At 43.7% G+C, this 72,089-nt stretch overlaps 3 protein-coding genes across 3 annotated transcripts; 1 reads left to right on the top strand and 2 right to left on the bottom strand.

Annotated features, from left to right (window-relative positions):
* The first annotated feature begins 60,694 nt into the window (after positions 1-60,694).
* LOC147958225 (uncharacterized) lies at positions 60,695-63,910 on the top strand. Its single transcript, XM_087531998.1, has 11 exons — positions 60,695-61,267; positions 61,397-61,549; positions 61,631-61,876; positions 62,004-62,271; positions 62,384-62,444; positions 62,505-62,675; positions 62,770-62,965; positions 63,062-63,160; positions 63,251-63,507; positions 63,596-63,671; positions 63,779-63,910. Exons 1-11 carry the CDS (start codon positions 60,710-60,712, stop codon positions 63,908-63,910), a joined length of 2,217 nt encoding a protein of 738 aa, XP_087388124.1. The 5' UTR covers positions 60,695-60,709.
* Positions 63,911-65,231: 1,321 nt separating this feature from the next.
* LOC147958224 (uncharacterized) lies at positions 65,232-66,059 on the bottom strand. Its single transcript, XM_087534664.1, has 4 exons — positions 65,970-66,059; positions 65,604-65,857; positions 65,434-65,509; positions 65,232-65,339 (listed from the first exon to the last, which is right to left on the bottom strand). Exons 1-4 carry the CDS (start codon positions 66,057-66,059, stop codon positions 65,232-65,234), a joined length of 528 nt encoding a protein of 175 aa, XP_087390790.1.
* A 2,258-nt stretch (positions 66,060-68,317) lies between these two features.
* On the bottom strand, positions 68,318-69,084 carry LOC147958223 (uncharacterized). Its single transcript, XM_087535766.1, has 4 exons — positions 68,844-69,084; positions 68,685-68,759; positions 68,532-68,612; positions 68,318-68,457 (listed from the first exon to the last, which is right to left on the bottom strand). Exons 1-4 carry the CDS (start codon positions 69,082-69,084, stop codon positions 68,318-68,320), a joined length of 537 nt encoding a protein of 178 aa, XP_087391892.1.
* Between the last annotated feature and the right edge of the window lie 3,005 nt (positions 69,085-72,089).

Genomic DNA, 72,089 nt, shown 5'->3' with positions numbered 1-72,089 from the left:
ATCCTTGTTGTTAACATCCTCTTATGGAGTAACACGGTGTTTATCACAACCCGACACGGTTTTATTATAAACCGGCACAATATAGAAGGAGTTATCAGTACTCAAGATTTGGGTTATCACCCTTACTACAAAAAATTGGTAAAACCAACGATGTGATTCAATGTCACAGGTATGATATATTTCATATTTGATTATTCTAAATGCAGCCTTGGTTATAAACCCAGGTTATATGTTGGGCATTATGACCCTTCCGGTGGTGAACCGCCAGGACACTTTAAACTTGTTGTATGCAGAAACAGGTTGAATAAAGCATGATTATAAATCACCGGTGTTTATTAAACCGGTAGTATGATCCGGTGTTTATTAAACCGGCCTGGCTTTGGACTATAAGTCGCCAGTATATATTTGGATTGCGCCATTGGAATCATGCGCTTATAAATCATCGGGTTATATTATTCAAATAGCCAAACTTGGCTGAAATTTCATTATGATATTGAATGAATAAGGTTTTCATAACGGATTATATTATCTTGAATAGCCAACATGGCTGGATTTTTAAGGTTTTCAAAGTCGCTATAGCGCAATGTCTATTATTTTATCAAAGGATATGATTTATTCTACAATGGAAGAAATAGTCCCGAGTCGCTGCAGGCTTACAACCCGGCACTTGGGGGCTACATTATTCAAATCGAGATTACATGCAAGTCTCATGTCGCTGCAAGCATGCATCATGACACTTGGGGGCTAATGCAAAGTCATTTTTACTAGTCTTATCGAAGACCCGGCTCATCATATTATAATGAGCCGGCCCTTGGGGGCTACCAATTGTTCCTGTCAACAATTCAAGGTACACAAGTTTTCGTCCATAATATTGAAGGATTCATTGCTCAGTTGGTAAAGCACAAAACTCTTAACCTTGTGGACGTGGGTTCAAACCCTACGATGGAAGCTACATTATAAGATGTTATTTTCATTGAAGTATATATCAAGTCCCGGTTCAGTATTATCTTACTAAGCCGGCCCTTGGGGGATACACTGATTGAAGTTTTTATAAGGCAATTACAAGTCCCAGGTTGCTGCAAGCATGACAACCCGGCACTTGGGGGCTACATATATGGAGTCTTCAGTTTTCACTAGTGACTGAGATGAGCAACATGGATTTCTTCAAAGTGGCAGTAATTATATGGAAGCAAGTCTCAAATCATCACTTTGTTCTGTTCAAAGCTTGGGGGCTACAGGTAATATGGATATAAGGGGGAAATATCTTCTAAATTTCAGTTTTGAGCTAACCAGATTGACCTGGTGTCTGCAACAATCATGAACCGGCGTTGGCAACAATCATGAACCGGCGTTGGAAACAATCATGACCCGAAATTATCAGTTTTTATAACCCAACAATTTTGGTAATATTAAACTGGCAAGTTTTAGATCTTCAGACCGGCTGAATATCAGATGAGTATTTCAAGACCTATATTTCTTAAACTGGCGCTTTGGAAGCCGACTCAAGTGGATTATTCTTCACAATATTTTCCTATGAGAAACCAACGTCAGCAATTTGAGTATGAGGCTGGTTATTGATCCGGATTTTCTAGAAGGAGGAAATGACAAGGATTTAAGGATGATCAGGTGCCGGTCTACGAGAATTCTTAATCCGGAGCACAACCTGTCAAGTTGGTTCTTGTGTTTATTTTGCAGCATAAGTTTACCATGGATAAATCCAAGCTAAACTTGGGGGCTAATGTCGGGGATATACCCCGCGGCGTAAACCGGCCGGAACTTTAACCCGACCGGACTTGGCGGTTTACTTGAGACCCGGCTGAAACTTGATGATTCACTGGTGAGCCGTTTGGACCTGGCGGTTTATGATTCATTGGTAATCCGGCAGGCGGGTCAGAGGATCGACAAGACTCGGTGGCCCAACGGGCGGTTCATACTATGGTGGGCCGGTTTAAGGAGAAAGGCATGACGAATATTTACCTTACAAGGAGTTAAGACCAGGACTTGTATCCGGTTTATATTAGAGATAGACTAGTCCTAATCCTAATAGGACTCCACATGTAACCCGCCCCTTCAACATATATAAGGAGGGGCAGGGCTCCCAAAAGGGGAGAGGCTACATGCAAGAAACAATCTTAGGGCTAGACACAAAGAGGAAAGCCGGTTTACGGTGACTCCCTCGTGATGATAATGAGACCTAGCCTCAAACAGCATGTAGGGTTGTTACCGGATGATGTTTCCCGGGGCCCGAAGCTGTCTAAATCCCTGTCTTGTGTTGCGTCTCTCGATTCCGCTCAACCCCTCTCAAGCTACCACATAGATGCTTTGGCCTCGCGACTAAGTCCTGACACTAAGGACATCTGCCGTGACAAAACCACGACACCTAGCATAGCAAACACGCAAATTTCCCCCTCCAATTCATCTGTCCGAAAATGCAAAACCCCGGGGATATTTTACCGGATGTTTCCCCCCTTTGCCGGTACCACCTCATACCGCGTTAGGGCACCCCTAGTACAGCGTATTGTCATGTTATGCCTTGTGATGCTTTGATTGCACTATTATTTATTGTGTTCTCCCCCGTTACTTCTTTCCGATAGACCCCGAGACTGCTGCCGGTACCCCTGTTGTCGACTACGGTGATGACGACCCTTCTTGCCAGAGCAACCAGGCAAGCCCCCCCCCCCCTTGATCACCAGATATTGCCTACTCTTCTTTCTACTGCTTGCATTAGAGTAGTGTAGCATGTTACTGCTTTCCGTTAATCCTATTCTAATGCATAGCCTGTCATTGTTGCTACAACTGTTGATACCTTACCTGCAATCCTAAATACTTAGTATAGGATGCTAGATTATCATCAGTGGCCCTACATTCTTGTCAGTCTGCCATGCTATACTATCGGGTCGTGATCACGTCGGGTGTTGATCACGGGTAAATACATACATATATACATACTATTTAGGTGGTGACTAAAGTCGGGTCGGCTCGTTGAGTACCGGCAAGTGATTCTGATGTGGGGGATGAAGGGGCAGGTGGCTCCATCCAGGTAGTGGTGGGCCTGAGTTCCCGACGGCCCCGACTGTTACTTTGAGGCGGAGCGACAGGGCAGGTTGAGACCACCTAGGAGAGAGGTGGGCCTGGCCCTGGTCGGCGTTCGTGGATACTTCAATTAACACGCTTAACGAGATCTTGATATTTGATCTGAGTCTGTCTACTGGCCTATACACACTAACCAACTACGCGAGGAAATTTATGGGCACTCGACGTCGTGGTATCAGCCGAAGCCTTCGTGACGTCAGCGATTGAGTGGCGCGCGCCGGGTTGGACTGGAACGCCTGCTCTTGTATAAGGGAGGCTAGGTCTGCTCGCTGGCCGCATTCGCAACGTGCAGGTGTGCAATGGGCGATGGGCCCAGACCCCTGCACCATAGGATTTAGACCGGCGTGCTGACCTCTCTGTTGTGCCTAGGTTGGGTTGCGACGTGTTGATCTTCCGAGGCCGGGCATGACCCAGGAAAGTGTGTCCGGACAAAGGGGATTGAGCGTGTTGGGAAATGTGGTGCACCCCTGTAGGGAAGTTAATCTATTCGAATATCCGTGATCTTCGGTAACAGGACGACTTGGAGTTGTACCTTGACCTTATGACAACTAGAACTGGATACTTAATAAAACACACCCTTCCAAGTGCCAGATACAACCCGGTGGTCGCTCTCTAACAGGGCAACGAGGAGAGGATCGCCGGGTAGGATTATGCTACACGATGCTACTTGGTGAACTTACCTTCTGCTCTCTTCTACATGCTGCAAGATGGAGGTGGCCAGAAGCGTAGTCTTCGATAAGGACTAGCTATCCCCCTCTTATTCCGGCATTCTACAGTTCAGTCCACATATGATACCCTCTTTCCATTTGATACCAATGCATACATATGTAGTGTAGCTCCTTACTTGCGAGTACTTTGGATGAGTACTCACGGTTGGTTTGCTCCCTCCTTTCCCCCTTTCTATACCCGATTGCTGCGACCAGACGATGGAGCCCAGGAGCCAGACGCCACTGTCGATGACGACTACTACTAATCGAGAGGTGCCTACTACTACGTGCAGCCCGCTGACGACGGCCAGGAGTAGTTTAGGAGGATCCCAGGCAGGAGGCCTGCGCCTCTTTCGATCTGTATCCTAGTTTGTGCTAGCCTTCTTAAGGCAAACTTGTTTAACGTATGTCTGTACTTAGATATTGTTGCTTCCGCTGACTCGTCTATGATCGAGCTCTTGTATTCGAGCCCTCGAGGCCCCTGGCTTGTAATATGATGCTTGTATGACTTATTTTATTTGTAGAGTTGCGTTGTGATATCTTCCCGTGAGTCCCTGATCTTGATCGTACACGTTTGCGTGTATGATTAGTGTACGGTCAAATCGGGGGCGTCACAATAGATCTTGATGCCCAATATATAAGCAGCTTCACTGAGGTCTTTCATTGAAAAACTCTTATTCAAGTATCCTTTTATGCTATCCAGAAATTCTATATCATTTCCAATCAACAATATGTCATCCATATATAATATTAGAAATGCTATAGAGCTCCCACTCACTTTCTTGTAAATACAGGCTTCTCCAAAAGTCTGTATAAAACCATATGCTTTGATCACACTATCAAAATGTTTATTCCAACTCCGAGAGGCTTGCACCAGTCCATAAATGGATCGCTGGAGCTTGCACACTTTGTTAGTACCCTTTGGATCGATAAAACCTTCAGGTTGCATCATATACAACTCTTCTTCCAGAAATCCATTCAGGAATGCAGTCTTTACATTCATTTGCCAAATTTCATAATCGTAAAATGCGGCAATTGCTAACATGATTCGGACGGACTTAAGCATCGCTACGGGTGAGAAGGTCTCATCGTAGTCAACTCCTTGAACTTGTCGAAAACCTTTCGCAACAAGTCTAGCTTTGTAGACAGTAACATTACCGTCAGCGTCAATCTTCATCTTGAAGATCCATTCATTCTCGATGGCTTGCCAATCATCAGGCAAGTCAACCAAAGTCCACACTTTGTTCTCATACATGGATCCAATCTCAGATTTCATGGCCTCAAGCCATTTTGCGGAATCTGGGCTCATCATCGCTGCCTCATAGTTCGTAGGTTCGTCATGGTCAAGTAACATGACCTCCAGAATAGGATTACCGTACCACTCTGGTGCGGATCTTGCTCTGGTTGACCTACGAGGTTCGGTAGTAACTTGATCTGAAGTTTCATGATCATCATCATTGGCTTCCTTACTAATTGGTGTAGGTGTCACAGGAACCGGTTTCTGTGATGAACTATTTTGCAATAAGGGAGCAGGTACAGTTACCTCATCAAGTTCTACTTTCCTCCCACTCACTTATTTCGAGAGAAACTCCTTCTCTAGAAAGGATCCATTCTTAGCAACGAATGTCTTGCCTTCGGATCTGTGATAGAAGGTGTGCCCAACAGTTTCCTTTGGGTATCCTATGAAGACACATTTCTCCGATTTGGGTTCGAGCTTATCAGGTTGAAACTTTTTCATATAAGCATCGCACCCCCAAACTTTAAGAAACGACAACTTTGGTTTCTTGCCAAACCACAGTTCATAAGGCGTCGTCTCAACGGATTTCGATGGTGCCCTATTTAACGTGAATGCAGCCGTCTCTAAAGCATAACCCCAAAATGATAGCGGTAAATCAGTAAGAGGCATCATAGATCGCACCATATCTAGTAAAGTACGATTATGACATTCAGACACACCATTACGCTGTGGTGTTCCAGGTGGCGTGAGTTGCGAAACTATTCCGCATTGTTTCAAATGTAGGCCAAACTCGTAACTCAAATATTCTTCTCCACGATCAGATCGTAGAAACTTTATTTTCTTGTTACGATGATTTTCCACTTCACTCTGAAATTCATTAAACTTTTCAAATGTTTCAAACTTATGTTTCATTAAGTAGATATACCCATATTTGCTCAAATCATCTATGAAGGTGAGAAAATAACGATACCCGCCGCGAGCTTCAATATTCATCGGACCATATACATCAGTATGTATGATTTCCAATAAATCCGATCCTCGCTCCATTGTTCCGGAGAACGGCATTTTAGTCATCTTGCCCATGAGGCATGGTTCGCAAGTACCAAGTGATTCATAATCAAGTGATTCCAGAAGTCCACCACTATGTAGTTTCTTCATGCGCTTTACACCAATATGACCCAAACGGCAGTGCCACAAATAAGTTGCACTATCATTATCAACTCTGCATCTTTTGGCTTCAATATTATGAATATGTGTATCACTACTATCGAGATTCAACACAAATAGACCACTCTTCAAGGGTGCATGACCATAAAAGATATTACTCATATAAATAGAACAACCATTATTCTCAGATTTAAATGAATAACCTTCTCGCATCAAACGAGATCCAGATATAATGTTCATGCTTAACCCTGGCGCCAAATAACAATTATTTAGGTCTAAAACTAATCCCGAAGGTATATGTAGAGGTAGCGTGCCGACGGCGATCACATCGACTTTGGAACCATTTCCCACGCGTATTGTCACCTCGTCCTTAGTCAGTCTTCGCTTGATCCGTAGTCCCTGTTTCGAGTTGCAAATATTAGCAACAGAACCAATATCAAATACCCATGTGCTACTGCGAGCTCTAGTAAGGTACACATCAATAACATGTATATCACATATACCTTTGTTCACCTTTCCATCCTTCTTATCCGCCAAATACTTGGGGCAGTTCCGCTTCGAGTGACCAGTCTGTTTGCAGTAGAAGCACTCAGTCTCAGGCTTAGGTCTAGACTTGGGTTTCTTCTCCTGAGCAGCAACTTGTTTGCCGTTCTTCTTGAAGTTCCCCTTCTTCTTCCCTTTACCTTTTTCTTGAAACTGGTGGTCTTGTTGACCATCAACATTTGATGCTCCTTCTTGATTTCTACCTCCCCTGCCTTCAGCATTGCGAAGAGCTCGGGAATTGTCTTATTCATCCCTTGCATATTATAGTTCATCACGAAGCTCTTGTAGCTTGGTGGCAGTGATTGAAGAACTCTGTCAATGACACTATCAACAGGAAGATTAACTCCTAGTTGAGTCAAGTGGTTATGATACCCAGACATTTTGAGTATATGTTCACTGACAGAACTATTCTCCTTCATCTTGCAGCCGTAGAACTTATTGGAGACTTCATATCTCTCAATCCGGGCATTTGCTTGAAATATTAACTTCAACTCCTGGAACATCTCATATGCTACATGACGTTCAAAACGACGTTGAAGTTCCGGTTCTAAGCCGTAAAGCATGGCACACTGAACTATCGAGTAGTCATCAACTTTACTCTACCAGACGTTCTTAACGTCATCAGCAGCAGGCCTTGCACCCAGCGGTGCTTCCAGGACGTAATTCTTCTGTGCAGCAATGAGGATAATCCTCAAGTTACGGACCCAGTCCGTGTAATTGCCACCATCATCTTTCTACATTGCTTTCTCAAGGAACGCATTAAAATTCAACGGAACAACAGCACGAGCCATCTATCTACAGTAACATGGACAAGAAAAATACTATTAGTAACTAAGTCCATGATAAATTTAAGTTCAATTAATCATATTACTTAAGAACTCCCACTTAGATATATATCCCTCTAATCATCTAAGTGATCACGTGATCCATATCAACTAAACCATAACCGATCATCACGTGAAATGGAGTAGTTTTCAATGGTGAACATCACCATGTTGATCATATCTACAATATGATTCACGCTCAACCTTTCGGTCTCAGTGTTCCGATGCCATATCTGCATATGATAGGCTCGTCAAGTTTAACCCGAGTATTCTGCGTGTGCAAAATTGTCTTACACCCGTTGTAGATGAACGTTGAGCTTATCACACCCGATCATCACGTGGTGTCTCGGCACGGTGAACTTTGGCAACGGTGCATACTCAGGGAGAACACTTTTACCTTGAAATTTAGTGAGAGATCATCTTATAATGCTACCGTCAAACAAAGCAGAATAAGATGCATAAAGGATAAACATCACATTGCAATCAATATAAGTGATATGATATGGCCATCATCATCTTGTCACTTTGATCTCCATCTCCAAAGCACCGTTATGATCACCATCGTCACCGGCGCGACACCTTGATCTCCATCGTAGCATCGTTGTCGTCTCGCCATCTATTGCTTCTACGACTATCGCTATCGCTTATTGATAAAGTAAAGCAATTACAGGGCGATTACATTGCATACAATAAAGAGACAACCATATGGCTCCTGCCAGTTGTCGATAACTCCGTTACAAAACATGACCATCTCATACAATAAATATAGCATCATGTCTTGACCATATCACATCACAATCATGCCATGCAAAAACAAGTTAGACGTTCTCTACTTTGTTGTTGCAAGTTTTACGTGGCTGCTACGGGCTGAGCAAGAACCGTCCTTACCTACGCATGAAAACCACAACGATAGTTCGTCAAGTTAGTGTTGTTTTAACCTTCGCAAGGACCGGGCGTAGCCACACTCGGTTCAACTAAAGTTGGAGAAACTGACACCCGCTAGCCACCTATGTGCAAAGCACGTCGGTAGAACAAGTCTCGCGTAAGCGTACGCGTAATGTCGGTCCGGACCACTTCATCCAACAATACCGCTGAACCAAAGTATGACATGCTGGTAAACAGTATGACTTGTATCGCCCACAGCTCACTTGTGTTCTACTCGTGCATATAACATCTACGCAATAACCTGGCTCGGATGCCATTGTTGGGGAACGTAGTAATTTCAAAATTTTCCTACGCACACGCAAGATCATGGTGATGCATATCAACGAGAGGGGAGAGTGTCATCCACGTACCCTTGTAGACCGTTAAGCGGAAGCGTTATGACAACACGGTTGATGTAGTCGTACGTCTTCACAATCAGCCGATCCTCAGTACCGAACGTACGACACCTCCGCATTCAGCACACGTTCAGCTCGGTGACGTCCCACGAACTCACGATCCAGTAGAGCCCGGGGAAGATTTTCGTTAGCACGACGGTGTGGTGACGATGTTGATGAAGCTACTGTCGCAGGGCTTCGCCTAAGCACCGCTACAGTATGAGTGAGGTGGATTATGGTGGAGGGGGGGGGGCACCGTGATAACCCACAAGTATAGGGGATCGCAACCATTTTCAAGGGTAGAGTATTCAACCCAAATTTATTGATTCGACACAAGGGGAGCCAAAGAATATTCTCAAGTATTAGCAGCTGAGTTGTCAATTCAACCACACCTGGAAACTTAATATCTGCAGCAAAGTGTTTAGTAGCAAGGTAATATGATAGTAGTGGTAACGATAGCAAAAGGTAATAATAGCAAAAGTAGTGTTTTTGGTATTTTGTAGTGATGATAGCAATAGCAACGGAAATGTAAATAAGCGAAGAACAATATATGGAAAGCTTGTAGGCAATGGATCGGTGATAGAGAATTATGCTGGATGCGGTTCATCATGTAACAGTCATAACCTAGGGTGACACAGAACTAGCTCCAGTTCATCAATGTAATGTAGGCATGTATTCCGAATATAGTCATATGTGCTTACGGAAAAGAACTTGCATGGCATCTTTTGTCCTACCCTCCCGTGGCAGCGGGGTCCTAGCGGAAACTAAGGGATATTAAGGCATCCTTTTAATAGAGTACCGGACCAAAGCATTAACATCTAGTGAATACATGAACTCCTCAAACTACGGTCATCACCGGTAAGTATCCCGATTAATGTCACTTCAGGGTTAACGGATCATAACACATAATAGGTGACTATAGACTTGCAAAATAGGATCAAGAACTCTCATATATTGATGAAAAAATAATAGGTTCAGATCTGAAATGATGGCACTCGGGCCCTAGTGACAAGCATTAAGCATAGCAAAGTCATAGCAACATCAATCTCAGAACATAGTGGATACTAGGGATCAAACCCTAACAAAACTAACTCGATTACATGATAAATCTCATCCAACCCATCACCGTCCAGCAAGCCTACGATGGAATTACTCACGCACAACGGTGAGCATCATGAAATTGGTGATGGAGGAAGGTTGATGATGACGATGGCGACGGATTCCCCTCTCCGGAGCCCTGAACGGACTCCAGATCAGCCCTCCCGAGAGGTTTTAGGGCTTGGCGGCGGCTCCGTATCATAAAACGCGATGAATCCTTCTCTCTGATTTTTTCTCTCCAAAACCAAATATATAGAGTTGGAGTCGAGGTCGGAGGAGCTCCAAGGGGCCCACGAGGTAGGGGGCGCGCCCTGGGGGGCAGGCGCGCCCCCACCCTTGTGTCTAGGGTGTGGGCCCCCTGGTCTTCATCTTTTGCAAGGATTTATTATTATTTCCAAATAGATATTTCGTGAAGTTTCAGGTCATTCCGAGAACTTTTGTTTCTGCACATAAATAACACCATGGCAATTCTGCTGAAAACAACGACAGTCCGGGCTAGTTCCATTCAAATCATGCAAGTTAGAGTCCAAAACAATGGCAAAAGTGTTTGGAAAAGTAGATACGACGGAGACCTATCACACCGCACACGGCTGGATCTCCAAGTTTCTTTGGTATTCCACCCTTAAAAGTATAATTAGCAAGCATGGTGGAAATTTCAGCTTCCGGTATCTTTCTTTTAGTAGTAACAATTTCTTTCATGTACTTAGCATAAGGATTCATTTTAAGCATATCAGTTAACCGCATACGCAAAAAGATAGGTCTAATCATTTCAGCAAAGCGCTCAAAATCCTCATCATACTTTTTCTTGGATGGTTTGGGAGGAAAAGGCATGGGTTTCTAAACCCATGGTTCTCTTTCTTTACCATGTTTCCTAGCAACAAAGTCTTTCCTATCATAACGTTGATTCTTTGATTGTGGGTTATCAAGATCAACAGCAGGTTCAATTTCTATATCATTATCATTGCTATTTTGAGCATCATCATGAACATTATCATTAACATTATCACTAGTTTCAGGTTCATTACCAGATTGTGTTTCAGCATCAGAAATAGAAATATCATTTGTATTCTCGGGTGTTTCAGTAATAGGTTCACTAGAAGCATGCAGAGTCCTATCATTTTTCTTTTTCTTCCTTTTAGAAGGACTAGGTGCACCTATATTATTTCTCTGAGAATCTTTCTCAATTATCTTAGGGTGGCCTTCAGGATACAAAGGTTCCTGAGTCATTCTACCAGTTCTAGTAGCCACTCTAACAACATAATCATTATTCTTACTATTCAATTCATTGAGCAAATCATTTTGAGCCTTAAGTACCTGTTCTACTTGAGTGGTAACCATAGAAGCATGTTTACTAATAACTTTAAGTTCACCTTTGACATTAGCCATATAATCACCCAAGTGTTCAAGCATATTTGAATTGTATTTCAATTGTCTACCAAAATAAGCATTAAAATCTTCTTGCTTAACCATAAATTTATCAAACTCATCTAAGCATGGGCTAGCAAACTTAGTAAATGGGATTTCCGCTTTATCATATCTATAGAGAGAATTTACCTTTACTACCTGTGTCGGGTTATCAAGACCATGAATTCCTTCAATAGGTAATGGAAAGATCATATGTTTCTTCAACAGGCGGTAAATTAAGACCGTGTATTTCTTCAATAGGAGGTAAATTCTTAACATCTTCAGCTTTAATACCTTTTTCTTTCATAGATTTCTTTGCCTCTTGCATATCTTCAGGACTGAGAAATAGAACACCTCTCTTCTTCGGAGTTGGTTTAGGAATAGGCTCAGGAGCTGGCTCAGGAAGCGTCCAATTATTTTCATTTGTCAACAAATTATTCAATAGAATTTCAGCTTCATCCGGTGTTCTCTCCCTGAAAACAGAACCAGCACAACTATACAGTTAATCTCTGGAAGCATCGGTTAGTCCATTATAAAAGATATCAAGTATTTCATTTTTCTTAAGAGGATGATCAGGCAAAGCATTAAGTAATTGGAGAATCCTCCCCCAAGCTTGTGGGAGACTCTCTTCTTCAATTTGCACAAAATTATATATATATATATCCCTCAAAGCAGCTTATTTCTTATGAGCAGGGAAATATTTAGCAGAGAAGTAATAAATCATATCCTGGGGACTACGCACACAACCAAGATCAAGATAATTAAACCATATCTTAGCCTCACCCTTTAATGAGAACGGAAATATTTTAAGGATATAAAAGTAACGAGTTCTCTCATCATTAGCGAACAGGGTGGCTATATCATTTAATTTAGTAAGATGTGCCACAACAGTTTCAGATTCATAACCATGAAAAGGATCAGATTCAACCAAAGTAATTATATCAGGATCAACAGAGAATTCATAATCCTTATCAGTAACACAGATAGGTGAAGTAGCAAAAGCAGGGTCAGGTTTCATTCTAGCATTAAGAGATTGCTGCTTCCATTTAGCTAATAACCTCTTGAGCTCGTATCTATCTTCGCAAGCTAAAATAGCTAGAGCAGCTCCTTTTTCAAAAACATAACCCTCAGGAATAATAGGTGATTCATATTGATTAGGGGGAGAGTCTTCATCATCACTTTCATCAATATTATCAGTTTCAATAATTTCATTCACTCTAACCCTAGCAAGTTGTTCATCAAGAAATTCACCAAGTGGCACAGTAGTATCAAGCATAGAAGTAGTTTCATCATAAGTGTCATGCATAGCAGAAGTGGCATCATCAATAAAATGCGACATATCAGAATTAATAACAGAAGCAGGTTTAGGTGTCACAAGCTTACTCAAAACAGAAGGTGAATCAAGTGCAGAGCTAGATGGCAGTTCCTTACCTCCCCTCGTAGTTGAGGGATAAATCTTGGTTTTTGGATCTCTCAAGTTCTTCATAATGATAAGCAGATATAAATCCCAAGTGACTCAAAGAATAGAGCTATGCTCCCCGGCAACGGCGCCAGAAAATAGTCTTGATAACCCACAAGTATAGGAGATCGCAACAGTTTTCGAGGGTAGAGTATTCAACCCAAATTTATTGATTCAACACAAGGGGAGCCAAAGAATATTCTCAAGTATTAGCAGCTGAGTTGTCAATTCAACCACACCTGGAAACTTAATATCTGCAGCAAAGTGTTTAGTAGCAAGGTAATATGATAGTAGTGGTAACGGTAGCAAAAGGTAATGATAGCAAAAGTAGTGTTTTTGGTATTTTGTAGTGATGATAGCAATAGCAACGGAAAAGTAAATAAGCGAAGAACAATATATGGAAAGCTCGTAGGCAATGGATCGGTGATAGAAAATTATGTCGGATGCGGTTCATCATGTAATAGTCATAACCTAGGGTGACATAGAACTAACTCCAATTCATCAATGTAATGTAGGCATGTATTCCGAATATAATCATACGTGCTTATGGAATAGAACTTGCATGACATCTTTTGTCCTACCCTCCCATGGCAGCGGGGTCCTAGCGGAAGCTAAGGGATATTAAGGCCTCCTTTTAATAGAGTACCGGAACAAAGCATTAACACATAGTGAATACATGAACTCCTCAAACTACGGTCATCACCGGTAAGTATCCTGATTATTGTCACTTCGGGGTTAACGGATCATAACACATAATAGGTGACTATAGAATTGCAAAATAGGATCAAGAACTCTCATATATTGATGAAAACATAATAGGTTCAGATCTGAAATGATGGCACTCAGGCCCTAGTGACAAGCATTAAGCATAGCAAAGTCATAGCAACATCAATCTCAGAACATAGTGTATACTAGGGATCAAACCCTAACAAAACTAACTCGATTACATGATAAATCTCATCCAACCCATCACCGTCCAGCAAGCCTACGATGGAATTACTCACGCACAGCGGTGATCATCATGAAATTGGTGGTGGAGGAAGGTTGATGATGACGATGGCGACGTATTCCCCTCTCCGGAGCCCCAAACGGACTCCAGATCAGCCCTCCCGAGAGGTTTTAGGGCTTGGCGGCGGCTCCGTATCGTAAAACGCGATGAATCCTTCTCTCTGATTTTTTTCTCTCTCGAAACCAAATATATAGAGTTGGAGTCGAGGTCGGAGGAGCTCCAGGGGGCCCACGAGGTAGGGGGGCGCGCCCTGGGGGGGGGCAGGCGCCCCCCCACCCTCGTGGCTGTGGTGTGGGCCCCCTGGTCTTCATCTTTTGCAAGGATTATTTATTATTTCCAAATAGACGTTTCGTGAAGTTTCAGGTCATTCCGAGAACTTTTGTTTCTGCACATAAATAACACCATGGCAATTCTGCTGAAAACATCGTCAGTCCGGGTTAGTTCCATTCAAATCATGCAAGTTAGAGTCCAAAACAAGGGCAAAAGTGTTTGGAAAAGTAGATACGACGGAGACGTATCAACTCCCCCAAGCTTAGACCTTTGCTTGTCCTGAAGCAATTCAGTTGATAAACTGAAAGTGATAAAGAAAAACTTTTACAAACTCTATTTGCTCTTATTGTTGTAAATATGTAAAGCCAGCATTCAAGTTTTCAGCAAAGATTATGAACTGACCATATTCACAATAACGCTTAGGTCTCATGTTTACTCATATCAATGGCATAATCAACTAGCGAGCAATAATAATAATTCTCAGATGACAACACTTTCTCAAAACAATCATAATATGATATAACAGGATGGTATCTCGCTAGCCCTTTCTGAGACCGCAAAACATAAATGCAGAGCACCTTTAAAGATCAAGGACTGACTAAACATTGTAATTCATGGTAAAAGAGATCCAGTCAAGTCATACTCAATGTAAACTAACAGTAATGAATGCAAATGACAATGGTGCTTCCAATTGGTGCTTTTTAATAAGAGGATGATGACTCAACATAAAAGTAAATGGATAGACCCTTCGCAGAGGGAAGCAGGGATTTGTAGAGGTGCCAGAGCTCGGTTTTGAAATAGAGGTGAATAATATTTTGAGCGGTATACTTTCATTGTCAACATAACAACCAAGAGATGGCGATATCTTCCATGCCACACACATTATAGGCGGTTCCCAAACAGAATGGTAAAGTTTATACTCCCCTTCCACCAACAAGCATCAATCCATGGCTTGCTCGAAACAACGAGTGCCTCTAACTAACAAGAATCCCAGGGGGGTTTTGTTTGCAATTATTTTGATTTAGTTTGCATAAATCAGGGGACTGGACATCCCGGTGACCAGCCACTTTCTCGTGAGTGAGGAGCGGAGTCCACTCCTCTTGAGAATAACCCGCCTAACATGGAAGATACGGACAGCCCTAGTTGATACATGAGCTATTCGAGCATACAAAACAGGATATTTATTTGAAGGTTTAGAGTTTGGCACATATAAATTTACTTGGAACGGCAGGTAGATACCCTATATAGGTAGGTATGGTGGACTCATATGGAATAACTTTGGGGTTTATGGAGTTGGATGCACAAGCAGTATTCCCGCTTAGTACAGGTGAAGGCTAGAAAAAGACTGGGTAGCGACCAGTTAGAGAGCCACAACAGTCATGAACATGCATTAAAATTAATCAACACCGAATGCAAGCATCAGTAGGATATAATTCACCATGAACATAGATATCGTAGAGGCTATGTTGATTTTGTTTCAACTACATGCGTGAACATGTGCCAAGTCAAGCCACTCGAATCGTTCAAAAGAGGATACCACCCTATCTGTAACATCCCAAATTTTCAATTTGGAATGTTATACATTAGATCATCACTGCATATCATATTTTATTGCTTTTGGCCTGATCCAGAAATTCTACGCAACTCAAGGACCCACGCAGAGAGTTGGGGATTTCGTTATTTTCATATTTGAGTTTTCTCAAATTTTGAAAATAGGATCATTTGATTTTATTTATTTTATCTTCAATTATTTCAATTATAAAAATAAGTGAGAGGGAATAAAATGAATTTCCCAAAATAAAGAAATATTGAGGATTTAATAAAAAATCAAATAAGATTTTATTTTGGAGTTATTTGCTATTTTATTTGAATTTAGGAAAAATGTGCATTTTTCAAAATTGCATTTAGGCCCCAAATAAATGTTCATCCTGTTCGGCTTGATTTTAGAAGTCGACGAAAATTTATTTCAGGATTTTTGGAGTCCGTTTATTATTTCTTTTATTTGTTTTTCTGCGCATAATTATTTAAAAAAAAGCGCGCAACCGACTTTGGGCCGTATTCGGCCAGGACTCTGTCCGGCCGGCCTTTATAAGGAGCCGCCCCAAGCCCGTAAGCCCACCCCGCGCCTAACCCTAACCCTAGCCGCCCAAGCCGCGCCGCCGCCGCCGCGTGCCGCTGCCGCCGCCGCCGCCGCATGCCGCTGCCGCCGCCGCCGCCGCGTGCCGCTGCTGCCGCGTGCTGCTGCCGCCGCCGGATGCCGCCACCCCGCCGCCCCGCGCCGCCGCACCACCGCCCCACGCCGCCGCCGCCCGGAGCCGCCCTGCCGCCGCCCCGCCGCCGCCGACCGACGCCGCCACCTGCTGACCCCGCCGCCGTCACCGAGGTTGACCCCGCCGCCGCCGGTTTTCCGTTCGGTTTTTCGTCGGTTTTTTTAGATCGGTTTATTTCCGGTTTAGTTTATTTAGCGAGCGTTCGCTCGTTCGTTCGTTTTAACGAACGCGTTCACCGTTTAGTTACAGAAAACGAACGTTCGTTCGTTAATCTGTTCGTTGTTTTTCTTTTTCTCGGATTTCCCGCGATTATTTCTGATCGCGATTTCTGATCCGATTTTCGTTCTAGTATAACTTTTCGCTCGTTTATCGGAATCAGGCGATTCAAGCGCCTGGAGTTTCGTCTCGAAACCCTCTTTCCGTTTAACCAACTCAAACAAGTTTTTGCTTCTGTAAAATTTGACCTAGATCCATATTAGTAAGCACAACTTGTTTCTTTCGCCGTTTGATTTTCGTTGCTTCGTTCGATTTGATTCTTTTTGCAAACCGGAGTTCTTAAGTTGAACTTTCTGGTTAGTTCTCTTATTTGAGTTTTACCTGTGCATTAGTTGAGTACTTATTGTATGCTTGTTTATTTGCGATAGAGTACCCGGAGTGCGCCGCTTGCTACTTTGAATCGCTAGGTTTCGCGGATCATCAGCAAGGCAAGTAACACTTTGATCGTACCTCCTACTACCCAATTTTTATTGCATTAGATCAATCCTCAAACATTGCATGAATAGGATCTATTTAAATTATGGGTTTTGGGAAGTAGATGAGGTAGTACCTATTACCTGTTTTGTTATCAAACCTTTGGGAGTTACTTCTACGTTTGCTTATATTGCCATGCCATGCTAGTAGACGTGGATTGGGTGAGTGTATCCATGACAGATGTGAGATTGATAAATTAATGGTTTATTTAAGGTGGCAACTTAAACACACATATAGGTGGACTGAGGCACCTAGGTATTCCAGCGATTGCCTGTTTTCTTTTTTATGGACCACCACCCAGGCTCAAAGGGATCATGAGATTATTCATACTAGAAACTTCTGTGTGCAGCCACAAGCTACTATGGACTCTAGCATAGTTGATTAAGTCGTGCGAATTCTTACAGTGGTAGACTAGCAGATGTAGGGGAAAGTAGGTGTAACGGTCTACCCGTTCGTAAGGTGCTAGCACTTCTGAAAGACTATGTCTCGGTCATCCGTTTCTCAAACACCATGTAGTCTTGTGGGGAAAAGTGCGCAAACCTCTACAGAGTGTATAAACTAATCATGGTTAGCCGTGTCCCTGGTTATGGACAACTTGAGTATCTAGTACTTGGATTATCATATGAATCTCATCATGTTACTCTAATTAATATTGTTGGGTTTTATATATGATGCTTAATTGGGATTGAGAGGGTGTCTACACTCTCAATGTTTAACAACTACCATGATAGTTAAATAAAATTTATTCCTTTGCAGTAGGGAAAAATTGGCTTTACGCAAAACTGTAACCATAGAGCTTTCCACCAGCCAAATATGCATGTAGTATAGCCTTATTCTTTCATTACTCTCTATGTGTTACTTTGCCAGCATATTCCATGTGCTGACCCGTTTTGGACTGCAACGTTCATGTTGCAGACTTTTTAGACGACGAGTAAGGTGCCTTTAGGTCGTGGTTCTATACTCAGTGATGCCGTTGGAGTTTATGGACTCACTTATCTTCCAAGCCTTCCGATGTTATCGTTATTAGATGGCCTTAAGCCATATTTATTGTAATAAGTTCTCTTTTGAGACATTCGATGTAATAAGTGTGTGATTGCTACTCTATTATAAATCCATTCAAGTACTGTGCGTGTCAGCATTACTGATCCAGGGATGACACTGAAGCACAGAGATCAGACTGTTTGAGGTCTGGTCGCTACAAGATGGTATCAGAGCACACGCTGACTGTAGGACACGACCACTAAGCTAAAGCCCTAGATCACTACTCACTCTTCTCATTTCTGACTCCTCATCTTTTCTACTCTTTTAGGATGGCAGATGCAAGGAACAAGTTTACGCAACCGGATGAAGATACACCCTTTGGACGTCACTTGAAGGAAGTCACTAGATACCTGAACATTGGAGTACCAAGCTTCACCCACTAGATACCTGAACATTGGAGTACCAAGCTTCACCGGAGCCTACAACGCCACTTTACCGGAAGAGGAGCGCTGGATGATTCAAGTTCAAGTTCCAGGAAGGACGTTCATGCCAGTCACTGAGCCCATAGAGTTTTCCTTTGATGCACCAACCTGGAGTCTAGGAAAGAGCATGGCAGCTCACATCACCATGGGACGTATTGGAGAAGTTTACCGCAATGATCTCAAGGATACTATCTACTGGATTTGTGGGCGCCGAGATGAGCAATGGGAGATGATCAGCACCAAGAAGAATAGATCAATCCCAGCTTTCATCCAGGAGTTAAACCAGCACATTCGACGTCAGGAGAACCAGATGTGCGCAGACATGATAGATCTGAAGAAGGCGAGGACAAGAATCACGGAGCTGGAAGAAGAACTCAAGGCTACACGTGAAGATTATATGGCGGAAATCGAAGTATTAGTGGAGAAGAATGACGACCTGATCAAGAAGATTGGAATATTCATGGGAGACCCTACACCAGTAGAAGAAGACGAAGAACCCAAGGAGATTCGCCCGGAAGACTACATCATCATCGACGACACCGACTCGGATCCAGACGATAGCGATGATGACTATGTTGATGAAGCTAGAGATGATATCATGGAGTCTGCAACCGAAGAATATTTCTAGTAGACCAACCCATCAGTAGTAGTATTCCCCCATGTAAATAGAGTAGTCCGAGCACTTTTGTGATAGTTAGACCGATTGTATGCCCTTGTTTGATTGAATGAAGTGAATTGTTTGCATTTTCCTCATCTGCATATGGGTAGTGTTTTCTCTCTAGACCTCTCTCTATTCTTAAATCTCATCTTTTCTAAACCCATCAGATGCCTCCGAGACGTGACCCCGGATTTACCTTCCCACCAGAGCTCACTCAGTTGATCCAGCAGTAGAATACGTTGATGCAGTTGCTAGTCCAGAATCAGAATTAGGGGAACAACAACAACAACCCACCACCACCACCACCTGTTGATCACTTAACCTGTTTTCTTAGGCTGAATCCGCCGGTGTTCTCCAGTAGCACCGAGCCTATAGTAGCAGATGATTGGCTCCGCAAGACAGCAAGGGAGTTGACCACGGCAGGATGCACGGATGCGGAAAAGGTGAAGTTTGTCGCACGTCAGTTGGATGGACCCACAACATCATGGTGGGAGAATTTCATAGCCACTTACCCTATGGACACTGTCACATGGGACCAGTTTCAGCAGGCTTTCCGTACTGCCCATGTTTCAGCAGGAGCTATGGCCATGAAGAAGTGTGAGTTTTGCAACTTGCACCAAGGAGGACGGACAGTTGGCCAGTATGTGGATGACATTAGTAAGCTAGCACGTTATGCCCCAGATGACGTTGCTACGGATGCAGCTAAGCAGGAGAAGTTTCTGGAAGGACTGAATGATGAGTTGAGCATGCAGTTGATGGTAGCAAGCTTCAACAACTACCAGGAGTTGGTAGATCGTGCTCTTATGATTGAAGGGAAGCAACAGCAGATTGAGAACCACAAGAGGAAGTATGGACAAGGCAAGTACAATTCTGGAGCTCAGCAGAAGCCACGTTTTACCCCTAAACCGGGAGGACCTTTTCAGCATACTCATGGAGGAGGAAGTTCGCATAATCATAATGGCCCCAAGAATGGTAATGGGACTGGAGGAAGCAACGGCCAGAACCGTACCAACCCATCAACCCCAGCCAAGAGAGACCCGAGCCAAGTCACTTGCTTTAAGTGACAGAAGACCGGACATTATGCCAATGAATGTCCTGAATCCGAGAATGGAAATGGAAATGGTAGCTCTTGGAAGAAGCCGAACCCTTTCAATAGGGGACATGTGAACCACATTAACGTGGAGGAGGTTGAAGAGCAGCCGGATGCAGTAATCGGTAAGTTTTTGGTTAAGTCTTTTACTGCAATCATTCTTTTTGATACTGGTGCATCACATTCATACATATCAAGGGGATTTGTGGATAAGTATAACCTGCCCACTAAGGTTCTTAGAACACATATGCTAGTAAGCACACCAGGAGCGGAGTATATGGCCAGCCGAGGGTGTTTTCAAGTGCCATTGAGTATAGGTAGGCATGTGTTCCCTCGGATTTGATCATTTTGGAATCACAAGGTTTGGATGTAATTCTTGGTATGGATTGGCTGTCGATGTATGGAGGAAACATCGATTGCGCCAGTAAATTGATTTTTCTTACCACCCCAGAGGGAAGAAGGATCAAGTATGTATCACGACATGTGCCGAATAGGACTCAAGTAAATTCCCTAACAGGAGTTGTACAGGAGGGAGTACCGGTGGTAAAGGATTTTCCTGATGTATTTCCAGAGGAGTTGGTAGGCATGCCACCGAATAGAGACATTGAGTTTTTGATTGAGCTTTTGCCAGGCACAGGGCCAATATCTAAGAGACCATACAGGATGCCCGCAAAGGATTTGGAGGATATTAAGAAGCAGATTAAGGAGTTACTGGATAAAGGTTATATTCGCCCAAGTTCTTCGCCTTGGGGATCGCCAGTACTTCTAGTGGAAAAGAAGGATGGATCGTTAAGGATGGTTGTTGATTATCGAGGATTGAATGAAGTAACAATCAAGAACAAGTACCCACTACTGATAATCAATGATCTGTTTGATCGATTGCAAGGAGCTAAGGTATTTTCCAAGATCGATCTGCGATCAGGATACCACCAGTTGAAGACTCGAGAGCAGGACATACGTAAGACAGCTTTTACCACAAGGTATGGGTTGTATGAGTATACCGTTATGTCATTTGGTCTGACCAACGCACCTGCCTATTTTATGAACATGATGAAGAAAGTGTTTATGGAGTTTTTGGATAAGTTCGTCGTAGTGTTCATTGATGATATTCTGGTTTACTCAAAGAATGAAGAGGAGCATAAGGAGCATTTGCGTTTGGTACTTGGGAAGCTCAGAGAACATCAGTTATATGCCAAGTTTAGCAAATGTGAGTTTTGGTTGAAGGAAGTTGGATTCCTCGGACACGTTATATCCGGAGAAGGTATAGGAGTAGATCCCACCAAGGTTGACACTGTGACAAATTGGGAAGCCCCAACAACAGTTGGAGAAATCCGGAGTTTTCTGGGACTTGCAGGATACTACCGGAGATTCATTGAAAATTTATCGAAGATTGTGAAGCCTATGATGGAGTTGTTGAGAAAGGATACCAAGTTCATATGGACTGAGGAATGTGAGGCCAGTTTCCAGGAGTTGAAGAAACGTTTGGTTACATCACCAGTGTTGATTTTGCCGGATCAGAACAAGGATTATGAGGTGTATTGAGATGCTTCATGTCGAGGACTTGGAGCAGTGCTTATGTAGGAGGGAAGAGTTGTTTCATATGCCTCACGACAGCTTAAGCCTCATGAGTTGAATTATGCCACACATGATTTGGAGTTATCAGCCGTAGTGCATGCATTAAAGACTTGGAGATGTTTTCTCATTGGAAACCATTGTGAGGTGTACACGGATCACAAGAGTTTGAAGTACATTTTCACACAGAAGGAGCTAAATCTCAGGAAAGAAGATGGTTAGAGCTCATCAAGGATTATGACATGAGATTGCATTATCATCCTGGAAAGGCTAACATAGTAGCCGGTGAGCTGAGCCGTAAAAGCCATGTCAACACACTAATGACGGGAGATTTACCGAAGGAGTTAGCCGAGGACCTTCGTGAGCTATGTTTGGAGATAGTTCCGAGAGGATATGTAGCAGCATTGGAGATTCAATCTACTTTGATGGATAAGATCAGAGAAGCTCAGAAGACCGACAAGGAGATTGCCTCTATTAAAGAGAAAATGAGCAAGAGAAAAGCTAAAGGATTTCGTGAGGATGAACACGATACCCTATGGTTTGAAGACCGTGTTTATGTGCCCAATGACCCGGAGATCAGGAAGTTAATTCTGCAGGAAGCCCATGATTCACCATATTCGATTCATCTAGGAAATACCAAGATGTATTTGGATTTGAAGGATACTTTCTGGTGGACCAGAATGAAGAATGATATTGTGGAGTATGTAGCAATTTGTGATGTATGTCAGAGAGTAAAAGCAGAGCATCAGAAGCCAGCAGGATTGTTACAGCCATTGCCGATACCCGAATGGAAGTGGGATAAGCTAGGCATGGATTTATTACGGGATTACCCAGAACTCGTTCAGGTTATGACTCGATTTGGGTAGTAGTTGATCGTCTGACAAAGGTAGCTCATTTCATCCCAGTGAAGACTACCTACACCAGTGCTAAGTTGGCAAAGATATACATGAACAGGATCGTATGTGTGCATGGAGTTCCAAGGAGTATTGTATCAGATAGAGGAACCCAGTTTACCTCAAAGTTTTGGGATCAGTTGCACGAAACTTTGGGTACCAGGCTAGAGTTCAGTAAAGCTTTTCATCCGCAGACAGATGGACAGACCGAGAGAGTCAACCAGATTCTGGAGGATATGCTGAGAGCTTGTGCGCTAGATTATGGATCTAGTTAGGACGACAATTTGCGTATGCAGAGTTCTCTTACAACAATAGTTATCAATCCAGTTTGAAGATGGCCCCTTTCGAAGCCTTGTACGGAAGGAGGTGCAGGACCGCATTGTCGTGGGATGAAGTTGGAGACTGCCAGTTGTTTGGACCAGATTTGATTAAGGAGTCTGAACAGAAGGTGAAATTGATTCGCGATAGGCTCAAGGTAGCCCAGTCTAGGCAGAAGAGCTAGACAGATTCTAAACGCAAGGAGACAGTTTACGAAGTCGGAGACCGATTTTATCTTCGAGTATCTCCACTTCGAGGAGTCAAGCGTTTTTGTCGTGGGTTTGTCACGGCAGATGTCCTTGTGAAGGGACTTAGTCGTGGAGCCATCGCTATGGGTTAGCTTAAAGGGGTTAAACTGGACAAGGGGACACGAGGAGTTTTATACTAGTTCGGCCCCTTCGAGGAAGGTAAAAGCCTACGTCTAGTTGTGATTGGTATTGCTAGGGTTTCGAAAGCCAGGGAGCGAATCCGCTTTGTCTGGCTCTCGAGTTTTTGTCCGTCCCTCAACTGCGGCCGGGTCATCCCTTTATATTCATAGGTTGATGCCCGCCGGGCTACAGAGTCCCGAAGCCGGATCATAAACGTGTCCGGTTCGGTCTCTACTCTTCCTATCTTACAATACAAGTTACATGACTAGGTCGGTTTACATTTACAGGCTGTAACCCGCCTTTCGGCCCTGGGCCTTCCGTAAAGCGCCATCATCCTTGCATCTTCATGGGCTTCTAATCTTCAAAGTGTCAACCCGGCTACATAAGGCCGGTTTACCTCCAGTAGTAATATCCCCAACATTAGGCCCCAGATTGGTTTGAACTTGTTCATGTCAATCTTCTACACTTAGAAAAAAAATCTTCTCTCATATCTTAACCTTGATCTTGTAAACCGCCGTGACGTCATACTTCCAAATTATGATAAACCGCCCTGATGTCATCCATCCGTCGACGTCGGAGATTACCTTCATTTAATGTGTATTCAGTCACCGAGGCGACACCTTTATTAACTTATCCATTTTTTGGGCTCCTCGATTCCCGCACTTGCTGTTTTACCGCTTCGCCTTATAAATAGGCGCAAAATACCCCTTTCTTTTCTTTCCGCTACCCATTCATCTCTTCTTCTTCCTCTCGACGACCCCGCACTCGAGCGCCGCCGTCATCTTTGAACCTCGCCTCTGCTTCGTCGTCGGCCGCTGCATCAATGTGTTCGCACCAGAGTTCCACAGCGCCCTTTCCGCGGCTTCCGTGGTCGCAGTAAGTCCTTTCCCCCTTCTTTCCTAGATCCATCAGGGTTTCCTCGCTGTTCTTGAGGTTCGTCAGAACTTATAGCGCTGTTCTTCCTTGGCCCATAGATGAATGCTTCGTATTTATCATATCCCTTGCCGTGATGAATCTTTTGTTACCCTCACAAATCCTTATACACAGAAAACTGCTGCAGTCCTTCATAAACTGTTTCGGGTCTTACCCTTTTTAGGTCGAAATATTTTGCTTTTCTGTCTTATCTTAGATCCGGAATATTTATACATCTCTGTGAAATCTGTTTCTCCTCACACCATCATAAGCGGTTTAACTTTGCATAATCAATCTGTACCATTAGCCCTCTAATAAACTGGAAGAGCCTTTTGTCTCCATAATTATATTCCGGTTTAACAGTGTCTGAGTACCCCTGTCGTGGTATTACCTTTTATGCACTATTGCATTGATCTCCAGTTTATGCCATGTCCTCTATCAGTATGTCTCTTACTCCATCCTATCGTGCATATAATCATGCATGATTTATAAACCGGCCTTTCATTTTCAGCTTGTTTGTTTCGCAATGGCCAAACAATTCACTGCCTGCAACTGGGCTCGTTCCCGGGTTACTGAGACTCAGTTGAATGAGATGGTCAGCATCGGCTCCCTACCTAAGAAAACTGAAATCAAATGGCGAGTTCCCGGAACAGAAAATCCTCCGACCCCAAGGCAGGGCGAGGTGGTGGTCTTTGTTGATCACATAGGCCGTGGCTTCAAACCGCCATGATCAAAGTTTTACCGAGATGTGCTTGCCAGCTTCCAACTTCATCCGCAAGATATCGGTCCCAACTCGGTCTCCAATTTATGCAACTTCCAGGTCTTCTGTGAAGTATATTTACAAGAAGAACCAACTGCAGAACTGTTCCGGGATTTCTTCCACTTAAACCGGCGCACAGAGTTTGTAAATGGACCGAACACAGAACTTGGTGGTGTCTCGATTCAAAAGTGGAAAGAAGTTGAATTTCCTCATGCCAAACATCATAGCAACCCAAAGGAAAGGAACCAAACTTGGTTTTATTGCAGAGACACTTCGCCTGAAGATGAAAATCCCCTCCCTGGCTTTCGTGATCACAGACTATCCAACACTCACCCAATGCCACAACACCTGAGCTCTTCAGAAAGGGCAAAATACACTCCTCAAATCGCCAAACTCCGGGCCTTTATGGCGAACGGTTTAACAGGCGTGGACTTTGTGCGCTGTTGGATATCCTGGAGTATCTTGCCGCTAAGCCGGCGTCCCGGTTCAATGTGTGAATATACCGGTGAGGTTGACGACCCTCAACGCCATTGCAACATCCAATTATCTGAGGAAGAAGTCACTGAAGGTGTAAAGAAGATTCTAAATGAATCAGAACTGATCTGTAGTCAAACCGGTCTGAGTCCCTTCTATGCCAAAAACAAACCGCCTGCTGTAAGCATTATATTTCCCCCTCATCTCTAATATTTTTAGCTTATGCAACCTGTAATCCTTCTTCTTTGTATATAGGGAGATGACCCCTTCTAGAAACGGAAAACCGTAGAGAAAGCGGTCAAGCCATCCCGCCCAAAGATCAAAGCCGTAAAACGGATGTCAAAACGGAAAATGGCTGACCGGATTAATATGGAGCTTGATGATGATACTGATGATCCAGAAGTTGAGGTAGAACTTGACTCACTTGGCTCTCTTTTCATGCATCTCATTAACAATGATCTTCCTCAGGAGGACACAGAAGCTAGTTAAGCTGATGATGTAGAGGTAATTACCCTTTCCTCTGGTTCAGACTCTATGCCAACACAAAAAACTCGCCAAGCAGTCCGAAAAGCAAGCTTTTCTCATCCTCTTGCTCACTTGGATCCAACATTTATTTTGAAGACTCAGCAACATGAAGCTCGCCGGACAACCCGGCACAGTGGCCAATGGGTCACTTCAGCCGGTTTACCTGATACTCCGGTTCGGAAGCGCCGGTCTGAGGTCTCTCCTACTTCTGACCATTCTTACCCCAAGGCAGGTTATTTCAGACAGCCTCTTAATCTGTCCGATTCAAATTATCAGGTGACACCTCCTTCATCTTCTGGTGAATCGACAGCAACTCAACTTCCCCCTTTGAAAACTGTGGCCGGGTGAGTTGTAAAAACCTTTCCTTTCAATGCATCATAAATCCTTTGAATAGGATGTTAATCCTCTTTTATTCTGTTTGCAGGGCCAAAGCCAGACCCAGTAAGAAAGCTCGGACCACCAATCTGCTCGAAGATCTGGTCGCCGAAGAAGAAGAACCAAGAGGTGAACCGGAACAAAATCGTGAACCAAAAAGCCCTCATCCTGAAGCTGCTTCTGATAACCCGCCCCTTGAAGGCCAAAATACTGATGAACCAGCAGACGCTGATCTTGCCGCGCCTGATGCTGAACCGGCAGAACTAAACCGGGCTAGTCCGGTGAAAGATGCTGAAATTCCAATATCATCAACCAAAAACCCTGAAGGCCAAGGTGATGACGTTATTATTACTGGAATGGGCCACAGCTCTCCTGGCCATCCTGTCATTTTGGCTCAACACAGTGCCAAAGAAGAGCAAGCTGCCAGGGAGAAAGGTAAATGGAGTAGCGATTTATCCAACTATGCTCATCTTAACGCTGATGAGCTCCATTCTGGCTTCTTGAACCGTCTGCACTCAAACCGGGATTATGAAGCCGGTTTGGTGAACTTGATGAAAGAGCGATATGAGGTAAATTCCTCTCCCTTTGTTTATTGATTTATAGCTGAAATACTATCCCAAGTAGCCCCCAAGGGCCGTTTTATGATTGTTAATCATAAACCGGGTCTTTGTAACACTTTAAGCATCTCATCATTAATCCTTGCAATGGCAGGTCTCTAACAATAGATAAGACTCATCTTGAAATAATTAGATAACTTTCTGCAGCATAGCCCCCAAAGGACGGTTTAACTTGGCAAGTTAATCCGGTTTTTAATCCACACATCCGTTTTAGAACAGACGCACATTAGCCCCCAAGTGTCAAGGATAATGCTTGCATTGTTCTGGAGACTTGTATAAAGTGTAGTACTTAAGAGCAAATAGGCATTAGCCCCCAAGTATGAAGTGCATAACTTTGTTATACGCTTTGTACTTAGCACATATATATACTGCTTGTTTAACATACCTTCAATGTGGCAGGCTGAACTGAGAAGCAAAGATGCCCGAAATTCTGACTTGCAAGAGAATGTGAAGTCACAACAAGCCGAGGCTGAAAAAACCAAAGAAGAGCTGACCCAGGCCCTAGCCGTGATGGAAAAGTTGAAAGAGTCTTTCAACAAAGATCGTGCTGACTGGGAAACCGAGAAATCCGGTTTAACCAAAGGAGTTGTAGACGTCGAGGCAGCCCTGAAGCCAGTGGTAGATGAACTAGCCGGTTTGAAACACCAAATCAATGCTATGACCTCTTCTATCTTTGGTAAGTACCCGCTTTACGTGTGTTGCATAAGTTGATGAACCTTATAACTGACCAAAATGTTGATAATATCTTTGACAGGTACCCGGATCGCTCATCTTGGCACAGATATGCGGATGAAACTCAAAGCGGCATACACATTGATTGAACATCTGTACTCTTGGTCTCAGTGGGCTATTTGCACGACAGCTTATAACAAACTGGCTCCCAATTTGATTAAAGAAACTCTTGAAAAGTTGGCCATGTTACCAGCCCGCATCGCCGAGTTGAAGAAAGCAGCTGCCAGAGCCGGAGGTTTAACTGCACTTATTCGAGAAAAAGCATGGATTCCAGATCTTGAAGTGGAAGACATCATCAAAGGATACCCGGGTGTTAAAGAAGATGGTTCCAACTTTGATAATGATGATCTCCGGCGGCTGACCAAACAGATGCGGCCAGCAGCCAGCAAGTTGGCCGATGATACAGATTTGTCCCATTTTCAACCGTTTTACAATGCAGAGGGGAAGAGGCAGCCGCCGACATCCATGAAGTTGAAGAACCTGTGCCTCTGATTCGCAAGCACACTTATGCTCCTGATATTAACCCCTCCAATCTTATCCATGAAGAAGCAGTGTTTCAAGGTTTAACTGGAATCGATTAGTCAACAGTTGATTTCCAGCGTCTGGGGAGGGATGAAGAAGTGCCCACACCAACTGACCCTCAACCATCAAACCGTCCAGACGAAGCATCCTAAATCGGTTGCCGGTTTACTGTCCACCGTGTGCCGATCTTGTGAAAAACAATTATGCCATTGGAGCCGTTTTGGCGGCTTCTTGTAATAGGATAGCTAAAAACTCCTTTATTTGCCATTCCATCGAGCATGTTTTGTAATGCCTCATGACAACTTTTGCCATCCTTTGGGGTATATTTATGCATAACCCATGATGAATTGTGTTCCTGGGTTTAACAACTTAAAAGTGTCTAGCGGTTTACCGCTAGACTGGTCAATATATCCAGGAAGTGTACAGGACATAGATGAAATAATCAAAGTGTTTGTACAAAAAGCAGTATACATAACATAACTTATTGGTTGGCCAACGGTGTATACGGCAAAGGTGTTAATACCAATCCAGAACATTGATAACCTCATCTCTATACTGCTGGTTTATATATTAAACCGGACCGGGATAACTACCGGGTTTTCTTTATAACACTGGTGATTTAGTCAAACTAGACCGGGTCAATAAACACCGGTTTATAACTGATCATGTGTCAACAACTTGTAGTTGAGAAGCAAGCCGGGTCAAGGACACAGGTTTATCAAAAAATACTTATGAATTTCAACAAACAAAACTCAAACAGGAAAATATGCAAGGCTTTTTACGAGCTGCCAGGCTCCAAATCGAGGCTTTTCATGGGCTGCCAGGCCTCTGAGTTAAACCATTTAACAAAGCCTTTTAAGATGGGCCTCCAATTAACCAATCATCATTTTAACTTTAACAAGTTCATGGTCTATAAAAGATTGACATGTCAAACGTTCGATGGGTCATACCAGGATTACCTGGACAGGAGTGGCTTACTTGATGAAGGCAGGTTAACCCGGGTTTTTAGGTGAATACACTAGGCTTCCATGCCGTGGCTTGATAGCCAATTACGAGGGTCCTTTCAAACTCTTTGTTGCTTGCACCAAGAGCCCCCAAGTAACTTCGTGAGTTGTGCTCTGTGGGTGCCCATGTTTGAGTTTGTGCTTTATGCAACACTCTCTTTGGCCCCACATAATTTCCTTTCTGGCTAAACGCCTATCAAGAGGTGTAGATGTGGTGTGATAACAACCAAGCCCCATAGTGATATCCCTTTGTCATTTCAAACCGATCAAGAGGTGTAGCTATGGTTCAAATATGACCAAGCCCCCTAGTGATATTCTTTATATCCGTGCGGCTGTAGATACCGGTTTAACAAAAACTCCGCTTTGTCAGTAGAAACTCTTGTGAGCACACACATGATGTAAAAAGAATAGATACCCCGCTTTAATGGAGGCTCCGGTTTATTATATAATATATACATTATCATAAATATGTACATAAGAAGAGCCTGCGGCTCAAGTATAGTAAGGCCGAAGGAGAGCTATATTCCATGGCCGCTTTGTCTCCTCCTCCGATTGACGTGAGTCTTTATGCTCTCGAACATGAATGAGGTAGTAAGACCCGTTGTGCAGATTTTTGCTGACCACAAAGGGTCCTTCCCAAGGTGGGGATAACTTGTGCATATCAGTCTGATCCTGGATGAGTCGGAGCACCAAATCGCCTTCTTGAAAGGTTCTGGTTTTAACCCGACGGCTGTGATAACGTCGAAGATCTTGTTGATAAATCGCCGATCGTGCTGCTACAAGATCACGCTCTTCATCCAACAGGTCCAGAGAATCCTGACGTGCCTTCTCATTATCAGCTTCAACATAAGCTGTCACACGGGGCGAATCGTGACGGATGTCACTAGGAAGAACGGCCTCCGCTCCATAGACCATGAAGAAAGGTGTATAACCCGTAGACCTATTGGGTGTGGTGTTGATGCTCCATAACACAGAAGGTAGCTCCTCAACCCAACAACCCGGCGTCCGCTTTAAGGGAACCATAAGCCTGGGTTTGATACCCCGTAGAATTTCTTGATTTTCCCTCTCTGCTTGACCATTAGATTGGGGGTGAGCCACCGACGCTAGATCGAGCCGGATGTGCTCACATTGACAAAATTCTTCCATCTCCCCTTTTGACAAGTTAGTACCATTATCTGTTATAATGCTGTGTGGAAAGCCAAACCGGAATATCACCTTCTTGATGAATTGAACCGCCGTGGCTGCATCACACTTGTTGACTGGCTCTGCCTCCACCCATTTAGTGAATTTATCAACTACTACTAATAGGTGGGTCTTTTTGTCCTTACAGCGCTTGAAGGGTCCAACCATATCAAGCCCCCAAGTTGCAAACGGCCACGTAATTGGAATCATCCTCAACTCTTGAGCCGGAACGTGCGCACGGCGAGCAAATTTTTGACATCCATCACATCTCTTGACTAAATCCTCCACATCAGCATGCGCCGTCAACCAGTAAAAACCATGGCGAAAAGCCTTGGCAACCAAAGATTTTGAACCGGTGTGGTGACCGCAATCCCCTTCATGGATTTCTCGCAAAATCTCACAACCTTCTTGAGGAGAAACACAGCGCTGAATTGCTCCTGAAACACTGTAACAATGTAACTCCCCGTTGAGTATGGTCATGGACTTTGAACACTGGATTATCTGTCGAGCCAATGTTTCATCGTCTGGTAACTCGCCCCGGTTCATGTAAGCCAAATATGGGATCGTCCAATCCGGTATGGCATGCAGAGCTGCCACCAACTGAGCCTCCAGATCAAGAATAGCCAAATCTTCTTCGGTTGGCACCTTGACTGACGGATTATGCAACACATCAAGAAAGACATTAGGCGGGACCGGTTTACGTTGGGAACCAAGACAACTTAAAGCGTCCGCTGCTTCATTCTTCCGCCGGTCTATATGGTCCACCTGATAACCCTTAAAATGACCAGCCACTGCGTCCACCCCTCGCCAATATGCAGCCATGAGTAGGTCCTTAGAGTCCCAAGTGCCAGACACCTGCTGAGCCACTAGATCTGAATCGCTGAAGCACTTAACCCGGCTCAAATTCATCTCCTTAGCCATCCGAAGACCGTGGAGCAAAGCCTCATATTCAGCTGCATTGTTAGTACAAGGGAACATTAAACGGAGGACATAACAAAACTTGTCACCTCGTGGGGAAGTTAGTATGACTCCAACCCCCGAGCCCTCCAATTGTCTAGATCCATCAAAATGAATAGTCCAATATGTATTATCTGGTTTCTCTTCAGGTGCCTGTAACTCCGTCCAATTATTGATGAAGTCCACGAGTGCCTGGGATTTGATCGCTGTGCGGGGTATATATTTGAGCCCATGAGGTCCAAGCTCAATAGCCCACTTGGCAATCCGGCCAGTTGCTTCTCTGTTTTGAATGATATCACCCAGAGGAGCTGAGCTGACCACTGTGATGGGATGGCCCTGAAAATAATGTTTAAGCTTCTGGCTTGCCATAAATACTCCATACACCAGCTTTTGCCAATGCGGATACCTCTGCTTTGACTCAATGAGCACCTCGCTGATATAATAAACCGGCCGTTGAACCGGATATTCCTTGCCAAGATCCTTGCGCTCTACTACAATGGCTACGCTAACAGCCCGGGCATTAGCAGCCACATATAATAATAACGGCTCTTTATCGATTGGTGCTGCGAGCACGGGCAGTTCAGCTAGCTGCCTCTTTAGATCCTCAAACGCTTTATCAGCTGCCTCACTCCAGACAAAGTTATCTGTTTTCTTGAGGATCTGATATAAGGGGATGGCCTTCTCTCCAAGGCGACTGATAAACCGGCTCAAGGCTGTAATCCGGCCGGCCAGACGTTGAACATCGTTGATACACGCCGGTTTAGCCAAGGACGTAATTGCCGCAATTTTTTCCGGATTATCCTCAATGCCTCTGTTTGACACCAGAAAACCTAAGAGCTTGCCTGCCAGTGAAGGAAATATGCCCTAGAGGCAATAATAAAGTTATTATTTATTTCCTTATATCATGATAAATGTTTATTATTCATGCTAGAATTTTATTAACCGGAAACATAATACATGTGTGAATACATAGACAAACAGAGTGTCACTAGTATGCCTCTACTTGACTAGCTCGTTAATCAAAGATGGTTATGTTTCCTAACCATGAACAAAGAGTTGTTATTTGATTAACGGGATCACATCATTAGTTGAATGATCTGATTGACATGACCCATTCCATTAACTTAGCACCTGATCGTTTAGTATGTTGCTATTGCTTTCTTCATGACTTATACATGTTCCTATGACTATGAGATTATGCATCTCCCGTTTGCCGGAGGAACACTTTGGGTGCTACCAAACGTCACAACGTAACTGGGTGATTATAAAGGAGCATTACAGGTGTCTTCAAAGGTAGATGTTGGGTTGGCGTATTTCGAGATTAGGATTTGTCACTCCGATTGTTGGAGAGGTATCTCTGGGCCCTCTCGGTAATGCACATCACATAAGCCTTGCAAGCATTACAACTAATGAGTTAGTTGCAAGATGATGTATTACGGAACGAGTAAAGAGACTTGCCGGTAACGAGATTGAACTAGGTATTGGATACCGACAATCGAATCTCGGGCAAGTAACATACCGATGACAAAGGGAACAACGTATGTTGTTATGCGGTCTGACCGATAAAGATCTTCGTAGAATATGTAGGAGCCAATATGGGCATCCAGGTCCTGCTATTGGTTATTGACCGGAGACGTGTCTCGGTCATGTCTACATTGTTCTCGAACCGTAGGGTCCGCACGCTTAACGTTACGATGATAGTTATTATGAGTTTATGCATTTTGATGTACCAAAGGTAGTTCGGAATCCCGGATGTGATCATGGACATGACGAGGAGTCTCGAAATGGTCGAGACATAAAGATTGATATATTGGAAGCCTATGTTTGGATATCGGAAGTGTTCCGGGTGAAATCGGGATTTTACCGGAGTACCGGGAGGTTACCGGAACCCCCCGGGAGCTATATGGGCCTTAATGGGCTTTAGTGGAAAGGAGAAAGGGGCAGCCCAAGGTGGGCCGCGCGCCTCCCCCCTCCCCTAGTCCTATTAGGACTAGGAGAGGTGGCCGGCCCCCCTCTCTCTTTTCCCCCCTCAAGGAATCCTATTCCAACTAGGATTGGGGGGGAATCCTACTCCCAGAGGGAGTAGGACTCCCTTGGCGCGCCCTCCTTGGCCGGCCGCCCCCTCCCCCTTGGCTCCTTTATATACGGAGGCAGGGGGGCACCCTAGGACACACAAGTTGATCCCCGTGATCGTTCCTTAGCCGTGTGCGGTGCCCCCTGCCACCATATTCCACCTCGGTCATATCATTGTAGTGCTTAGGCGAAGCCCTGCGTCGGTAGAACATCATCATCGTCACCACGCCGTTGTGCTGACGGAACTCATCCCCGAAGCTTTGCTGGATCGGAGCCCGGGGAGCGTCATCGAGCTGTACGTGTGCTAAGAACTCGGAGGTGCCGGAGTAACGGTACTTGGATCGGTCGGATCGGGAAGAAGACGTACGACTACTTCCTCTACGTTGTGTCAACGCTTCCGTTGCGATCTACAAGGGTATGTAGATAATACTCTCCCCTCTCGTTGCTATGCATCACCATGATCTTGCGTGTGCGTAGGAAAATTTTGAAATTACTACGTTCCCCAACAGTCAGGACACCAAAGACACACTTCTCCGGATTGAGCATCATCTTATAAATCCTGAGATTGTCAAAGGTTTCTCTTAAATCATCTATCAACGTCTCCTCCTTTCTGGATTTTACCACAATATCATCCACATATGCATGAACATTGCGCCCAATTTGTTTATGAAGGCAATTCTGAACACATCGCTGGTAAGTTGCCTGGGCACTCTTGAGTCCAAAAGGCATGGAGACATAGCAGAAGGCTCCAAAGGGAGTTATGAAAGCTGTTTTCTCCTGGTCCTTAACCGCCATTTTGATCTGATGATAACCAGAGTAAGCATCCAGAAAACACAAACGGTCACAACCTGCCGTAGCATCAATTATCTGATCAATGCGAGGGAGAGCAAAGGGGTCTGCAGGGCAAGCCTTGTTTAAATCTGTGTAATCCACACACATGCGCCAAGTGCCGTTTTTCTTAAGAACCAACACCGGATTAGCTAACCATTCTGGATGAAAAACCTCGACAATAAACCCTGCGGCCAACAGACGGGCTACCTCTTCACCGATAGCCTTCCGTCTCTCTTCATTGAAGCGGCAGAGGAACTGCCGGACCGGTTTAAACTTAGGATCAATATTGAGTGTGTGCTCAGCGAGTTCCCTCGGTACACCTGGCATGTCAGAAGGTTTCCATGCAAAGATGTCCCGATTCTCATGGATGAACTCGATGAGCGTGCTTTCCTATTTGGGATCCAGGTTAGCGCTGATGCTGAACTGTTTGGATGAATCGCCAGGAACAAAGTCAACCATCTTAGTATCTGTAGCCGATTTGAACTTCAATGCCGGATCATGTTCTGTAGTTGGCTTTTTCAAAGAGGTCATGTCTGCCGGATCAACTTGCTCCTTATAGAATTTCAACTCTTCCGTGGCACAAACCAACTCAGCATAAGCCGCATCACCTTCCTCACACTCCAAAGCAATCTTTCTACTTCCATGTACTATGATAGTCCCCTTATGACCTGACATTTTAAGCTGTAGATAAACATAACACGGCCTCGCCATGAATTTAGCATAGGCCGGCCGCCCAAACAAGGCGTGGTACGGACTTTTGATCTTTACCATCTCAAATGTCAATGTTTCTGACCTTGAATCATAGTCATCTCCAAAAGCTACCTCCAAAGCTATCTTGCCAACAGGATATGAAGACTTACCAGGCACCACACCATGAAAGACCATATTCGACGGTTTAAGATTCTTATCTGTCAACTCCATACGGCGGAATGTATCATAATATAAAACTAGCGGAGTGACCCGCGCATTTGCGCGGCTAGATTTCTACATTTATGCTACAGGATATACTGATATGATAGTGCATACATGATTAAAACCCTATACCCAAGTTGCTTGCCATTGTTTCTTAGCCAATTATTTTCCACACAATTTTTGCTTGATATAATCCTAGTAAACATGCATGTCATACTTATATTTTTCTTAATATTTACATGCATTTGACACTTACATAAAATGTTACTTTGCCTTTTTTTCTTCCATCACTACATATTGCATGTCATCAATGGAAATCTTTTAAAAAAAGTTCTAATCTACAACTACATAACACCTATAGGTTTTATATTGATGTAATTCTAAATAGCTAATTTTGTTTCATTGTATAATCAAATTTCATATTTTTATCAAGAAATGATTTTTTACTTCATATAGAACTAAATTGCTTGCCAGGTGTCCAGCACATTATAGTGGCTATGTTGCATTTTAGTTATTATTTTTACATATTTTAATTTTAAAATTCAACCACTTATAATCTATTTAATGTTTTGTCTATATGTCAAATTGATTATTAAATTTCTATCATTTGTCCCTTGCATGAACTTCATTCCTGGGTTCACGACTATTAGACATGTTGCAGAAACTCCACCAAGCATGAAGGCATTATTTTCATACTCTCACATATTACGCATTGTTTTGTGTCAATAAATCAATCGTCAATGGAACCTCCCTCTCATTTGATTTTTAATGGCTCTTTAGCCACATGTCTTTAGCTATCATCCTCGAACGACACATCTTATCGGTAGTCCCCACTACATAACAACTTGGTAATTGTCATGTGTTACATGTTCTTCTTGTCCTGAGTCAGTTTCTTCTCACGAATCACTATATCGCACTGTAATCTCAACAATATATAACCTTCCCCTGATTGATCGAATGGCTTCCTCTCCAGCATTTTTAGAAGGTGGCATCATACTTTGCCCGGTTTCTAAAATACCCAAGCATCTATTCCAGAGAGAGTTTTCGCTCTACTATTGTTCCACTTGGATGAAAAAGACGTATGGGTAAATTTGAATGAGACACGTGCATTTTTTTGGTACACGGGTGTGTACAAATGAGTTGTGCGTCAAGAGGTTTGTTTCAAATTTTTTGAACTGCTGTGATGGTTCGTTTGGTGGCTTTAGCGTTTTTTATTGGACGTGGGGTACTGTGTGCTTCCTTCTTCCATTGGCCGTGGGAATTTGTTCGTGTATATGCCGGGTCAGCTGCTGGTCCTGTCGCTTTCTTCTGCCTGGCCGCTCTTGGTCAGCTCGTGGTGTCGCTATCGCTGCTTTTGTTGGCCGCTGTTGGCCAATTAGTGGTGTCGCTATCGCCACTCTTGTTCATGTCTGTCGGGACTGGTATGTATGCGGTGCCGTTCTTGGTTGTCAGGGAGGAGCAGGTGTTTGCGACTGTTTATATACTGTGCTAGCTCTGCCGCTGTCGAGGCTGCTTCCGGAGGTTGAGATTTTTCGGGCTCTCTTGTGCTTTCCGGAGAGACTTTTCGTTTCTTTTTCTGCTTTACTCGGTGTTGTGCGAGGCTATAAATAGCTTCTTCTTCTTCCTTCAGTGGTACTTGTGGTCTCCAGCTGCGTATTGTACGTGCGTTCATTTCATGGTGTGTTGTAATGGTCCGCGTCGTCCTGGCCGGCCTTCTCGCTCGCGGGTGGCTACTGTTGGTCGGCGAGGTGGTTCGGGGCGTGCTGGTGCTCCGGCTGTTTCGGTGGATGGGTCTATCCTTTTGCGAGGTGTTTCAGCTTCTCATCTTCGCTCGCCTTCTCGGTTTGGTCGCTCTATGCGTTGTTCGTCTTCTGTGTGTGGTTCTTGTGGGCGATCTCCTGTTTCGGTGGACCTCGCGGCGCAATCTGGTTTGGGTCCTTTTTTCCTTTCCGTTTATTTGTGTTTTGCCTGTTTCTTTGGACTAATTGCTATGTTTTGTTGTTGGATTTAGGTGGTGACGATTCTGCTAGGATACGTAGGGAGGAGATCCGGCTTGGCAAGCGGCCCATTGATTCTACTCTCGGTTTGTGCATTTGGTTTGGCTGAATTGGATCGGTGCTTGCTGTTTGTTCGTGTTCTTATTTGTGCGGTTTTGTTTTACGTTGGCAGAGGTCCCTTTTTGCGTGGTGGAGTTGGGTGGGTGTGATGTTCCTGCTATTGGCTATTTGACTGATGCATGGCCTGGTATTCCATCGTTGCGATTTCTGCACTGTGATGAGATGGACGTATGGCATGCGGCAGCGACTGGTTGCATGGGCCATGCATGTTGGTTGACTTTCCTATCAGGAAAGCAATCAAGAAAAAAAGAAAAGAAAGCTGTTTCAAGCTCCTCTTCCAATGCTGCCCCCATTGACATGGTATGCATCTGTTCTACGTTTTCAACTTAAATTAAAACCTCATGCAAAGTAATGCAGTCACTAACTTTAATCCATTTGCAGAACGACGACTTGATGGTGTATATACCAAGGCGCATCATTCTGCAAATTGTCGGCTTGGCTATAAGGCAGGAAGTGCAAGGATACCTTCACTGCACGTACCTCGACGGAACTATACAGGCATCCGTCCATATGGGAGCCACACATTCCACAGGGAGCATCAATGAAAACCCTTTGGTTTTCAAAGGACAACCCGTAGCGACACAAGACGAGGCGGAAGAAGGGGCTGCCCAGGCAGCACTAAACTACATTTGTTAAAACTACGCGATCACAATCAACGGTTATAATTACCCTATGTTGCAGGCAACAAAGCAGAAGCTCCTATCAGCTCAAGAGAAAGCACACTCAAAGCATTGTGAACTTAACATGGCTAAACGTGAAGTTGCTGCTTGCCAAGCCAAGTCCATGACACAAACATAGATGTTGGCACGTATATGCAACGATTTCTCTGATGCCGTGCCTCTCTGCATGCATCCACAGCGTCCATTCACGGAAGACCGCATCATCAGCTACACTGGTAGTTGTCCACCCATCACACGACTCGAGCACTTCGCAAAACTGCTATATCATTTCATTATTGGCACTAACCGTAGAGAAGAGTGTTCCAAAATGACTTGATTTCGAGCATTAAAGTCATTTGTAGTCGTATTTGTCTTCTATGCAAGTATCGATCGTTTTAGTTTCCTTCAGTTGTTTTAATCCATGTTTACCAAGTTGTGTCCAGTTGTAATAAAATAAGCTCCTCCATGTTTTAATAGTATTTAAGCATGTATTATATGTAAGTTATAAAGGAAATATGCCCTAGAGGCAATAATAAAGTTATTATTTATTTCCTTATATCATGATAAATGTTTATTATTCATGCTAGAATTGTATTAACCGGAAATATAATACATGTGTGAATACATAGACAAACAGAGTGTCACTAGTATGCCTCTACTTGACTAGCTCGTTAATCGAAGATGGTTATGTTTCCTAACCATGAACAAAAGAGTTGTTATTTGATTAACGGGATCACATCATTAGAAGAATGATGTGATTGACATGACCCATTCCATTAGCTTAGCACCCGATCGTTTAGTATGTTGCTATTGCTTTCTTCATGACTTATACATGTTCTTATGACTATGAGATTATGCAACTCCCGTTTGCCGGAGGAACACTTTGTGTGCTACCAAACGTCACAACGTAACTGGGTGATTATAAAGGAGCTCTACAGGTGTCTCCAAAGGTACATGTTGGGTTGGCGTATTTCGAGATTAGGATTTGTCACTTCGATTGTCGGAGAGGTATCTCTGGGCCCTCTCGGTAATGCACATCACATAAGCCTTGCAAGCATTGCAACTAATGAGTTACTTGCGAGATGATGTATTACGGAATGAGTAAAGAGACTTGCCGGTAATGAGATTGAACTAGGTATTGAGATACCGACGATCGAATCTCGGGCAAGTAACATACCGATGACAAACGGAACAACGTATGTTGTTATGCGGTCTGACCGATAAAGATCTTCGTAGAATATGTAGGAGCCAATATGAGCATCCAGGTTCCGCTATTGGTTATTCACCGGAGACGTGTCTCGGTCATGTCTACATTGTTCTCGAACCCGTAGGGTCCGCACGCTTAAGGTTTCGATGACAGTTATATTATGAGTTTATGAGTTTTGATGTACCGAAGGAGTTCGGAGTCCCGGATGAGATCGGGGACATGACGAGGAGTCTCGAAATGGTCGAGACGTAAAAATCAATATATTGGACGACTATTCGGACATCGGAAAGGTTCCGAGTGATTCAAGTATTTTTCGGAGTACCGAAGAGTTACGGGAATTCGCCGGGGATTATATGGGCCTTATTGGGCTTTAGGGGAAAGAGATAGGAGAGGTTGGGCGCCCCCCCAAGGCCTAGTCCGAATTGGACTAGGTGGAAGGGCTGCGCCCCCTCCTTCCTTCTCTTCTCTTTTCCCTTGCCTTGACTCCTACTCCTACTACATGGAAGGACTCCTAGTTGGACTAGGAAAAGGGGAATCCTACTCCCGGTGGGAGTAGGACTCCCCTAGGGCGCGCCATAGAGAGGGCCGGCCCTCCCCTCCTCCACTCCTTTATATACGGGGGCAGGGGGCACCCCATAGACACACAAGTTGATCCACGTGATCATATTCTTAGCCGTGTGCGGTGCCCCCTTCCACCATAATCCTCGATAATATTGTAGTGGTGCTTAGGCGAAGCCCTGCGACAGTAGTACATCAAGATCGTCACCACGCCGTCGTGCTGATGGAACTCTTCCCCGACACTTTGCTGGATCGGAGTCCGGGGATCGTCATCGAGCTGAACGTGTGCTAAAACTCGGAGGTGCCGTAGTTTCGGTGCTTGATCGGTCGGGCCGTGAAGACGTACGACTACATCAACCGCGTTGTGCTAACGCTTCCGCTGTCGGTCTACAAGGGTACGTAGATCACACTCTCCCCTCTCGTTGCTATGCATCACCATGATCTTGCGTGTGCGTAGGAAATTTTTTGAAATTACTACGTTCCCCAACAGTGGCATCCGAGCCTAGGTTTTATGTGTTGATGTTATATGCACGAGTAGAACACAAGTGAGTTGTGGGCGATATAAGTCATACTGCTTACCAACATATCATACTTTGGTTCGGCGGTATTGTTGGATGAAGCGGCCCGGACCGACATTACGCGTACGCTTACGCGAGACTGGTTCTACCGACGTGCTTTGCACACAGGTGGCTGGCGGGTGTCAGTTTCTCCAACTTTAGTTGAACCGAGTGTTGCTACGCCCGGTCCTTGCAAAGGTTAAAACAGCACCAACTTGACAAATATCATTGTGGTTTTGATGCGTAGGTAAGATTGGTTCTTGCTTAAGCCCGTAGCAGCCACGTAAAACTTGCAACAACAAAGTAGAGGACGTCTAACTTGTTTTTGCTGGGCATGTTGTGATATGATATGGTCAAGACGTGATGAGATATAAGTTGTTGTATGAATCATGTTTTGTTGAAGTTATCGGCAACTGGCAAAATCCTTATGGTTGTCTCTCTATTGCATAAGATGCAAGTGCCCAATAATTGCTTTACTTTATCACTATGCGATAGCAATAGTTGCAAGAGCAATAATTGGTGAGACGGTCATGTGATGACACATTGATATAGATCAAGATGATGGAGATCATGGTGTCATGACGGTGACGATAGAGATCATGACAGTACTTTGGAGATGGAGAGCAAAGGCGCAAGATGATGATGGCCATATCATGTCACATATTTTGATTGCATATGATGTTTATCTTTTATACATCTTATTTTGCTTAGTTTGACGGTAGCATTTTAAGATGATCTCTCACTAATTATCAAGAAGTGTTCTCCCTGAGTATGCACCGTTGCGAAAGTTCTTCGTGCTGAGACACCACGTGATGATCGGATGTGATAGGCTCTACGTTCAAATACAACGGGTGGAAAACAGTTGCACACGCGGAATATTCAGGTTATACTTGACGACCCAAGCATATACAGATATGGCCTCGGAACACGGAGACTGAAAGGTCGAGCGTGAATCATATAGTAGATATGATCAACATAGTGATGTTCACCAATGAAACTACTCCATCTCACGTGATGATCAAACATGGTTTAGTTGATTTGGATCACGTGATCACTTAGAGGATTAGAGGGATGTCTATCTAAGTGGGAGTTTTTAAGTAATATGATTAAATTGAACTTAAATTTATCATGAACTTAGTTCTGATAGTATTTTGCAAATTATGTTGTAGATAAATAGCTCGCATTGTTGCTTCCCTGTGTTTATTTTGATATGTTCCTAGAGAAAACTAAGTTGAAAGATGTTAGTAGCAATGATGCGGATTGGATCCGTGATCTGAGGTTTATCCTCATTGCTGCATAGAAGAATTATGTCCTTGATGCACCGCTAGGTGACAGACCTATTGCAGGAGCAGATGCAAACGTTATGAACGTTTGGCTAGCTCAATATGATGACTACTTGATAGTTTAGTGCACCATGCTTAACGGCTTAGAATCGGGACTTCAAAGACATTTTGAACGTCATGGACCATATGAGATGTTCCAAGAAGTTGAAGTTAATATTTCAAGCAAATACCCGAGTTGAGAGATATGAAGTCTCCAACAAGTTCTATAGCTAAAAGATGGAGGAGAATCGCTCAAGCAGTGAGCATGTGCTCAGATTGTTTGGGTACTACAATCGCTTGAATCAAGTGGGAGTTAATCTTCCAGATAAAATAGTGATTGACAGAATTCTCTAGTCACCATCACCAAGTTAGTAGAACTTCGTGATGAACTATAATATGCAAGGGATGACGAAAGTAATTCCCAAGCTCTTCGTGATGCTGAAATCGACGAAGGTAGAAATCAAGAAAAACATCAAGTGTTGATGGTTAACAAGACCACTAGTTTCAAGAAAAGGGCAAAGGGAAGAAGGAGAAATTCAAGAAGAATGGCAAGCAAGTTGTTGCTCAAGTGAAGAAGCCCAAGTCTGGTCCTAAGCCTGAGACTAAGTGCTTATACTGCAAAGGGACTGGTCACTGGAAGCGGAACTACCCCAAGTATTTGGCGGATAAGAAGGATGGCAAGGTAAACAGAGGTATATTGGATATACGTGTTATTGATGTGTACTTTACTAGTGTTTATAGCAACCCCTCGGCCTTCGATACTGGTTCAGTTGCTAAGAGTAGTAACTCAAAATGGGAGTTGCAGAATAAACATAAACTAGTAAAGGGTGAGGTGACGATGTGTGTTGGAAGTAGTTCCAAGATTGATATGATCATCATCGCACACTCCCTATACTTTCGGGATTAGTGTTGAAACTAAATAAGTGTTATTTGGTGTTTGCGTTGAGCATGAATATGATTTGATCATGTTTATTGCAATACGGTTATTCACTAAAGTCAGAGAATAATTGTTGTTCTGTTTACATGAATAAAACCTTCCATGGTCATACACCCAATGAAAATAGTTCGTTGGATCTCGATCGTAGTGTTACACGTATTCATAATATTGAAGCAAAAAGATGCAAAGTTAATAATGATAGTGCAACTTATTTGTGGCACTGCCGTTTAGGTCATATTGGTGTAAAGCGCATGAAGAAACTCCATACTGATGGGCTTTTGGAATCACTTGATTATGAATCAGTTGATGCTTGCGAACCATGCCTCATGGGCAAGATGACCAAGACTCTGTTCTTCGGAACAATGGAGCGAGCAACAGATTTGTTGGAAATCATACATACTGATGTATGTGGTCCAATGAATATTGAGGCTCGCGACAGGTATCATTATTTTCTGATCTTCACAGATGATTTGAGCAGATATGAGTATATTTACTTGATGAAACATAAGTCTGAAACATTTGAAAAGTTCAAAGGATTTTAGAGTGAAGTAAAAAATCATCGTAACAGGAAAATAAAGTTTCTACGATCTGATCATAGAGAAGAGTATTTGAGTTACGAGTTTGGCCTTCACTTAAAAACAATGTGAAATAGTTTCACTACTCACGCCACCTGGAACACCACAATGTAATGGTGTGTCCGAACGTCATAACCGTACTTTATTAGATATGGTGCGATCTATGATGTCTCTTACCGATCTACCACTATCGTTTCGGGGTTATGCATTAGAGACAACTGCATTCACGTTAAATAGGGCACCATCTAAATCCGTTGAAACGACAACGTATGAACTATGGTTTGGCAAGAAACCTAAGCTGTCGTTTCTTAAAGTTTGAGGTTGCAATGCTTATGTGAAAAAGTTTCAACCTGATAAGCTCAAACCCAAATCGGAGAAGTGCGTCTTCATAGGATACCCAAAAGAAAATATTGGGTACACCTTCTATCACAGATCCGAAGGCAAGATATTCATTGCTTTGAATGGATCCTTTCTAGAGAAGGAATTTCTCTCGAAAGAAGTGAGTGGAAGGAAAGTAGAACTTGATGAGGTAACTGTACCTGCTCCCTATTGGAAAGTAGTTCATCACATAAATCTGTTCCTGTGACTACTAGACCGATTAGTAAGGAAGCTAATGATGATGATCATGTAACTTCAGATCAAGTTACTACCGAACCTCGTAGGTAAAACCAGAGTGAGATCCGCACCAGAGTGGTACGGTAATCCAGTTTTGGAGGTCATGTTACTTGACCATGACGAGCCTACAAACTATGAGGAAGCGATGATGAGCCCAGATTCCGCGAAATGGCTTGAGGCCATGAAATCTGAGATGAGATCCATGTATGAGAACAAAGTATGGACTTTGATTGACTTGCCCAATGATCAGCGAGCCATTGAGATTAAATGGATCTTCAAGAGGAAGATGGACGCTGATAGTAGTATTACTATCTACAAAGCTAGACTTTTCGAAAAAGGTTTTTGACAAAGTTCAAGGTGTTGACTACGATGAGATTTTCTCACTCGTATCGATGCTTAAAGTTTGTCCGAATCATGTTAGCAATTGCCGCATTTTATGAAATCTGGCAAATGGATAACAAAACTGCAATCCTTAATGGATTTCTTAAAGAAGAGTTGTATATGATGCAACCAGAAGGTTTTGTCAATCCTAAAGGTGCTAACAAAATGTGCAAACTCCAGCGATCCATCTATGGACTGGTGCAAGCATCTCGGAGTTGGAATGTGCGCTTTGATGAGATGACAAAGCATATAGTTTTATACAGACTTGCGATGAAGCCTGTATTTACAAGAAAGTGAGTGGGAGCACTACAACATTTCTGATAAGTATATGTGAATGCCATATTGTTGATCGGAAATAATGTAGAATTATTCTGCAAAGCATAAAGGAGTGTTTTGAAAGAAAGACCTCGGTGAAGCTGCTTACATATTAAGCATCAAGATCTATAGAGATAGATCAAGACGCTTGATAAGTTTTTTTCAATGAGTACAAACCTTGACAATATTTTGAAGTAGTTCAAAAATTGGAACGGTCAAAGAAAGAGTTCTTGGCTGTGTTACAAGGTGTGAAATTGAGTAAGACTCAAAGCCCGACCACGACAGAAGATAGAAAGAGAATGAAAGTCATTCCCTATGCCTCAGCCATAGATTCTATAAAGTATGCCATGCTGTGTACCAGATCTATTGTATACCCTACACTGTGTTAAGTAAGGGAGTACAATAGTGATCTAAGAGTAGATCACTGGACAGCGGTCAAAATTATCCTTAGTGGAATAAGGAAATATTTCTCAATTATGGAGGTGACAAAAAGGTTCGTCGTAAAAAGTTACGTCGATGCAAGTTTTGACACTGATCCAGATGGCTCTAAGTCTCAATTTGGATACATATTGAAAGTGAGAGCAAATAGCTAGAGTAGCTCCGTGCAGAGCATTGTTGATATAGAAATTCGCAAAATACTTATGGATCTGTATGTGACAGATCCGTTGACTAAAATTTTCTCACAAGCAAAACATGATCACACCTTAGTACTCTTTGGGTGTTAATCACATAAACGATGTGAACTAAATTACTGACTCTAGTAAACCCTTTGGGTATAGGTCACATGACAATGTGAACTATGGGTGTTAATCACATGGTGATGTGAACTATTAGTGTTGGATCACATGGCGATGTGAACTAGATTATTGACTCTAGTGCAAGTGGGAGACTGAAGGAAATATCCCCTAGAGGCAATATTAAAATTATTATTTATTTCCTTATATCATGATAAATGTTTATTATTCATGCTAGAATTGTATTAACCGGAAACATAATACATGTGTGAATACATAGACAAACAGAGTGTCACTAGTATGCCTCTACTTGACTAGCTCGTTAATCGAAGATGGTTATGTTTCCTAACCATGAACAAAAGAGTTGTTATTTGATTAACGGGATTGACATGACCCATTCCATTAGCTTAGCACCCGATCGTTTAGTATGTTGCTATTGCTTTCTTCATGACTTATACATGTTCCTATGACTATGAGATTATGCAACTCCCGTTTGCCGGAGGAACACTTTGTGTGCTACCAAACGTCATAACGTAATTGGGTGATTATAAAGGAGCTCTACAGGTGTCTCCAAAGGTACATGTTGGGTTGGCGTATTTCGAGATTAGGATTTGTCACTCCGATTGTCGGAGAGGTATCTCTGGGCCCTCTCGGTAATGCACATCACATAAGCCTTGCAAGCATTGCAACTAATGAGTTAGTTGCGAGATGATGTATTACGGAACGAGTAAAGAGACTTGCCGGTAATGAGATTGAACTAGGTATTGAGATACCGACGATCGAATCTCGGGCAAGTAACATACCGATGACAAAGGGAACAACGTATGTTGTTATGCCGTCTGACCGATAAAGATCTTCGTAGAATATGTAGGAGCCAATATGAGCATCCAGGTTCCGCTATTGGTTATTGACCAGAGACGTGTCTCGGTCATGTCTACATTGTTCTCGAACCCGTAGGGTCCGCACGCTTAAGGTTTCGATGATAGTTATATTATGAGTTTATGAGTTTTGATGTACCAAAGGAGTTCGGAGTCCCGGATGAGATCGGGGACATGACGAGGAGTCTCGAAATGGTAGAGACGTAAAAATCGATATATTGGACGACTATATTTGGACATCGGAAAGGTTCCGAGTGATTCAAGTATTTTTCGGAGTACCGGAGAGTTACGGGAATTCGCCGGGGAGTATATGGGCCTTATTGGGCTTTAGGGGAAAGAGATAGGAGAGGTTGGGCGCCCCCCAAGGCCTAGTCCGAATTGGACTAGGGGGAAGGGCTGCGCCCCCTCCTTCCTTCTCTTCTCTTTTCCCTTGCCTTGACTCCTACTCCTACTACATGGAAGGACTCCTAGTTGGACTAGGAAAAGGGGAATCCTACTCCCGGTGGGAGTAGGACTCCCCTAGGGCGCGCCATAGAGAGGGCCGGCCCTCCCCTCCTCCACTCCTTTATATACGGGTCAGGGGGCATCCCATAGACACACAAGTTGATCCACGTGATCATATTCTTAGCCGTGTGCGGTGCCCCCTTCCACCATAATCCTCGATAATATTGTAGCGGTGCTTAGGCGAAGCCCTGCGACGGTAGTACATCAAGATCGTCACCACGCCGTCGTGCTGACGGAACTCTTCCCCGACACTTTGCTGGATCGGAGTCCAGGGATCGTCATCGAGCTGAACGTGTGCTAAAACTCGGAGGTGCCGTAGTTTCGGTGCTCGATCGATTGGGCCGTGAATACGTACGACTACATCAACCGCGTTGTGCTAACGCTTCCGCTGTCGGTCTACAAGGGTACGTAGATCACACTCTCCCCTCTCGTTGCTATGCATCATCATGATCTTGCGTGTGCGTAGGAATTTTTTTGAAATTACTATGTTCCCCAGCAAGTTAATTATGAATGTCACTTTTTATCTTTAGTTACCTTCTGCGACGGTTGCAACCCAATATTGGTTTCTAACTAACATATGAAAAAAACAAGTGGTCACGTAAAATAAACCAGTACGTAGAACAAAAGCTTAACATGTAAACTTTTCTATTGACCAGTTTACAGCTTATGGTTCCTCATGTGCACAACGAAAACCAACCTTCGGCATTCAAGGAATGCTTCATCTTGGAGGATTACGCTGAGCGGTTAGAGAGGGTGTTAACAATTTGAAGCTTGCCGAAATTAGATGTTGTCGTTGCACCGAGGAGATCAGGTCGTATTTCGTAGATTCCCATGTGTAAAAATATCTGTATTTGTACTTCTATGTCATGTATGTTGGTTGTGGTCTACTAACTAAGGTCATGTGTGTTTCCTTTTATGTGTTTGATTTTGTATTTATTTATTGCCTGTGCAGTTCGATTTCATTTTACTTTCTTACCGTCGAAAAAAACATGTGCAACCTTTAGCTATGTACAATTTGTGAAACACCAAGTTCTAATCCGCCGCATATGCAAACGATTTACTAACTATTAAACAATTATTGGTTCACCTTGGTGTGCTATCTATCGGTCATGCTCTCCAAAAAGTATATAATTAAACGATTTACTGACTACTAAACAATCATTGGTTCACCTTGGTGTGCTATCTATCGGTCATGCCTTCCAAAAAGTATATAATCGCCAAGGAGAACAACAACAGATCTATATTGCATAATACCTTTAACATGTGACAAGGTCAACAAGCACAAAGAAGAAAGACCATGAAACCGGCAATATGAGACCACCCAAAGAAGAAATAAAAATAAAAACAAATGAAGGAGAGCAATATGATATCTCCTTGGTAGCACAAGTAGAACACTACCAAGCATATCTGCCTCCAGTGGCGAAAGGCTAAAAAAAAGGAAGGACAGCAATATGATATCTCCTACGTAGCTCAGGTAGAGCACTACCAAGCATATTTCCCTCCAGTGGCGGGGCCACCAGTACCTCGAAGAGCCACCGCTCGGGCAGCAGCGTCATGGCGATCATCTAGGATCATTGCACACAGAAGCATAGAGAAGCTAAGCAATGCTGCTAGCAGCCCAACTATGAGAACTAGGATCAACTCTGAGCTCACGTCCTCCATTGGGGGCATCATCTTGATCTTTTGTCACCGGAGGAAGAAAAGAGATGAAAATTAGGGAGAAGGAATGAGGTACGTTGTGGAATGGAGAAAAAGAAGAGAGTATGTGGTTATTGTTATAGCTCGAACTCGGTGTACGATGGGCGAAGTTCACCAGCACCGCTCGCCGGTGTTCAGGAGGCGAATCTGCGAGCAGTGCCGAAAAGGTACTGGTCCCTGAGGTGACTGCTCGCTGTATCGGTAGCGAGCACGCCCTACCACGGTACTGCCCTAGATGCTCTATGCCCTAGATGGTACAAGTGGGAGACATGCGGGAAAGCACGCGAGGCCGGTCTTCAGGAGGCGAATCTGCGAGCAGTGCCGAAAAGGTACTGGTTTGTGAGGTGACTGCTCGCTATATCGGTAGCGAGCATGCCTCACACTACCACGGTACTGCCCTAGATAGTCTACGCGCTAGATGGCACAAGTGGGAGATGTGCGAGAAAGCGCGCGAGGGAGAAATAGATAAGACCTGGTGAAGAAGTTCATCGCCCCTTGAAATCTGAAATTTATTTACATTCAAGATTAAAAAGACTTGAGCCTGACCCGATTCTTTTTTGAACTTTATTATGTGAGATTGTTATAGCTATTTATACTAAACTTTAGTACTTATTTGTTCGTATTTTTCCAAATCACGATCATAGATATTATATTGTGGGCAATTCAAATTGTTTATGTAATAAACTTTGTTTTTTCAAACATACATCTTAAAACATATTTAAACCAAACTCAAATAAATACGAGAAAATAAGAAAACGGGAAAATACATGTTTACTTGGATTACATGGTGACAGTGCTTTAATGATGTATTTGTATATGTGTATTCTTAAATATCTTGGTATAGATCTGTATAGTGTATGGCATACAAAATATCTTCATAGTGGTGTCTTTATAATTACATATACATAACTAGAAAGATGTACATTGTACAAGATGTTTCAGAGGTAGATTCACTCCAATTTTTATATCATTTGAACGTCTGAGCAGCTCTCAGCAAAACAAGACAAATTGGATTAGAACGGTGCATAGTAGTAAGTTTTTGGGTGCTCGATCGTCGGTGCTCAGAAGCGAATCTACAAGCATTGCCGAAAAGGTATCGGTCCGTGAGGTGAGTGCTCACTGCACCTAGCACGTCTTGCACTATCGCGGTACTGCTCTAGATGCTTCACGTGCTACATGTGACAAGTGGGGGACTTGTGGGGAAGTTCGCGAGAGAGAAGTAGATGAGGACTGGTGAAAACTTGTGCTTGACCCAATTCTCTTCTGGATTTTGACATGTGTAATTGTTATATGTATGTATCTTTCTGATTTTTGAGTTGATCATTGGAGGAGGCGGTGCGTAGTAATAGGTATTCCAGTGCTCGATCATCGGTGTTCAGGAGGCGAACCTATGAGAAATGTAGCGAAGACACCTCGCACTACCGTGGTACTGCCTTAGATGCTCTATGCGTTAGACGCCACAAGTGGGGGACCTGCCGAAAGCGTGCCACAGAGAAGAGAGATCAGACACGAGAAAGAAGAAGCGACTGACAATAAATCTTAGGTTCACCCAATCAGCCCAAGGGAGAGCTGCTCGGTGGAGTGTAGCAAGCAAAGATTTAGAATCTGAAAAAAATCGCTCTTTTTGCATTTTTCGAGGATCTAGATAGCAATTATTCAGTTGCCTTTGCCCATAAGCATGAATACTAATTAATTTTGTTATTAAAAAGAGGATGAGCATGGAGTATATATGGTCATTACAAGGAATACAATGTGTCAAAGAGTTGTTCGTCGTTTGTACTTACACTCAAATTTAAAGAGGTTTGCTCTGTTTTAATTCTCTTCTACGTATTAAATTATATTCTCGATTTACTACCTAATTTTTCGTTCATAGTAATTAGTTGAATTTAGGCTGGACCAAAACATAATATATGTGTATTTGCAACCTGATTTGTTTTTTACTTCCAGACTATATGGTTGAGTTTTTCTTTTTTTTTAAAGCATTTTCTGTTTGCTATAGTTTACAGATTCGACCAGCCCATCTGGCTTCAATCAGCCCATCTGGTTTTAACCAGCCCATTTTACTTCAAGCTTCCGTCCGCTTAATATTTAACATTCTGATACAGCCCATACGGTCAACTTTCGTTGGCCCATATACACCATGCATGCACTCGAGTGATAGACTATGTCATGATTTTTTTTTTTTGCCACCTAGCAATTTATATGATTACACTAGTTTACACTGTTTATCTTAGCAATTGTCTACACTCCAATATATAGTACAAAGCTGTAGACGGGCGCGGCGTGCCGCCGCGGGAGGTTCGCTAGTAGTGACTCATATGTTGTAGCCAATTGTTATGTCGCTCGATCATTCTCTCTCACTTACCGTTCTTGTAGCCCATTGTTTTTCATCGTGACCATGTTGTTTTGAGGTTTTCATCTCAAAACATTATTTTCTCCTATGGTACGATATGGTCACTTGCATAGTAGCATGTTGTCAATTATCCACCTTCTCTTATTCAATGCCATGCATGTATGTACGGTCCAGATCCTTAGCATAGATTGTATGTACACTCCAGATCTTTAGCTTAGATTGTTCGACTACCCACTGTCCATGCCTAAGCCTGTCTTTCTCCTTAAAATAAGTATTCTCTCCTACTATGTACTTATTATTTTAGAGACATCATGCATGTCTAGTGCGTTGTACTTATACGTGTATATTCTCTTTGATTCCTCGTAATCTACCACCTCTCTATTACCATTTTTGGAGAAGTCATGCCTGCCTATGACTTTTTTTGAGAGAATATAAGTCAACTAAATCGATAATTGTATTTGATCCGACAGTTAGGGTCGTTAGGTAGACATCCCAATTGTTGAGTAGATCTTGAACCGTTAATTTTCTTGTTTCCTGATGTAATCTTGACATTAGGCATGCATTTTTGCCAGGACTCTCCGTTCGTGATGCACGTGTCCGATATGGACATGTATTACCCTTTACATGACCCTCTTTTTGTTGACGCCATGATGACATTAGCGCATACATTGCTGCCAGGATGTTCCAAATATCAGATATGGACATGTGCTACACTTTAAGTGTCCCTCTTTTTCTTAGCACTCACGTGGTCCTTCTCATGAATGTTTCTCATGAAAAAATTGATAGTTTATACTATTAACCATTGTAATTAGAACGCGCATCATAATTCATTTGTAAAAATAATGCAAGAATATAAATATAATTTTTTGGCACTTAGATGTAAACGTATTTTTAGTATGAGTTGCTAGCATCTTATAGTACTTTATTATATTAAAAGAAGTGTTTTTATATTTGTTTGCGCCCACACTATATTCCATATACGTGCACATCTACTTTTTTTATCTCGGCAGAGAAAGATTTTTTTTTTCAAAATAGTGAAAGTTTTTTTTGCCCATGCGTAAAAAATGTTTGTTATCTCAACATGAAGATTTTTTTTATATTTCTTTACACCCACACTATATTCCATGTACATACACATCTACTTTTTTTTATCTTGGCAGAGAAAGATTTTTTCACCAAAATAGAGAAAGTTTTTTTGCCCATGCGTAAAAGTTTGTTATCTCAACATGAAGAACTAATGGAGTAGCCTAGATTGATTTTCCCTTAAAGTAAAAAAATATTAACAAATGATTAATTTTCTGAAATAATACGCTAATATTTTTTCCCTAAAATCAGAGATGTCATCATCATACATATGGTATTGTGAGCGGACTCATCCTTTTTGGCAGCGCTGGACCTGGACTCCTTAGCAGCCGTGTATTCCTTTTAGTTTTTTGAGGGAGCAGTATTTTCCTTTTTGATTAGCCGCTGGCGGCCGTGTTTGTTTTTCAGCTGTTGGCAGACTTATATGCCGATGGCAACGTAGGTTCATCTATGATTGTATTTTTTATAAAAAGCACATATGACTTGGACGAAAGACGTGTCATACTATTCTTACGTGATGTGCCAAACAATTTATAGATGACTATATTTGTATGTAACGCTGTATCTTTAAATCTGAACCATTAATCTATAAAGTTAACGATCAATATAATTTAACATATGTGGATGAACGTGATGGCTTGTTTTACTTTTGTTTTAAGTATATAATAGATGTTGATACTACTTCCCCCATCCATGAGTACTTTGGTAAAGTTGTATCCCCCAACTTGAGGGGCTACCACCAGGGCCAAGTGATCTAGATTATCAACCCGAGATGGGTGATCCTCTCTACTCCACAGAATAGGTTGCTCAGACCAGCGTAAATACTGAGGTACTGCCGGTTCAACAGAGTTTACTGCCCTTTTGTGAAGCTTCTGATCATGTTTACACAAACTAGTAGTGAAGACATGATATTGCCCGCTGTTTAGCTGTTTGGGTTTGCTCTGATAACCCGACTGCTGCTGCTACTGCTGATTCCCCTGATGGTTGTGACCTCCCTGGTTGCCTTGGTGCCCTTGATTGAGGTGTCCGGTTTGGTTGCCTTGAAACCCTAAACCGGAACCACCACCTCCGTAGCCCGGCCCATGGAAACCTCCTCCTGAACCGCCGGGCAGGTTGTTATCATACTGGAACATATTGGAATTCTTGAAATCCCACATGATATAACAGTCCTTCCAAAGATGTGATGCTAGCTTCTCCTTTGATCCATGCTTTGGACAGGGCTGATTTAACAGGCGCTCCAAATTGGGGCCTGAACCTCCGCCCCTCTGGGGCTGCTTGCCCTTACGGCGCTGGCCATTCTCCTGTGCGTTGGTGTTAGCAACAAAGTCCAAGCTGCTGTCGGCCTTGCGCTTACCGCCATTTTCATGGCCTGCCGGATTATGCTGCTGACCCTTGGCATTGCCGTTCTTCTTACCTTTCCCCGGTTTATCCTCCTCTGAGTCCGGGTCCTTAGTATTATCTAAATCGGCGTATTTAAACAAAGCGGCCATGAGCGTTGACATATCATTGCAGTGACGTTTGAGTCTTCCCAACTTCTGTTTGAGTGGTAAGAAACGGCAATTGCCCTCCAATGTTAACACTGCAGTGTCTGCATTGATACGATCTGATGAATGCAAAACCGCTGAAACCCGTTTGACCCAATGGGCCATGGACTCCCCTTCCTCTTGGACACAAGCGGCCAGATCTATGATTGACATCGGCTGCTTACAAGTATCTTTGAAGTTCTGTATAAACCGGTGCTTTAACTCAGCCCATGATCCGACAGAATTGGTTGGTAAGCGCTTCAACCAAGTGCGAGCTGTTCCTTCCAACATCATGGTGAAATATTTAGCACACACTGCCTCATCCACATCTAACATCTCCATTGCCATCTCATAGCTCTCCACCCACGCCTCTGGTTGCAAGTCGGCGGTGTAATTTGGTACCTTACGAGGTCCCTTGAAATCCTTGGGCAGTCTCACATTACGCAAAGCGGGGGTAAGACACGGCACCCCTAAGGAACTGAACACCACACCTGGCTCCACTGAGGCTGTAGGGTGAACCGGAGTATGTTGTCGTGCTCCGTGTCGAGCTGCCAACTCGGCCTCCCGACGTGCGCGGCCATGGTCCACAACATCCTGTGCATTAGCGCCTCCCCCTGCCGGGTTGTTTCCTCGTGGTGAATTTCGGCGACGTGCACTACTGGATACGGTCGGTTCATCCTCCACGTGTCTGCTATAGCTCCGGCTTGGACGGGGAGTGGAAGGAATCCTCTCACGACTGTGTGAATACGCCTGCTGTTGATTTAGTGCTGTTTGAAGGAGATCCCTGGCCCGACGTGCTTCCACTGCAACTGTTGACTCGCCGTCGGTTGGGAGGGCCGCTAGGCGTGAAGCGGCAGCCACAATGTTGTCCAACGGGTTGGAATAATGCTCAGGAGGTGTTGGTACATACTGTGGCACAACATTGTTCTGGCGAGGCAGGTCCATCGTGCGCGGTTGAACCGGTGCCCCTGTTCCCGGCGCCGCCGCCCAGTTTAGTATGGGTTGGTTACCAGCTCCCGCTCCTGGTGTGTTGAAGATATTCTGCGGCTCATAAACCGACGGGAGACGCGATCGGTACCTTCTTCTCATGACTTCCTCTGAAGCATTCTGATCCAGCCTAATCCGGTAGGCCTGTGCTTCCAATTCAGCCCGCTCTGTAGCCATCCTAGCATTCTCTATCGCCAGGTCCGCTTTAGCCTAGGCTATCTGATCTTTCACTTTTGCAATCTCCGCATTGTGCTGATCCCTGGCTGCTGCATCCACCTCTGCGGCCATCAACGTTGCCAAAGCGTCGAACCAATCAGACAGGACTTGGGCTGGAGGCGGCGCTGAGCTTCCTGCCCCTGCTGGTGTGGCCGTTGTTGAACCGGAGAGCATTGCTGCGGCGGTAGATGACTGAGGCGCTGATTGTGTGCCGGAAATGAAGATGGCGGCCCGGTTTGGCAGATCAGGGGAATCCGGAATACTGTTGCCCTCGGATCCTCCATCAATCCGGCCGTCCTGCAACTAGTAAAGTGATTCGGTCTCTCCAGAAGACTCGTCATCAGAACAGACCACGGTCTCTCCATCGGATACCAGTCCGTCCTCGTACCTCGATCCATGGATGACACCCACGAAAACATGCCTTGCCTCGGGCTGAACCGGCGAAGAACTTGCACGCCGAGCCATTTCGATGATGTCGGTGCAGATGTCCGTCTCAGGGGCCGGTTTTCCGATCTTGCCGATGAAGACGTGAATCCCACCAAAGGGGACCCGGTACCCGTATTCGATTGAATCGGTCTCGGGACCCCATCCTACGTTGTCAATGTAGAGCTTGCCGCGACGACTCTTCGTCATCTGGCCCACAGCGTATCCCTTAATTCCATCGAAGCTGCCCTTCAAGAACTCAAAACCATCGTGCGATAGTCCCACGGTGGGCGCCAACTGTCGTGGGTTTGTCACGGCAGATGTCCTTATGAAGGGACTTAGTCGTGGAGCCATCTCTACGGGTTAGCGTAAAAGGGTTAAACCGGACAAGGGGACATGGAGAGTTTTATACTAGTTCGGCCCCTTCGAGGAAGGTAAAAGCCTACGTCTAGTTGTGATTGGTATTGCTAGGGTTTCGAAGGCTAGGGAGCGAATCCACTTTGTCTGGCTCTCGAGTTGTTGTCCGTCCCTCAACTGCGGCCGGGTCGTCCCTTTATATTCATAGGTTGACGCCCGCCGGGCTACAGAGTCCAGAAGCCGGATCATAAACGTGTCCAGTTCGGTCTCTACCCTTCCTATCTTACAATACAAGTTACATGACTAGGTCGGTTTACATTTACAGGCTGTAACCCGCCTTTGGGCCCTGGGCCTTCCGTAAAGCGCCATCATCCTTGCATCTTCATGGGCTTCTAATCTTCAAAGAGTCAACCCGGCTACATAAGGCCGGTTTACCTCCAGTAGTAATATCCCCAACAGTTTTGGAGTTAAGGGAAAGTTAGCGCCACGTTTTGTAGGACCATACAAGGTTTTGGAGCATATGGGAGAAGTAGCCTACAAGTTGGAATTGCCCGAAGGATTGTCAGGAGTTCACGATGTATTCCACGTTTCCCAGTTGAAGAAGTGCCACGCAGAAATGGCTGATATACCGCTGAGAGATACAATGCCGCTGGAAGCGATTCAGTTGGACAGTGATTTGACCTATGAGGAGAAACCAGTCAAGATTCTTAAGTATGCCAGCCGAGTCACCCGCAGCAAGGTTATCAGGTTTTGTAAAGTTCAGTGGAGCCACCACACCGAGCATGAAGCTACCTGTGAGCGAGAGGAAGAACTGCTGAAGGACCACCCTCATCTATTTTCTAGCCAACCCGAATCTCGAGGGCGAGATTCATCTTAAGGGGGTAGGTTTGTAACATCCCAAATTTTCAATTTGGAATGTTATGCATTAGATCATCACTTCATATCATATTTTATTGCTTTTGGCCTGATCTAGAAATTCTACGCAACTCAAGGACCCACGGAGAGAGTTGGGGATTTCGTTATTTTCATATTTGAGTTTTCTCAAATTTTGAAAATAGGATCATTTGATTTTATTTATTTTATCTTAAATTATTTCAATTATAAAAATAAGTGAGGGGGAATAAAATGACTTTCGCAAAATAAATAAATATTGAGGATTTAATAAAAAATCAAATAAGATTTTATTTTGGAGTTATTTGCTATTTTATTTGAATTTAGGAAAATGCGCATTTTCCAAAATTGCAATTAGGCCCCAAATAAATGTTCATCTTGTTCGGCTTGATTTTAGAAGTCGGGGAAAATTTATTTCGGGATTTTTGGAGTCCGTTTAGTATTTCTTTTATCTGTTTTTATGCGCGTAATTATTTTAAAAAAAGCGCGCAACCGACTTTGGGCCGTATTCGGCCAGGACTTTGTTCGGCCGGCCTCTATAAGGAGCCGCCCCGAGCCCGTAAGCCCACCCCGCGCCTAACCCTAACCCTAGCCGCCCCAAGCCGCGCCGCCGCCGCCGTCGGACGCCACCACCCCGCCGCCCCGCGCCGCCGCACCACCGCCCCGCGCCGCCGCCCCGAGCCGCCCCGCCCCCCTGCCACCGCCCCGCCGCCACCGCCGCCACCCGCTGAACCCGCCACCTTCGGTTTTCGTTCGGTTTTTTGTCGGTTTTTTTAGATCCGTTTTTTTAGATCGGTTTATTTCCGGTTTAGTTTATTTAGCGAGCGTTCGCTCGTCCATTCGTTTTAACGAACGCATTCACCGTTTAGTTACAGAAAACGAAAGTTCGTTCATTAATCTATTCATCGTTTTTCTTTTTCTCGGATTTTCCGCGATTATTTCTGATTTTGATTTCTGATCCGATTTTCGTTCTAGTATAACTTTTCGCTCGTTTATCGGAATCAGGCGATTCAAGCGCCTGGAGTTTCGTCTCGAAACCCTCTTTCCGTTTAACCAACTCAAACAAGTTTTTGCTTCTGTAAAATTTGACCTAGATCCAGATTAGTAAACGAAGCTTGTTTCTTTCGCCGTCTGATTTTCATTGCTTCGTTCGATTTGATTCTTTTGGCAAACCGGAGTTCTTAAGTTGAACTTCTGCTTAGTTCTCTTATTTGAGTTTTACCTGTGCATTAGTTGAGTACTTATTGTATACTTGTTTGTTTGCGATAGAGTATCCGAGTGCGCCGCTTGCTACTTTGAATCGCTAGGTTTCGCGGATCATCAGCAAGGCAAGTAACACTTTGATCATACCTCCTACTACCCAGTTTTTATTGCATTAGATCAATCCTCAAACATTGCATGAATAGGATCTAATTAAATTGTGGGTTTTGGGAAGTAGATGAGGTAGTACCTATTACCTGTTTTATTATCAAACCTTTGGGAGTTACTTCTATGTTTGCTTATATTGCCATGCCATGCTAGTAGACGTGGATTGGGTGAGTGTATCCATGACATATGTGAGATTGATAAATTAATGGTTTATTTAAGGTGGCAACTTAAACACACATCTGGGTGGACTGAGGCACCTTGGTATTCCAGCGATTGCCTGTTTTCTTTTTTATGGACCACCACCCAGGATCAAAGGGATCATGAGATTATTCATACTAGAAACTTCCGTGTGCAGCCACACGGTACTATGGGCTCTAGCATAGTTGATTAAGTCGTGCGAACTCTTACAGTGGTAGACTAGCAGATGTTGGGGAAAGTAGGTGTAACGGTCTACCCGTTCGTAAGGTGCTAGCACTTCTGAAAGACTATGTCTCGGTCATCCGTTTCTCAAACACCATGTAGTGCGAGAATCCCAACGGAGGAGATCGAGTCTTGTGGGGAAAAGTGCGCAAACCTCTGCAGAGTGTATAAACTAATCATGGTTAGCCGTGTCCGCGGTTATGGACAACTTGAGTATCTAGTACTTGGATTATCATATGAATCTCATCATGTTACTCTAATTAATATTGTTGGGTTTTATATATGATGCTTAATTAGGAATGAGAGGATGTCTACACTCTCAATGTTTAACAACTACCATGATAGTTAAATAAAATTTATTCCTTTGCAGTAGGAAAAAATTGGCTTTACGCAAAACTGTAACCATAGAGCTTTCCACCAGCCAAATATGCATGTAGTATACGAAAATACTCATGTGAGCGGGAGCTCACAGGATCCCGCTATCTGTGCCACTTATTCCCCTCGTGATCTATGCTGCAATTGGTATAGTAATAGGTATATATATCCACATACATTATTACTCCATATGTGCAATGGCCCACTGCACAGGAAACCCCGTCAGTCGGTGGGGCGGCAGATCAGACGGGGTTGGACGAGGGGAACCGTTTTCTCACGGTAGCTGGTCCAAAGGAGCCAATTTGCTCATTTATGGCAGCACCGGAGGCAGCTACCAATCTTCTCCAGCACACCTCCTCGCACTCATCCTTCTTCATATAGTAGTCCACCCATTTCTCCCCCAGTCAGAGATTGAGAGCGAACTAAACCAGACGAGTGCCACAAATCCTTGCGGGTAGCATGTCTGCGTCCTCATCCTCAAGCGGGCTCGAGCAACTCCCGCCGCTAATCAGCTGCCCTGAGTGCGGCGGTCGGGTCTTCACCTGGATTGCTCAGGCGGGGCAGAATGCAGGCGTTCGTTTCTACAAGTGCGTCAACAAGGACGTGAGTACAATCCATTCGCCATTCCTTCATCTAAGTACTCGTCTGCAGTCAGATCGACTAATAAATTGAGTTTTACTGTCTGATTTGAGTTGCAGGTTGGAATCTGCAACTACATGAGGACCAAGGAGGAGTACCTTGCAGAGTTAAGCTTCCATTTGGGGACGGCACAGCATCTAGGACATGGAAGCAGCCAGGCTGGATCTTCTTTGAACCGCAGAGTCCGTGTTGTCCAGCAGCAGTGCACTGTTCCAGCAGTTGCCCAAGCCTTCAGGGTTAATCAAGCAAGCTCTTCCGCCGCCGCGCTCCGTGTTCTTGTGTTCTTGGATGCTGCCATACTGGTTGTTGGTGTCCTCATTTTCTTGGCATTGCTGAAAGTAGTCTCCCTCCTTAGCAGGTAGAAGGTCGTCTTGTTGACAGAATAGAAGGAATAATTAGGTAGTCTGTCTTTTGTATCGCAGTGCTTGGTAATCATAATCAGGTTGTGTGTCCTTTGTATCCCAGTGGTTGGTAATGAGAATCAGGAAGCGTGTCATTTGTATCCGAGTGGTTGGTAATGAGATTTGTTAGTGGGTTCTTCTGGAAGACCGTTGTTACGATATGTGTCATGCAATTAGTACTCAATTTATGTTCAGATATTTATTTTTGCCCCGACCGTATTTTTGGGCAGAAGTACTAATGTTAGATCTTTGTTCTATAGCCAATAAAGCGTAATTTTTTTGTGAGGAAACGGGTTACTTAATTAACTACATTAGAACGGGCTGCCGCTGTCACCGGCATGACCGGTGGACGCAATAAATTCTTGTACCTACCCACCGTTCCAGAAATTTACTGACCTTATCTCCAGCCACCAGCCTGCACCCACCCAAAAACCCTCATATCACCCCTCTGTTTCGCTTGCCCCGGTTTAAGCTCCTCTCCCAAGCGAAGTCGCCGGCGATTTGGCCCACGGCGAACCCATTCCGGCGGGAGATCTACAGGTAAGTGCTCATTTTTTTCAATCCCCTCACCCAACCTTCTACGCCCGTCCTCGTCCCACGCATATGACCCGAGCAATCCACCCATTATCTATTCAAATTTGTGCTAGATCAGCAAAGATGGATCTGTCGCACCATTCAATCCCAAAATTCGTGCTGCCGTCAAACTGCTTGTGTGCTGTATCCAGATCTGATTCAACTTATCCTAACGACCAGTCCTAAGTTGTGTTATAATAATTGTCTTCACCGTATTTATTAAGCAAGTTCAGTCATACGCCTCTTTAACCCAACAGTAGCTACTTGAGGCACCAGGCAATCTGATTTTCTAGTACTAATGTTCAGTTCAGCATAGTTCGTCGGGCATGGGGAGCAACACATGTACAGATGATTTTACTCCATGTCTTGTAGCAAAAAACTCCATCATTCTTTTATCAGGGTACATTAGTTCAAGCTCACTCACAATCAAAGTGTTCTCAATTGTAGGCACCATGTCTGACGCTGGTAGTTGTGATGGGACCGCAGCCTCTGGGATGTAGTTGATGACAACACCAATAGGCAGCCATTGCAAGCCAATGATGAATAGGCACCTCCTGCTCCAACTTCACGAATATCAGTCAGAAAAGCAGTAGAAGTGATCCAGACATTTGACGATTACAAGAGGTGGCTCATTACTGAAATTGGGTTTGGTGGAATGCTAAAGCTACCTTTGCTGCAGAAGCTCAACCTTAAGTTCAGTGCCTGGACTATGAGCAAGGTCTGCGTCGAGTGCCGAGAAATTGTTCTGTCAGAAACCAAGGTACTAAAGTTTTTTGCGGAAGACATCCACAAGGTTTTTGGCATTCCGTGTGGTCACCAAAGTGTTAAAGGGCGCGATGGCTTCATCAAGCCAGAAGCGGTAACATTCATAAAGAGGACGCTAGGGATGGACAGGACGGGAGTGCATAGCCTGCGTGCGGCTGAGGAATTCCTTCTCCGTGACATTTCTGAGGCTTCCAGCAAGATGGAGAAGGATTGCTTCCAGATAGCATTCGTCATATTTGTTATGGGGCATGTTCTGGCACCTAGAACAAAACATGATTATGGCACCATAGACTACTGGGGTGCGCTGGCAAATACGGAGAACATATCACAATTCAACTGGTGTGAGTTTGTACTTGACTTTTTGCTAGAGGCAGTCCGGCGGCTTAAGAACGATATGATGGCCAACAATTTGAACACCAATCTTGTTGGTTGCCACTTGTTTTTACAGGTTTGTCTGCTATCTGTGCTGAGGCCACAACAGCCGGCTCATCATCATGGTTTATGTGACCCTTTGTAATGCTTTGTGTGATACATTTCTCATTCACATGGATGTCGTATTAACAACCTTTATATGCAGATATTCTTCCTCGACAATGTTGACCTTGGAATTTTCAATAAGAACCATAATGTCCTTCCTCGCATTAGTGACTTCGACCAAAGAAGCATGAAGAACGTGATAACAATGGCGACTGACATTGGGAAGGGCCCCACATCATACTCGAAATGCATGGTAATCTTACTGTTGTTAGGTGACAGTGATGATTGATTCTCCCTCATCATAACAAATGTTTTTCATATGTATCCATGGCAGATTCGTCAAGGTAATGATCTATGCTACGCTCGTTGCAACATTGCTGATTCCACTGAGAGAACATCCAACCAGCCAGTTGATGGCGGCAATACGGAGGAAGATGTTGGCAAGTTCAACAATGACAGGAACGATTCAGCTCATGTAGCATCTTCAGCTGCCGGGAACCTAATGGATGTTCAGACACCACTATGTATGCTTGGACCAATGGACTTTATAGAGCACATGCGGAGCCGATACCCCAGTCTGGTAGGTTTCACTGCTACGGTTTTTTCTATTTTTGTATTTTTTTTAACTTCCAACAATTGCAATTGGGGCTACTCTCGCCATCTTTACTGAATCTGATGTCGTATGTGGGTTAACTTGTTTGCTGCAGGTTAGGGATGAGTTGAGTTTTATATTGAAGGAGCAGAATGCCAAATGCCAGCGTGAAATCAACACCGCCCGCGCAAATATGCAGGCAGACATGATCAAATTTGTGGACAAACTAATGGCATCAATCAGCAAGAGGTGCATCTGCTGTACTGCTAGAGGTTTTATTGACTGTCCAGCAAGAGTAGTAGATACATTTCCAGTTGACAGACTGAGGACTCCAGTTGGCCAGAAAATACCAGGTGTCAGGCTCGATATGTCTGCTTGCAAAGGTCTCGAACTGTTAACATTGTAATTACCTGCTTTTTGTTTACTTGCATATTGCAATGAATTTGCCATGTGCCGATTTTTTATTATATATGTTAACTTTAACTCCAATTTCAGATGGCAACTCTGAACCGAGGTTCCATGGTGATGACCAGTCAGACCGTCAGCAGAACAAGAGGTCGCGACATGAGGAAGGAGCACTCGCAACAATGACATCTCAGATTTTTTAGTTTGCAAGGCAGACACTGCAGGCTATCAGTGAATTGTTTATTGACCTTCCGAATGATGGAAGCACCACGGTGTTTGGACAAAAGGCAGAGGGACTTCCTGGAAGAAAATATGTCCAGCCGTATGTGTCCCAACAATTGAAAGGGTTCTTTGCTACGACACCGACAGAAGAATTATGCAGGTGCCTATCTCAATGCAGACTCTTCTGGTACATGTTTCTTAACTATAGACATCTATTCACCATGAGGCTGACACTCCATTGTATATATATCCAGGAATTTTCTTGTTCATGAGAATCTGAGGTTCTTACGAATAACGGGTTCAGCATTGAAATGCCAGCTGGTTGAAGATGAGCTTATCGACCATGAGGTGATGTCAGTCATTATCAGAAGGTATTGTCAGTCTGACCAGGAAGCAGATAAACACTCACCATACTTAACTTGGAGACACCCAATTGAACCAGAATTCTCGGTCAGTCTTACATAGCTATCAAAATTTTCTACACGTTGTTCTTTAATATACAGTATGGTCATGCAATCACCGACTGATGGATTTGACTAAATGCAGACTCTTGTACTATCGGATCATGATTTCCTACATACGGTGTCAATACAGAAAGCATTGTGTACCGACTCACTCAAATATGACATCACATCAGCTCAGTTGGTATGTGAGTGAACTAGCATCGGCCATTTGATTTTTCTCTTATCATATGCCCACTAGTTGGTCACCTGTTCCTTCATTTCTTATATGCAGTTCTTCACCCTTGTTCCACGGCCTGAAGGATGGATCGTAGTTTTCTGGGACATGGTAGCCCGCCTCATGTTTGTAATTGATCCAATGTACAGCAAGAGAAGCCAACCCTTGACCACTCAGCAGAGAGATGAGATTACAGCTTGGAAGCTACATGATGCCTTGTTTATTTGCTTAAATGAGTATTATGCTGGCTGGCCTGTGAGGAAAGATGGATGGAAAGTCACGTTCCCCGCACTTGCTGATAGCATTTTTTCTCGGTAATGTGTTTTCTGTCCGCAATTTGCTACCATCATTATGTCAAATGTCATCTGCGGTTTCTTATGGAATTTGTTTTGTGATGATCAGTAATGAGACTGGAGCTTGCGTCGTCCATATAGCCCGCCATTTCGATGGGAAAAAGCTGAAGATGCCCCTCACCAAGGTTGGTTATCTATGTCAGCTAGCCAAATTACGTTTTGAGTCATATTTCTGTGACTCCATTTGCAATTTTTTGTCCTAACCACACCATATCCCGGTGCCATAAAACAGCACAACATATCGAAGGTGAAGCGGGAAACGCTGTATGAGTGCATGAAGTTGCAGGGCAATTTCTCGGCCCATGCACGCGATGCTCTGTGGCGCCTTCTTGCACCGTCGGAGTCTATATTTGAGGAAGACTGACTCAGCAAACTCTAACGGTTGGCATGGAGCTATCCTTATGTTCTTCTGTGTATGTACACCCTAGACATCTGTCTACTTAATTCATCGTAGCCACCGTATGCACCAAGGTCATGTTTTCTACCAGTCCTTACCGCTTTATTGTGATGCAGACAATTTACTAAAGTTTTTATGTGACACTTGAGTGGATATGTTGTGTGTGAACAAATCCACAGCTACATTTACTTCACATATCCACATCATGCGTGCCCGCCCAACCCACCCTGGTTCTAATATGTGCACTCAGATGAGGCGAGCATGCCATGCGCAGCTTCCCACATACATGGGACCGTTTGCCATTTCGACTGTTATTACCAACTTGGATCAATTGGCCACTTCAAACAAATTTTTACGGGTGCAAAGGACCCATTGGCCATCTAACCACCCTTACATGTATGCATGAAGCACTGGGCGACAATTCAAGTCACATATCCCAGGAGATGCCTTGTTCAATCTACTTATTTTTCTAGTTATCCCGTTTTGCTAACGAAATCCATATCCAAATTAACAAGTGGCACGTGATAGTAACACTTGTAAAATTCCCAGTCTACAGCGAATCGAAAGCTTATTCTCTATTTTCCCTTTAATTGCAAAATTCTGCCCACCATCTCCCATGCCATTTTACGCCATGATATAGTCACGCTATGCTAGGCAGTATGCCATATGATTGCAACATCATAATTCATCAATTGCACAGGCTACTACATAATCATTTTACCCACATGCCAAACATCACAGACCTGCTAGCACACAATTGTAAGGTTCACACTTAATTTGTTGTAGTCCACTTATGCCTCACATAATAATCAGGTTCTACATGACTGTCTTCTTACATAAATCTCACAGACAAGTTTGTATTCAACTAGTACATGGCATGCAGACAGTGACCACAATCACCTACACACCTCTTGAACGGGGGGCACAAGCTAAATTGAGCCAATTCTCCACGCCATGATGTCTTTACTCTTCTAGTACCGGCTAGTACACAAACGGCCATCCTACATACGTGATCCACAATCACTCTGGTACGAACTTAGACATGGCAGCCTACAAGTGGTCACAATCACTCACACACCTCTCATGAGGGGGGTGCAAGCTAAATCGCAACCATTCTTGTCGCCAACATGTCGTCTGGTTTCATCAGCCGGACAACCGTTGGAACCATTACCACACCACATACATGTGGGATGGCAACTAACATTCGCGGTTGTCCTCATATTCAAACAAGATTCTGACCCGTCGTGCAAATACTGGTCCAAAATAAATACTCGCACCCTCTAGCTGTCTAGAACGGCAGGACTTCCTCAAGCATGAAATCTGGGAGCTCTGCCATGTTCCCCCTCATGGAAATAACTTCATACGCAATTGACTGCCGCAAGTAGTTAAGGCGCGCCTGCAAATAATGAACATGACAATTAGACAGGCTTGAATAGCTGTTTAGACAGTCGAACAAAAGTTTGAATATTGTCTCATGGTATAATTCTCACCGGGGTTAGCACATTCTGAAGATACAGGCCAGTGTAATTCCTGGTGTAGTTTACAATGTGCAGCCAGCTGTCCTCTCTGCATTTACCATCATCACATCAACTGAACCAGAATGTGAAATGCTGACAGTATATAAATATCTACATTCAGAATGGTTGCATTTTCACCATACATCTCGCAGCTTTCGTGCATGTTCACATTGTAGTTGATTGTCCAGCCCTGAGCAGGGATGTACCAACTAGGGATATTCTCATGTATGCATCGCCGAAGTCCTGCTAGAATGAAGTGTGCATTGTCTTCATGCTTGTACTGCATCTCTGCTATTGGCACTGAAGTCTCACAGGGGTCCATGACCAACAATGTCCTCTCCTCGACGTCCACCACATATAGGGAGTAGCTATCCATCATTGGAACTGGTAGCATGAGCTGCATATTCAAAGTAGTAGATGAAGTTTTTTCCCATCTCACATGCTAATTATGATCTAGGTTCATATACTGAGTACAAATCATCATATATATATGCATTGCAAGCTGATACCTTCTTTCTCCACTGCAGGCGATATCCGAGTGCCTCATAACTCATCATTATATTCATGAATTCGAAGTCCAAATCATATGAACTGTGCATGAGAGCAAGCTGCCGGAAGACGCATCAAGTTATTCGAAGCATCGCAATCTATCAATTCGAGCAGGTTTGCATGATGTCATGTAAGTAATCACTCACCACAAATCGCAAGTCAAAGATATGTCGCCATCTGATCTCCCAGTCACCGTACATAAGATCCTCCTTGTACATAAGCATTCTTGACACAGCCGTCCAACCGATCGTTGTTATGTGCCCACCAGGACCAAATTCGTGCACAAAGTCCTCACCTGACATCACTATCAGGTACGGCACCATGTGTTTGTACCATTTCCTGTAACTAAGAAAGCGCAAAGCCGCAATGCATGTCAGCCCATAAACCAAAATATTCATCTTCAACTGTATTTTATTTCAACTTTTGCTTTACCGGCTGCGATTCCTAGAGCTGCTTTTGCACATTTTGTCCCAGAATTCTACAACATTCCTTGCAAGGGGCTCCTCATGCTTCAGACCAGCTTTTCCTGGGAATATGTCTCCCTTGTCAGTCATTTCCATCTTCACTATGGTCCTCACCATGCCAACATGCAACCACAGGTTTCTATTCATACGTCCTGACACCACTCCTACACCCCTCTGTAGAACAGCATTTTCTTGACCAGCCAATGTACCTACAGGCACAATCCACATTCATGATGCTGCTGAGACTAACACATGTATATATGTTTTATACCCATATGTAAACTAACCTGGATTGAGTGTTGGTTCTACGTTTGCACCATGTGGACCAGTTCCAATAGCATTCCCCGTTGCCGAGCTTTCTCCTACGGTCCTGACTGCATGTGCAAATTCAACAAATGAGTTAGCCATGTAATGACATTGATCACCGAATCTTTATTCATGGTAGTAGGTTGCATCGACTCACTTGTGATGCCTGGAAATGCATATTCCGTGCTTCTACGAAGTACACCTATGCCTATGGCCACTTGCGCTGGTGGATCCAGTTCTGGAAATTCATGTAGTACAATTTTTCACATGCACGTGGCTGTTGTTAGGTTATGATGTAACAAATTTTGAGCTTACGCACCTTCATGCCCATCTTCTGCAGAATTAGCAACTGCTCCCGATCCTTCTCCGAGTTCCCTCACTGTTTGGAGCAATTACAAGGAGTGTATGAGACATGTCAGCACCGACTTAGGTTAGCGCCAATAATTAATTTTTTAACTCACTTGTTATCCCTGGGAAGACACATCCTGTGTTGCTATGGAGAACACCTCCTCTTGTTGCAACCAGTTCATTTTGTTTGGATCCTGCAAATTAATTTACTACACTTTGTCACGCATCTGCATACATTTCCTGGCGCAAATGTTTGTAAGTTTGATCTTACTGACCTTCATTTTGATCCCGACCACCACCACCTCCAGTAGTACCCTCTGATTCTGAAGCTTCCCCGACTGCCCTGACTGTTTGGTACAAACACAGGAAGTGCATCAGGATAGGCACGGTTGACTTTTTTTATCGTCAACACCGATTCTGTTACTCACTTGTGTTCCCTGGCAAGTCATATCCTGTGTTGTCATGAAGAACACGCCTTCCAGCAGCCCCTGCTTTAGTATGGACTGGCACTAAAAATCCATCAAATCTAAATTGTCACTCACCAGTTAAATAATTTTGAACATTTTAAGTCAAGTTTTCAGCTTAACAAACCTTGATGATGTTCATCATTTCTTACTGTTGGCATTAAATTATTGCCAGCAGTTACAGAAGCATTCATAGTTCCACATTCATTCCGGTCTGATTCGTTATCATTATTACCTCCTTCATCTGGCCTTTCGTTCGATTCTGTTCGTGTGTTAGATATCTCCACCCTCCTCCTCTGTTGTCGTATCTGCCTTCCTCGGTTTGCGGTCCTCTTCTGTCGCCTCCTGATGCCTTCCCCAGATATTCCTGCGCACGCAGACATCCCCAAATCTATATTTTAGCTAGTATGACTATTGACACCGGTTATGTATGTACATCGACAGTATCATCACCTGCTCCATTAGTCACACCTCCAGTTACCATTGCTGATGCCATGGCATTGTACCCATGTGGTGATGATGATCCAACATATGCCATCCCTATAGTTTTGTAAACACAGTCAGCCGACCAAAGTACTTCATGCATCTTTTTGGGGTAATGAACAACACTCACCTTCTACATTTGTCTGAAACTTCATGCAAGGGACGTCTGATATGATCTCATTTCCTATGAAGAATTAAACAACATCTTTATTATGTATCACCAAACACAATCAATTGTTAACGCTAAGCCCGCGTTGCCTTTAACTCACCTGTTGTGCCATTTGCTGGCATATCATCTCCTTGTCCTTCCCGGTCAGCTCCTTCACAATCGGGGATATCTTCCATATTTTCTGTCTTCATGTAATCCACCCTTGGAGCCTGATCTGCAAGAACAAAGCTACATTCTTAACCTTTTGAAGGTTTTTTTTATTTGACACACCATAGTTAGAATTCATACCCATTTGGTCTGTCCTTGCGTTGGCCGATGTGTCCGGAGCCGGACTGCTTATGGTGAGGTCAATCAACGGCACTGCAACACCTGATAGTTTACCTATGTGAGTGTTATTATTTTTTACAAAATTACTGAACTTCACCATTTTGCCACACATACCTGATGCCATATCAATGACTTCATTAGTAGGTACAGCAACTCTTGTTACCAAGTCAATGAATGGAACCTCCATTTCTGCATCAATTACATATATTATGTCTGCACCTTATAGTCTCTATGTTTTATAAATTTCAGTACTGGCAGGGCGGCTTAACTAACTATTCGCATCATACAAATTTTGTACGGATGATGCAAACAGCCCATCAGCTGTCATTTCCTCCGTTTGCGCAACATCGGCCTCTATGAGGCTGTCATGGTGTCTTTCCAGCACCTCATCATAAGCATCCATGCTTTCATTTTCTGGAGACAATTGTCCTACAACTACCAGCGGTGTTGCTACCACGGCATGTGTAGTTTCCTCCATCACAACATCCATCATATCACGAACACCCATTCTCATTAAAACAGCTTCAGCTGCTCGAACAATTAAATTTTTCATATATGTCAGCCACCCATGCTTACATCGTTCCTCATGCAAAAATAAGTAAGTACATTCGTCAAGAACACACTGGGCTAACCTTCAATATCGGCTGATGCTTGCAGAAACCTCGTTATGAGTCCAGCATGTATGCTGTTGTCCCCCCTTTCATCTGGATGTACCACGTACTCAGCAGAATCAGGCACGCCACTACCGATCACTGCATTTGCAGGCGTGACTGGGGTCTCATGTTGTGTGTCGGCGGCTACACCTGCCAGTTCGACAGTTGGATCTGGACAAAACCAACATTCATTTTAACTACCTAATCCAATCTAGAGCATTACAATTTAGGTAATTTTGAAGCTAAATTAAACCGTCTTACTCTCTGCTTCAGATCTTGCATAATCAATCAGTTGGATACTGGTATCTTGTGTCGGCGCTTCTGCCTCCCTTATAGCGTTTAGCTGTAATGGGGCAATTCCAGGAGGCACTGCCAATTGTTTAAAATGTGGTTAGTTCCTCTCCTTGGTGAATAATTGGAATATTATAAATTACACATGAATTATCACAAAACACCAGTCAGTTACCTGGTATGCTTATAACTGGGGGCCGCTGCACCCCTCCCTTCTTACGTCGTTTCTCTGCAAATATATAAACAAATGTTTACTTTAGTTAGATCATATTCTACCGACATGAGATGGCGTTCATATTTCTTTTATATGACTAAACTTACCTTGCCGCTCCAAAACCCTTGCAGCGTTCCGTCCTATGCGTTCATACTGAGACTTCACGTCTTCATCACTATCTGAAGACTCAAATTCACTCTCTTCCTCCAATATAGCTTTGCCCGGATCCTTTGCATGAATTTGCATCATGCGGCTCTGCCTTCGGGCTTCATATCCTCCTTCATTGATAACAACTGGTAGCTCACGCTCCCTTACGGCTCCTAATTGAGTGTCTGCCGAACAATAATTCAGACTAAGTTCATCATCGAATTTAAGCAGTACATCCATATTGATGCTTGTTAGCTTGCGTATAATATATCACCTTCCGGAATGTCTGCAACCTGATTGACTTCTCCTTCCATTTCAGATCCCGAACTATATTCATTGCAGTCTGCGAAAGCCACACAACGACAATTTTTCATTTTCAAATGAAATCCCTACATTATGATGGATCTCATGCAAGTATCGACAGCAAGTGGAATTCACCAGCTTTATAATGTGAACATACCATTTTGTTGGCTTCTTGACCTGGACTGTGTGAAGCTCGTTTCATCCTCAGGTAGCACTGTTGAAGCATTGGTCTGGTTCTGCGCATCTTCCTCTCTGCTAACAACAACCATGACAGGCTGTTCTTCAAGATTATCATTGGGTTCCTCATCCGCCTCATCATATGTGTCATACACTGGAACTGGAAAGGTAAATGAAGGCATAAATGAAATGCATTAGTACATCAGTCCTTTATTTACATTCCGTCACACATATGATGTAGTCTAGCAACCATGCATTTGTTTTGATACTTTTTCTAACCTGTTGGTTTGCTGCAGTCGCTCCCAACCTCTTCAACAACGTAACCATGATTCCATAGAGCAATTTGCAAATTGTCTGGTTGATTTGCTGCGGTCTCATTATTACCAACTTTAGTCCCAGAGACTATGATTTCCTCCCGCCCACTCAACATGGCTTCTCCCTGTGCTCTGTCATCATTTTCAACAACTCTGTCAATCATGTTGCTGCCCAGGCGTTCATCGCCATCTTCAGGTCCAACCAATGCATCTTCATGTGCACCTGCAAACAACTGAAAGTTTGCCAATACACGATTTTAGTTTTTTTATCGTCAAATACACGATGCGGTCAAAATGTATCCAATTTTTTTTATATCTTACTGCACTAGCCGTTGCATCCATTAAAGGGTGCCACATCCATATTCGCTGCACCATGTACCCTTCAGGCCTGATCTGCAATACCATTTTACATTTTGCCAACAATGTCAGCAAGTCTGCGAAGTCTGGTAGATATTTTTGTAAGATTTAATGGCGCATGAGTGTACAAGTTTATTTACCGGGTAATATCCTGGGTTTTCTCTCTCTAGCTGTATTAACTTTCTCACTATTGGACTGGAGTAGGCACAAATTCTTGGCAGCAGATTTGACCCCAAGCTGTCAGGCCCATAGTCCACCCAATCCAGCTGAACATACTATAAAAAGAAACAGGATTGTGTTAGTCACTATTTTCTTAAGTAATCATCTCAATGAATACAACTAGCGATGTAAATGCCAAATGACATGATTTTACTTGCTTGCAAGAAAAGCGAATGGCCACCTAGCATAAGCACCACCGATCCATTTGCCAAGTGTTCTTGGTATCTATCGGCAGAAATCATGATAAGGTCCACAGAGTATCATGCAATGTTGTAATTGCCTATAGCCCATGGATCTTGTACAATGGGCAATATCTCTTCTGGTATTGCAGCACCTGATTGCCTTGGGCCCAACAAAGTGGACATAGCCAGTAGGGTGGATGCAACCATGAATGCTATAGTCTCTGCCTCATTCATGCAACAAGGGTTAAGTCTACTAATGACCTCCTCAAGGTCTGACACCTTCAAGCCTCCTCTACCTCCCAGTTCTAGCATCCCCCTGATTCTCTTAACCAGGCTAGATCTATACATAGGCGTTCCAAATTGCACGATCCTACCATGACCACGTACACCCAAGATCCTCACGGCATCTTCTTCTGTGATGGGTCTGACTTGACCATCTGGCATTCGTAATGTCCTAGTTCTAGTGTTAACCCTACCCATAAGGTCAGCTGTGAAAACCCTATCTACCGGCCCAGCATATCGGTTCGTCAGCAAGCCGGCGAGGCCGGTTGGCTCCATGGCATGGTAAAACAAGGTTCCTAACCCTAGGAAAGGTCCCGTCGCGAATGTGGATTTGTAAGCTTGATCCTGCCTGCTTGCATTGCTAACAACCATCTCGTTGC

Source organism: Triticum urartu, chromosome 7A (genome assembly GCF_056163025.1).
Source record: "Triticum urartu cultivar PI428250 chromosome 7A, HENAU_Tu73, whole genome shotgun sequence".
Taxonomy (NCBI): domain Eukaryota; kingdom Viridiplantae; phylum Streptophyta; class Magnoliopsida; order Poales; family Poaceae; genus Triticum; species Triticum urartu.
Note: the sequence above shows the minus strand (reverse complement) of the source record. Positions and strands in the feature narration are given on the sequence as shown.

Excerpts from the sequence above, each read along its gene's own strand:
- LOC147958225 (XM_087531998.1), top strand. The coding sequence starts at position 60,710 with ATGCTAAAGCTACCTTTGCTGCAGAAGCTCAACCTTAAGTTCAGTGCC. Across the intron at positions 61,550-61,630 it reads CATCATACTCGAAATGCATG|ATTCGTCAAGGTAATGATCT; the intron begins GTAATCTTACTG and ends TATCCATGGCAG. Across the intron at positions 62,272-62,383 it reads CGATATGTCTGCTTGCAAAG|ATGGCAACTCTGAACCGAGG; the intron begins GTCTCGAACTGT and ends CTCCAATTTCAG.
- LOC147958224 (XM_087534664.1), bottom strand. The coding sequence starts at position 66,059 with ATGCACAGTTCATATGATTTGGACTTCGAATTCATGAATATAATGATG. Across the intron at positions 65,858-65,969 it reads GCCTGCAGTGGAGAAAGAAG|CTCATGCTACCAGTTCCAAT; the intron begins GTATCAGCTTGC and ends TTGAATATGCAG. Across the intron at positions 65,340-65,433 it reads TTCAGAATGTGCTAACCCCG|GCGCGCCTTAACTACTTGCG; the intron begins GTGAGAATTATA and ends CATTATTTGCAG.
- LOC147958223 (XM_087535766.1), bottom strand. The coding sequence starts at position 69,084 with ATGAGAATGGGTGTTCGTGATATGATGGATGTTGTGATGGAGGAAACT. Across the intron at positions 68,760-68,843 it reads AAATTTGTATGATGCGAATA|AAATGGAGGTTCCATTCATT; the intron begins GTTAGTTAAGCC and ends TAATTGATGCAG. Across the intron at positions 68,458-68,531 it reads CGCAAGGACAGACCAAATGG|ATCAGGCTCCAAGGGTGGAT; the intron begins GTATGAATTCTA and ends TTGTTCTTGCAG.